This window comes from Pezoporus occidentalis, unplaced genomic scaffold (assembly GCF_034315485.1).
Source record: "Pezoporus occidentalis ecotype Australia unplaced genomic scaffold, CSIRO_AGI_Poc_V1 ctg21, whole genome shotgun sequence".
NCBI lineage: Eukaryota > Metazoa > Chordata > Aves > Psittaciformes > Psittacidae > Pezoporus > Pezoporus occidentalis.
In genome coordinates this window covers 1,624,063-1,694,895 of record NW_026913964.1, presented here as the reverse complement: position 1 = coordinate 1,694,895, position 70,833 = coordinate 1,624,063, and the positions used below count along the sequence as shown (strand labels likewise).

At 41.0% G+C, this 70,833-nt stretch overlaps 1 protein-coding gene across 7 annotated transcripts; it reads left to right on the top strand.

The window, feature by feature from the left end:
- Positions 1 to 19,818: 19,818 nt before the first annotated feature.
- On the top strand, positions 19,819 to 49,270 carry KMT5B (lysine methyltransferase 5B). 7 transcript variants are annotated; one of them, XM_062619159.1, is made up of 11 exons: positions 19,819 to 20,467; positions 24,184 to 24,324; positions 26,565 to 26,807; positions 27,791 to 27,938; positions 37,732 to 37,897; positions 39,177 to 39,286; positions 41,202 to 41,368; positions 42,000 to 42,019; positions 42,180 to 42,316; positions 44,887 to 45,083; positions 46,385 to 49,270. In XM_062619159.1, exons 3-11 carry the CDS (start codon positions 26,648 to 26,650, stop codon positions 47,851 to 47,853), a joined length of 2,574 nt encoding a protein of 857 aa, XP_062475143.1. In that variant the 5' UTR covers positions 19,819 to 20,467; positions 24,184 to 24,324; positions 26,565 to 26,647; the 3' UTR covers positions 47,854 to 49,270. The 7 variants fall into 7 exon arrangements, with proteins under 7 accessions (XP_062475143.1, XP_062475141.1, XP_062475142.1 ...); XM_062619157.1 differs by lacking the exon at positions 24,184 to 24,324; XM_062619158.1 differs by lacking the exon at positions 24,184 to 24,324 and having other exon boundaries at positions 26,562 to 26,807.
- Positions 49,271 to 70,833: the final 21,563 nt, after the last annotated feature.

The following is a 70,833-nucleotide window of genomic DNA, read 5'->3' as shown; positions in this document are numbered from 1 at the left end:
CATGTTCAAGTCAGCAAAGCACTGGGTGAAGGATCAGACTTGCCCAGCTCTGCAGCTCTCTGGAATCAATCCCTTCATTCCCAGTTTCACTCCAAGTTTACGCTCAGACAGAGGGACTCCTAGCCATGCAGAACAGGAGCTTGGTGCTTGTGTAGCCCACAGCAAACAGATTTCCAGGCTTAGCTAAGGACATGCTCTCAAATGAATAGCAGCAGCACAGAAAGTAAGTGGAGAATGCCAAAGGTCTGCTACACTGTATATTTAATAGGGTTCCACGGACAGATGCTTCAACTTTCTAGCAGACCATTTTTCTGCTCATTCGAAATGGCAACAGGGAACATTCAAAAGGTACAAATAGATACAATACTATAGCAAGGATTTTTGGAGGGGATTAAAAGATCTCAGACTGTCAAGATGTACAATTATGTCATTTTGGAAACTGGAATAGAAAAAACCTATACACAACATCTCTGACCTCCATGTGGCTTGCCCTCCCAATACTTAAGGTCAGTATCTATGACCAAACACATTTCATTTCCTCTCAACTGTTAAAAGAAATCACTGGACTGTTGAGCATAAGAGATTGGATCACAGCAAGTACAAATCTTCCCTCATAACACACCAGGAATCATCTTTTATACCATGCCAGATTCCTAAGGACTACCAAATCAGTGTTGCATTTCATCTCCTCAACTCAGTAGATACCAATTTTCCAGGGCTTTCAGAAGCTCTGGGCACAATGTTTTACACCAGCTACTTTAGGGAGATAAGTGTGGGTCAGAAAAACCCTTTTGCTTCAGTGTGGTTTAGAAAAAATCTATCTCTCCTGATTTTAGACACTGTCATCCTTTTCCAGATGTTCCAGTAACACTTTAGGGCTTTGCCTGTTGGATGAGATCTATTTTGCACAGCTTAAAGTTTCTTGAGCCAGACTCCTATATTCACCTGGGAGATGTTGCTCATTCAAACGTCCTGCCTTATGTAGCCATTGACTTCTGCTGCAATTATGCCTTAGGTGCATCTGGTGACAGGAATTTCTTCACAATACATGCACTTTTTAATGGGCCACTAACCCACCTCATGGGTAGAATCCTTCCTAGAGCGTGCTTTATTTCTTTGTCAAGACACAACAGTTTACTGCAGAACAGTCCTTTGTGGAGTACCAAAAGGAGGTTACCTTCTCTCACAAGCACAAAACAAGTGTCTCAGAAGGAGATGTCTCTTCTCACAATTTACTCACAAAGCCTAGCACACAGCTGCTTTAAGAAAAATGAAAAATGGTCACAGTACAGATTTAGGTCCCCCAAAGTGTCCTGGGGATTATATATGCTGTCCATTTTGATAGAGTCTAGTGTGATATGATGGGAAACACCACTGGAGTTCACAGCCGCAGTAAGCCCACAGAACATCCTAGCAAGTTTCCAGGCTAAACAAGGAACCCTAGCCTCTCATCTACCTAATCTGTGTTTCTTTTTCCCTTGCATTCCTTCTTTGGCTCCCAGTGCATTAATTTATCTCATCCACAGACCCGAAGAAGCTCTAAACACTGTCTTCTCTGCCTGCTTCCTCTCAGGTAGGGTGTTGCCTTACTCCTCAAGACTTCAAAAGCATGCCCAGTCAAGTAAATAAGTGCAACTGGTACTTGCTGAGACTTGCACATCCAACCACACCCTTTCAAACCACGTGAAAGGAGTGTCTTCAGAGCAGGTTTTCCCACTGAGAGATGTGATCTTCCACATGTTGACCTCTGGCATGGAAATTAAGAAGGAACCTGTCTCAGTAGACCATGCAAGTTTTGTGAGAAATCCTGTTCCTGATACTGCTGAAAAAAAAATCCTCTCTCCTCTTTTCCTTCAACCCTTCTTTCAAAATTGAATAAACACTTCTCATTTGGCATGTCTATTACATTTACAGACACCCTGCTCCACAAGAAAGGGTGATGCAGTGAAAGATTTCTGCTGTTTCTTTCCAGAACTTCATGGTGCTAAAACCAGTAACACACATTTGCCACGGAGCACAGAACAGCTCAAACTGGCTATGCAATAGGGAAAAACCTCACTAACGGCAAAATGGAGACTAAAGAGTCATGGGCTTCCAATATCATAGTAGCATAGAGTATTAAAACAGCTAGCTCAGATCCTGAAAGCCATACAGCATAAGGAGCATAATAATTCATATACACTAACTCAGACCTTCTACTGTGCAGTTAGTAAGTTCAAGTATTGCCATGGAGTTTCACTGAAGACAAACATTAAGAGGAAGAATGCAAAAAACTCAACAGACTTCATAATGTTTACTATAAGGACATCCAACCAACATCTTTCTGTGATCATTATTCCAGAACTAGTTGAAGGAGTAGGCAAGAAGTGTTTGTTAAGGCAAATGAGGTTTGGATTTTAATCTTTCCTCTGATTTTTGCATAGCTTTGGCACTTATTAACAACTTTGTCCTAGTGCTTCTTGCTGAACAAGGAGGAAGGTGTTACATACAGTAAGCCTGTGTCAGTAATGCTAAGTACTTGTGATCCTGAGCAGATGGAGAAATGCAGCTGAGTGACATCGTATGCATTTTAGCCATTTTTCCGTTCTTCTTCTCTCCTAGTCTCCACTACTGAAATAAAGATAGCTAAATCCTCTTGAGTCCTTTCCTACTTAGGGCCAATACCCAATTGTTTCTCCAACATTTTCCAGTGCTTTATCAACTCAGTCTTACATGACTCATAACAAAGCTTTCATCCCTTTCTTTGTGAGATAATTCAACAGTCTCTTAAACAAGATGACAGCAATATATGGGTACTAAAATTGAGCTAGAGAAGCTGTATTATAATTCCTCTGAATTCCTCTGAAGACATCCCATGAACAAACCTGGCTCCACAAATTTTCTCTTTGCATTTTCAACTACCACCACCAGATAATTATCAAACTTCTGTAGTATAGCCAAGTTCTTCTTTATCTAGTCTTTTTTTCTCACTGTCTTGTTTAAATGTAAATGTGACTCCTAGTTAAAATCAGCAGCTGAGAGTTCAGAGTGCTGTCACTAGGTACTTTTAAGTGTTGTTTCACAGCCACTGAAGTGACCAGGCATTTCAATTTATTCCAAAGTATTTCAATTTATTCCAGATGCTCCCTGTTCTTTGTAGAAAGTTGCTAAGGCAGATTTGAGACATTTTTCTAACCACTCCAAGTTACTCTCATCTTTTCTTTTAGTTACCTGCCTAAATCTTTCTCATTCAATAGAGCCTTTCCTCTGGCAGTGTAAAGCATGCTGTATCGGACATTATTTTTTTTTAAGATGACTGGCACTTGTTCTCATTAGATCAGAAATCCAACAAACCCAGGTAGAGAGAAATCCTAGCTGTATAATAAATGGTCCTTGTTTAAGACAAGATTGTAGATATGAGCAAAGACTTCTACAGAGCTGAAGTTGCAATGTTGTTTAGTTTACCAGTAACCACACATATTTTGGAAGCCTTCAGTGGCATATACATGAAGGCCCAAGTCCTAAGAGTCCAAACTCTACTATAAAACAGGGCAAGTCATGAAGAATACAATCATCTTGAAGGCCTCTCAGTTAGATACCACTGGGAATTTGGCATGCCTACACAGAAACAGTAAAAAGCAGATTCATCCTTGTCAATATTTGAACCACAACTCTGTCATATATGAAGCTGAGAGCTAGTTGAGATTTATTTACGTGGTTAAGCAGTAGTGTGCAATACATGTTAACACTTTACAATATGGGGGCTCACATCAATAAAATGGGAAGAAATAGCAACTAGGAAAAAAAAATCAGCAGAGAATTTTGACAGAATAGCATCTCTCTAGTGTCTTATTACTGAAAGGTATTGTCCCAAACAGATAAATAGGGGCTTATGTAATTCCTTATCTAGAGAAATTTATATTCAGTGCTATCACATGAATCTGTAACACAAAATGCTTATTAGGTAGAATTTACTGAACTGCTTTGCTAAATACTGAAGGCAATTGCTCAGACTGTTGACTCTGAATCATTTCCATTGCCTTAAAAAAAAAAACAAAAAACAAAAATAAACCCCCCGAAAACTTAGTATCTTATTGTTTCCCCCTATTTCTGAAATACTTTTCTTCTTTAAATTGGGCCATTGCTGGGAAATGTAGAGATGTGCAAGGAAAGCACAGAGCAAGAAATGGTGTTGTGCAAGCATGCATTTTGCCCTCTCTTTTAAACATACTACTTATTAAAGAGAGAAAACACATCTATCTATTCTGTAAACTTTTTATTTAACTCCAGATCATCAGTATTTCATCCAGTTCATTCACAGATTCAGGAATTAGCTCATCTACAAGAGGGAAGAATAAAATGCTGCAGATGAAGGGGAAAAAAAGAAAAAGGGAGGGGAATGTTAGATATGAAACAGAGTATCCCTCAGGCTATTATGTTACCTGCTTATGTTTTCATTAACATTCAATATTTCTTTTAACTTCCAACCTGTATGTCCTGTATTTTAATGCATCAAAATATACTGCCATATTGAGGATTATTTGAGCAATCCCAGTAAGTAGGTCAGCCAGTAATTTACTCTTGGTTTATTAGAGGGTACCGAAGGAAAAGAGCAACACCGTTATTTGTTAAATGAGCAGCTGAACCTAACTGTTAGGGGATAAAAAGCCATTAGTTGAGAAATTGTTTTATTAAGATTTCTAAAGTAAAGTATTGCAAAATCCTTGTTTGCCACACAAATCTGTGTAGCATGCAAACACAATTAGAGCAGCATCTTTCATCAGGAAGAACAATGCAGAGGAGAGCTCTGTATGACCCAAGGGACCAAAATGAAGGATGCATTTGGTCTTATGCAGTCTGATTAGACTAGGTTTTTCTCCAACTGTGCAAACAGTCCAGAAGCTGCCGTGGAGAGAAAGCAAAGGTTCCTAGTCAGATTTCTTTATAACCACAAGGAAGAATCATTTGACATACATAAAACCAAAAATTATGAAGCTGTCTTTATGAAACAAGAATAGCTTCCTGGCACCAGAACTCAGATATTTGTTTGTGAACTAATCTCCAATTTCTCAGTGTTCCCACTGAAAATTCTCCCCAGTATTGTAATGCATTAAAAAAAAAAATAAAATTGAAGAGAAGGTATTGATTTTGATGCTTGGCTGTAGGTAATACATAAGGCTAGCATAAAGCTTTTAAAAGACACTAACTGAATAGCGTAGAAGGGGTGGGTGAAAAGGGCAATGATTCTGTCTTGTCTTAACGCTGTCAGATCAAAGTCCTAACTAACACTTAGCCTTCCTTCTGAAAGCAATAGCAGCGGCTCCTCCATGTAAATTGTCTGTGGTGAGGGATTTTCATAAGTTTATATGAAGATGAAGGTAATGTCCTGTCTGTCCATCATCCACCTCAAAAAACTGTCACAGTCATCCAGAATGGGCAATTGTGTGTGTTCATACTCAGCACTCATAAAGGAGGTAAATGGTGATGTTATTCTGCCTCAGTTATTTTACAACAGTGCAACTGTACCTGGGCTGTAGTAGTGAACAAACTTTTGCTCATGCTGGCCTCAAGAGCTTCCTTAAATGATAGCTCTCAATTACAGTCGGTCTTTTCCTTTACTTAGAAATTCTGCTTTTTAAGAACAGGTTATACCCATGAAACTAGCTTTATCTAGCCTTCCTCAGCGTAGGAGACTGATTTCAAAATTTCAGCTTCCCTTCCCCTTCTCCCTCATACAGAATTTTTTTTTCATAACTTCTGAAGCAAAAACATCATTAAATTTCCAAATCACTGCTAAGGGGTTTTATGGAGGCTTAACCTTCCAAAGGAAAATAAAAATATCCTCATGTTTTTTTTGCATTTATAAAAATGCAGAGGGCAAGTAAGGTGGTCATGTTGCTCTGCTACAGAAAATAGAAGAAATGGGAATTCAGAAGGTCAATACTGGGATAGTCCCTGGTCTCTATTTAGTTCTCAGTTATCTAAGTTCATTCATAGCTTCTGGTGGATAACAGGATGTTCCTATTAAATATTGGTGAATATTAAGCAGTGACAGAATACATTTTCGAACATATTACAAGGACCACAGAAGGCAGTATGTCCAAGTGCCTGCTGTTCAGAGCATTAGGAAACTTTGGACAAATATATGCAGAGAGCCATCCCCATTTTTAAGGGGTCAGGAAAACAAGTATAGACTCAAAATGTTAACTTAAAGTCAATAAATTAGGGTTGTACCAACCTAATGGGGGAAACACATTGCACCAGAAATATATTTTAAGAAAAGTCCTAAATAATTCTCTCGCCTCATCTATTAGCCCAGATACCTCAAACAGTCTTTTAAGCAGCAATATCAGACTTCTTCAGGTAACCAGGAATCAACCTGTTGAGGACACCATGCATCATATTCCATCTGACAATCCAAAAGTCAGCAGAGATTGCCCAGCACAAAGAACTGTTTTCTGAGGAAAGTGCTCTGCAGTCAATGGGCAATCATATCAGTTGAAGTTCATGGCTAGCCCTAAGGCACAGCCATATGAAGAGCACAGAGTTCATGTGACATCCCTCAGGTGGCACAAGCACAGACTGCTGCTTCATCATTTTCTCCAAATTCCTAACCTAACTTCACTGCTGACAGCTGTGCTGTGGCTACCTTATCTGTTTCCAGGACCTGCTGCCAGGTCCTGGACACTGACCAAACAAATCAAAACAAGAAATACGGCTGCCTTCAGCATGTTAGAAAAGGCATGACCTGTATGGCCTTGCTATTTCAATGTAACAGTACTAAGGCTCCAGTACTGAGTAGAGCCTGACAGAAAAACTTAACATTCTCAATTCACTTTGAGGTAGTAGAGGAAGATGATGGAGTCAAAAGAGGTAAACAAAGCTTACCAGAGTCTTTTGCCAAAAAGTAAAGAATAAGGCCATTAAAGAACATGTATGTCCCTGCCATGATGTCTAAGCATGTCAGTACTTCTATGGTCAAGAGAATCAGAGAAGGATGACTCAAAATGATCAGTGTTGACAACAGGCAGCCACAAACCTAATGCAGTCACTTAGCTTTGTACAGGGTACACAACCAATCCAGGCTCCAGAGAGTCAGAGGGTGTCAGGCATCATGAAGGATGAATCACCTTTCCTCACAATTCTCTCCTAAAACAGGATTAAGAGTAGAATCATAAATAATATTGCAAACAGCAAGAGAGCAAACAAGGATCCAGTAATCCCTTGTTTGAAAACAAGCTTGACTCTGTACTGCCCCAGAAAACAAGGGCACTGTCAGTCTGTCCTGTGTACCTACCATCTTACCACAAGACGTTATAGACACATGCAGTCCATTAATAGATTTCCTCTGCAAAACTTCACTCCAGAAAAACTTTCACTTTAAAAGAAACTGAAAATAAAAATTCAATCATCTTACCCATAAGATATTCCAAAACTTTCCAGGTGAAGAAATAGGTAGATGAACAGCTAGGCAAAGGCAGCAGGATTTTGCAAAATGCATGCTAGATAGTATTTGTCTGATATCATGGATCACTAAATTACTGGCTTATGACCCATGGAGTTTCCATTCCCTTAAACAGGAGAGAGGAATATGGGCTAGAACATGCTCTAATAGAACAACTCAGTAGTACAACACTTAGATGCTAGCTATGAAATGCTGCTGAAAAATACACCAAAAGTAGAACCCATCCCTGACAGTCCTGAAAATACCACTTACTTGTACTGAACCAAACACATTTTTCTGCCTTAACTAAATAAAGGTATGAGGAAAAAATGAGCAGCTAAGAGAACTTTGTTCTCTTTTTCCCCTTTTTATGACTAGTTTAAGTAACATATTGCTTCTAGATTGATGACTTCTCAGTCAGCAGGGGCCATTTGGCTTTTAAGGGCTTACAGGATCTGTAACTAGACCACTGCTGCTTGCTTGTCAAATACAGTTGTCATCTGAAGTTTCATCCCCAATGCAAAGCAACTGGAAGAAGAATGCAGGAAAAGTATCTGCATTTCTGTGGGAACGCAGAAGGTTATTACCTAAAATCCACACTCAGAGCTTAGGTTCAAACACTCAACAGCTTTATGAGTACTGCCCAACCTGAGGAGCACCAATGGGACAAAGCAGCTCTGACAAGATAATGCCTGGAAGGAGAGGGCATCAGTATGAAGTGGCCTCTCTGGGGCATGAGACTGGCCAGCCCTGTTGGACTAGCCCTTCCTGCTACACTTAGTGGATGATAAATGAAAAGGAAAAAAAGCCTAGAAGGCAAATTAGTGGTTATTAAGGGGTACAATAGATCTGGCAGACTGGGAACCATATACAAGACTGTAGCCCTAAAAAAAGAGCTGGTGTAGAACATGATCTGGTGAGGTAGAATTTTGGAGCTTAGCATTAGTCTTAATTTGCAACTCAAATATCACTTTAAGCAGTTTTTAAACCTTTTTTTCTTCCCCCTTCCACCTCTCTTCCCTTCCTGTCCCCTCCCCCCAAGCATCAATATTTTAACTGAAATCATTAATCTGCTCTGTGTATCTATATAAGATAAAAATGGATGACAAAAGCCAACAGTGTACCTATGTCAGATATTAGAAGTTACTATGAAAAAAAATAAAGCAAATTTATATTATTTGACCATAATGGAAAGAAGGCCCAGACCTATCAAGGAACTATAATAAAGGCACAAGTTTGGGTTTCAGTTGTTCAGTACTTTAAAGGGGTTGCACTTACATGCCAGCTCTTCTGCTTTCTTGTGGAGATGAACACACTACCAAAAGTAAAGCTGGACTAGGAAAGGGATGATTATTCTGCGTTTCCTAGCTGCAGCACAAAAACTGTTTCAAAGTGAAGAATAAGTGTATTTTTTGAGGCAGCTGAGGAAAACCTTCATGGTTGCTGTCAAGGTACACTAATCCCTCTGCATTCAGCACAGCACTGCACATGCAGCAACATCTTTGGCAGCTGGGGTTTACACACAGTGCCCTTTATGTACAGAAATACAAGGCAGTCCTTAATGGCCAATCTCGAGCCTGGAATTCTGTTGTGGGTACATAAGGCAGAGTCTATCAGCCTAATTAGACATTTAATGAGGCATTGTTCTTACCCCCAAGGTCCTCAGTGAAACTAGAGCCTTGCAACTGCCTTCAACTTTCCCTAAAAAATCACAAGCTGTATGTACCCTGCAAGCATATACATGGCTCTTCCCTGCCAAATCCCCTGCCGTTTCACCTACAGATTTGAACCTTTTCCTGGGACTAAGCATTTATTAGCTGTCTGGCAGCCAGCAAATAGTTATTTTTTTTCCAAGGGTAATTGGGATGTGAAGAAGACTGCATTGATAAACTGGGTTCTGACTCCCTGAAAGAGATCAGTCACTCTGCTTGTGGCAGGTCAGGCCAATATGACCTTCCTTTTATGTTGGCAGACATCTGTTAGAGAAGCAGCTTTCTGACAGAATGGTACAATGCACTTCTGAAAGCAGAAGAACTACAGAGTTCCTGTTCACGTGAAAAAACACTATCTAGAAAAGCCAGGATCCCCTTAAAAGAAAAAAGGGCTTCCTATCAATATTCAGAAATTCCAAGGGAAGTTTCCCTTATGAGATGCTCTCTTGCATTCAGGAAATAGGAATGAGGAAGGACAGCAAAGCATAAAAAAGAGAAGCAAAATTCGTTTGCTTTCTGTATGTAGACATGTGCGCAAGCTTCTACTCTGATCACTTTACGTTCTCACTAACTCTGAACATGGAAATTCCTTGTTTATCTTGGTGCATCACTGAAGAAGTTTCTCTGTTCTTCTCCACCTCCCCTCAGAGGCATCTTGGAATTCTTCAAAGAAGTAAATGGGTTTGGCATTGAAGTGACTGGCCTAATGAATCATGTAAGCCAGACCTGCCCCCAGTCTTGGAGCACAGGTTGCTTCTTTGTCTACACTTCATTAATGTAGTACCTGCACAATGGGGCCTCCTTTCTCCTGCTGGTAAAACTATACCCTCCTACAAACCTGATCCAGATCTTCAAAACCTGCAGAGATTACAATGAAGATGAAATTTCCAAATTGGCCTTCATCCTGTAAGACCTGTCATCAGCTGTGCTACCACCACAGTTACTCCTGTCAGAAGACTGAGAAAGAATGTCAGAAAGTCACAGCAAATCAAACAACGTATGTGGGTACAATCTGCATTTGCAATTAAGGATGACTAGTCTCCAGACTACAGACACTAACAGTGCTAAAGAACTTCTTACCCAGCTCAGCTGGATACAAGTTCATTCTTCCTCTAAGTAAAGAGGGAGAAGGAGAATGTGAAAGGCTGAATTTCAAGAGGACCTTTTACTTCATTGCAATACATTTTTAAACAGTCTTAAGTCACATAGCAAACCTTTGGGGTAGCTTTCATTAATTTACTGATAGATATAAAAAAGGGTATTGGAAAGAAAATCAACTAGAAAAAGTCAGCAGATTAGTGAAATGTTTCACATGCAAAACTAGAACTGAATTGAGGAATCTGTCATCCCAGTTCTTTCCTAATGGAACCATTTTCAGCAAAAGGATTTTATATTTTCATGATGCTTCCCCTGTAAACTGCTAGCAAAGTGCTACAGCTAAGTGGAAAAACAGTCTGACAGCTTTTGAGATTGACCAAAAGGAAGGTGTCTTCTGCAGAAAAACCAAGTCAGAAGAATAGGCAGGCACACCTAGAATACACTATATGCCAATTTTTTTAGCTTGTCTGATCCTATCCCTCTGTCATTAAAAGTATTAGCCACACTCACCAAGTTCAAAGCTTGCAACCTCGTCTCTTACATCTGCCATTTTTCAGTTTCACACAAAGACCAAAGTAATCAAGATGGAGCCCATAAAGGAACAAAAGACCCCTTTCAAGCCAAAAAAAAACCCTTGTTGCCAAGGCGAAGTCCAGTACAGATGTGTTGGTAATTTCTCACTTGACTGTATGAAAAAATTACTACAGCCAAAATTTCCATCTCTTGCCTTCCATGCAGCTTTAATGAATAACACAGTCCTTCCAAAGCTTAGAATAGAGACATCAAGCCACCTCCGTACACATCCATGACAGTAGCCAGGTGGGGTTTTTTTCCATAGTTCAGTCCTAGACAAGCTGAAAGGAGAGTGAAAAGGCCATTTCCAGTGATATCTTTCAATGTATTTTACAGTTACAAGGAAGCAGGTCAATTATGACAGCTCCTGAAGTAATAATAACTGAGGCAGATTTATTGCATTGCTCTTTGGAGTCCAGCGAGACTTTCTATCATACTTAAGAAAGGGATGTTAATCAAAGCTGTAATTGTGCTGAGATATACATTCTTATCACAGGCACACTAAAAGCCTCAAAATTAAGCATAGCTAAATGATCTATTTTTCTTTCCACTCTGAGTAACTCAAGTAACTCATTCTCTGTCTCAGACACTGTAGCAGAAACCACCATTGCACAGACAAAATTGCCAAGTTGGGCATTATCACCAAAATTTTCAAAAGCAGCTAAACACAGAGTGCCCGCTTAGTGATATTTTACAGCAATCTCTAACTACAGAAAGAGCAGAGCAACGACCTCTCTCAATCAGCCTAAGCTTGGCACCTTAAATGGCTAGTGATTGGGAAAACCAAAGGTAAAGTTACAGAAAATTCAATCTCTACAGAGTAAATTTGCCTTGCACCTTCATGATCCTCTCTTGAGGCTGAGAAAATACTTATAGTGCCAATGTCCTGTAAAACAGTGTGACACTCCCATCTCCAGAACTGTAAAGGAACAAAGCAGAGACTTTGTACCCATAGAGTTTAATTGCCAGAGAAACAGCAAGATTGGTGTACGTCTTTCGGCTTCCAAAAGCAAAGTGGTTTTGCCCACATAACTGACAGACGGTACTGTATTCAAATGCCTAACAAAAATTATCTGGCTTTAAAAAAGATTTTTTTTCTGGCTTCCTTCCAAACTGGTCTCAAAGCTCCTCCATAAGATGCTAGCTTCCATCATAACAGAGATGCAAGATAAAAAGATACTTGATAGTTGCACATATTACATCTTGAGCCATTTTTCTTTGTTGCATGTGTTGATATATGATCTAGTTCAAACTTACTTCAGCTCATACTTTTGATTCTTCCCCAAAACTGATGAATAAAGCAGAGACAGAATTAGTTTAATTCCTCATCCTTCTCTCCTCTAAATTAACCTCTTGCATGTTTCTGAAATATGTAATCACATGGTGATCTTCCCTTTTCCCTTTCTGAGCAAGTCATGAACGTAATAAGCTTCATTTTGCTTGATGGGAATGCTGCAGAGGTCATAAAATAGAATGACAGAATCAGCTAGGCTGGAAAAGACCTCTAAGATCATCAAGTTCAACTGTTAACCCAGGACTGCCAAGTCCACCACTAAACCATGCACTCAACTTTTTTCTCACTTGACAGAAATGCTCGATCTTTCTAATTTTTTGTTGCTGTTGGGCTTTTAGTGTTTTGGTTTTGTTTGTTTTTTTTTTTAGGAGGAAAAACTCTTATGCCAGCCCTGGAACACAAAGTTAAAATTACAAGCACACAAATTATTCTTCTCACTGCACCATTACTTGGTAAAGCAGCCTCTCTGGAAACAATAGCTGGAGCTTGAGGTATCCACAGGGAAAAGAGAATGTCGTGCTTGATTTAATGCCCTTCTCATGGGATTTACTCTTGGCAAAGTGCCTGTGTGGTTTATGTCAGAAGGGATATATGATTCATATGTGGATCCAATGCTCACTGTGAGGTAACTTCAGTACTGTTGGGGCATAAAAGGAGTAAACCATGAATTACAAAAAAATAATAAATGCACCTAAGAACCACCCTCCATGAGGAGGAAACTGAAGGCCTGCCAGACTCTGGTAGGGGACAGAGGATGATGAATATCCACATATCTCTCCAATATAACCAAAAGCAGTGATGAGAAGAAATTATTATTAGGTTTCATAATTGGGTAACAGGCAGAACAGCATCAGTGTGTGAAAATCTGTAAATAAAAATATGAAACAAGCACATTTTGGGGTCATTTTTTGCCCCTTTTATGCTCTTTGGATCATTTTAGAAACAGACACCATTTTTTCCAGGTGTGAGATAATACAGGTGATACATATATGAAGAATCAGATTAGTACCCACCAGAAGTTCCCCATAATTGTATACTTTTAAAAACAAAACAAAACAGAACAAAAAAAAAAGTTTCACAGTAACAAAGTTTGCAAGGTGAAAAAATGTGCTTGTTTTACCACTTGAAACAAAGAATGAAAGAATCTTATTGTTGTTCACATGGCTGCAGACTCCATTCAGTAACAGAACTGCAAATAGCATCATTTTGGATTTAGAATTAACACGTGTAGTGTAGGCAACTGAAAGAGACTGCATAGCAGAACCTGGTCAACTGCTATTTACCATGCATATATAGAGAACAAATAGTACTTTGTGGTTTTTGTAGCTGCTCGGGTTAAGATCAGCTGCAACAACTACCTCTATTTTGCCACTTAGAGGAATTGGGGGACTAAGAGCATTACACAGCTCACTGTTGTTTATGAAGCAAAGTGTCTCAGACTTCCAGAAATAATGCAGGAACAGGTAGAAGTACTGTACATCATAACTCTTTGGGACCCCACAGTGTTGCATTGATTTGCTAGTCTGTACGGGTAGGAAAAGCCTGGCTATAAAAGGGAGATAAGTGAGAGGTGCTGGAGCATGGCACTGATATAGAACTAGTAGTCTTCCTTGTTGGCATGAAAAATCCCTGCCAAGGTAGTGAATGTCTGGACAACAATGGAGGTTTGGGAAGACAGTAATAGCTCCTCCCTCCAATGCATGAAAACAACAGAGATCAACACAACTTCAGGATGACACTTGCCAAACTCTCAATTCTTTTGCACAGCATCCTTCAAATAAATGGAATCCAAAGTAAGCAAGCAGACACATAGAAACAGGGAAAAACCTCAATCAACCTAACTTCTGTTTGAAAAGGAAAGAGAGAGACTCCAGTAAAATTTGAGAGGAAATGAAGGAGTCTGTTTCAGAACTGACCTGGAAATTGCAAATCATGGACAGATTGTGGTCCAGCTGGTCATCTGCTCTATCTATAGCCCCTATGCAGTTAAAGGTAAGCAAGGAAAGTGAAGCTTTTGGATATATTAATCCATAAGAAATTTTAAAAGCATCCAAAGCACAGCATTTTATTTGAGCAAGCAGAAAGAAAAAAAGGAGGAAAAAAATGGCTATTTTTTTTCCTGTTTCTTGATACACCTTTATGTGCATTTGTGAAATATTTAACATAGTGGGATCCTGATGTGACTGGGCTTTGTCCATGACACTGTAAGTGCAATAACAGGCTTACTGAAATTAGTAAACTCATAATGACTTCAAAGGGCTTTGCCTCAAGGCAGTAAACAATTTCTGAAGCCTGTTCTTCTTTAAATTCTAACCTTTTATTTCTGTACAAATATCACTTTCATACCTCTTATGTAGAGACAGGTCATTCAGACATTGGTGAAGGAAAGCAGGAGTAAAGCAGTATTTGTTTGGTACCAAAGCAGTGTATTCCTTGCTAAGGAAAATAACTGCAGCGCTTTCCCAAGGACTGGTACAATCTAACTATCAACAAACAAAACTAATCTTGGAGAACAGAGAAGGCTGGAAGGGTTTCACTGGCATCTAGCTGGCGTCAAATTCTGTCAAGAAATTCTGCATCTTTAGCAAAAACAATCTGCGGAGTTATTTGCAAATGATTTCTGACTGCTCCTTCCTGCCACACAACTCTTCATCATTTATTCTCATCTCCCTTTTCCTCTCCTTCTATAACTTGTATTACTTTTTGGAAATGTGTCCTTTGTTTGAGAAACAGGATTTAATATCATCCTAATTGCCTGTTCTTTTGGGGGGGGAGAGGGGAAGAGGAATGGAAATTAATGTTATTTCATTTGTTTGTATATGCTCACGTCAGAAGGGCGTGATAAATCTGGGATCCATACTGAGAAAATTTTCCCTTTCACCACGCAGGAATTTTACGAAGGAAGGGTTTTCTCCCTGAGCAGGGATAGTGTTATGAGACCTGACAGTCCCTTCCCTGTACACAAAGAATTCTTGGTTTCCAGATGCCTTTTCTAGCCTTCTGAATCAGCTGCCTTCTTTTTAAACAGAAAAATCCAGTTATTATTAGAGACAGTACTTAGTCCTGTTTACCATCCAAACCTCTTCTATCTTTTTGGTTTGGACATAGCGTCACATGCACAGAGGCAGTGACTACAACATGAAGTGACAGAGGTTCCTGCATCAGAAGATACTGACATTATTTGTATTTGATGGTGGAAAAAAACCCAAACAAAGAAACACCGTCACAACAGGACTTACATAAACCTTTGCAGACATTGATTAGCTTATTTTTAAAATAAAGTGTTGCTATTGATATGCATTAGTGGAGAAAATCTGCCCTTACTGCAGGAAGGGAGCAGAGCTTTTGTACTTACCATTCCTATACCATGCCCCTGTATTAGAGTCACAGGAAAGATCCCAGTAATAACAAAGAAATACAAACCTCCATAGTGTATAAATAACAATCTGCAGACCCTAAGTGAGTACAAGGATGTAATTCACTCTAGGATTTCTGCAGTTGTTAATAAATCACTCAGGCTGCACTCTGGCAGCTTACGACACCAGCAGATCCCCTCAAGTGAATTACAGCCATTAATTTATGCAGAGGAGGCCATCTATCATCTCTTATTGACCATCTGTGAATAAGAATAGGTATGTTTTGGATAAATTAATAAGATTTTGATATAAAACATCTTTAACTTTATTCCTATGTACATTCATTTGTAATGTTCAACTTTGGGTTTGCAATTGTTAGTGCAAACTGACTTGTGACCTCAGCCAGAGGTGACTACACATTGGCTGCAATGGTACATCTCACAGCAAGTTTAGTGAAGCGCTGTGGCTAATGGCTTAAGGCCACGCTCCTGCACAGATGGAAGGAATTGATCCTCTCAAAGATGTCACAGGAAGATATTTACTTGCTCAGTGGACAAACGAAGCAAATTCTCTGTGTGCCCATGCCAAGAGAAAAGTGTTGCTTGCAATGTGGAACCCGTTACCCCTTTGCACAACATCATTTCTTCCCAACGCTAAAAATAACAGCTATAGAGCATCTGCTTGCTGCAAACAGAAGATAAAACATTGCCATAAATGAAAGATCCAGCTCTTTACACCTGGTGATTTATTTTAGCTCCCTCCTTGTGTTTCTTTCCTTTTTCTAATGCTTCTACTTCACTGCATGATATTGCTAGGCTCTTAAAATCAGCAGAACTGATCTTAGGGATTTGGGCACAGTATTTCCAGTTTAAAATTCCAACATAAGTTGTAGCACAAGACATGGCATGCTTTAAATTTTTCACAGCACAAAGGTGCCTTCTGACTGCTAAAGAGCCACAACAAAACATCTTTGATATAAACACTCCCAGATGTGCATTTCAGAAATGCTTATGCTGGGTCTATATAAAGATACTGCAGAACAAAAGTAAGCAAAATAACCCACCCCAAAATGCCTGCGTCACAGAGTAAAACTGTCAAGCTGGTGATGGACTTTTCACTTGTGGTTATACGTTTGTAGTCCTCCAAATTACCCATCGCCACAGTATTTAAGTCAGATTTGCAAATAAAGTAAGAATGGGCATACAGGGAAAAAACACCATTTGCTCAGCAAGACCTGTATCTTTTTCAGCTTAAGCTGGATTTGGCTCCCTATCAATGGCAATGTTTCGTTGCAGAGATGGATTTGAATAGGAAGGCTCAGGGCTGAGGGTTGGATTGTGACCCTGCAGCTGTGGGCAGAAGTCTGGCCTGAAGCCTGGACAAAGCTCCAGAGATTGCAATGCAGCAGCAGCTTCTACATGTAACTCAAGACTAAAGTTCAAGTTTTGCTTCTTCAAAGATACAGCTTTTACAAAACCACTCACCACACAGGTATTTTAATAACTACATTTTTTCAGTGAAAACTGGATGACCAAAAATGTTTGCAGTATTAGGACTGTACTATTATAGCATATACAGGATGTTGAAAATGTATAAGTTAATATTCTCAAAGTGGGAACATCTACAAAATCAGCAAAAAACGTATTTTTATAACTGTAACAATTTAGAGATACTACTTTGGGAGACTACTGTTTCTTGACAATGCTCACTGAAAGAAACTCATCCATTGCCTGGCATATGCTCAAGATCTTTTGGTCTTATAGTATCAGAAAAACCCTCTCCAGTAGAAGTCAAAAAATCACCATAGTGTAAACATGTGCCTGAATTAAATTTTTATGCCTTTAAAAAATAATTAAATTATTTTCATTCTTGCTAGCTAATTAGAAAAAAAAAAAAAGAGACCTTGCATATTCTGGTGAAAGTTAAGACCAATATGTTAGTATTAATTTAGGAAGCGAAACCAATGTTGAAACTATAACTGGGTCTTTCACAAGAGAAAATATAATAAATTTCTGAAATTATATTTAGTTGGAGATAATCACCACGTATCTGCTGGTTTCCAGACAAGCATTCAAATTTGTCTAACATAGTAATTTATTCCTGGAGCATCCCATCATGATATGTCCATGGTTTGACCACCCAACTTTCATATTTTCAAAGAAAGTGTTTTATTATATATATTATACTACTATATATATCATATATATTATATGTATATATAATGCTATGATGTAGAAGAAATAACACAACCAACTATAATCAAACTGGAAATAGTGCTTATTCTTTAACTTTTATAACTGTTGCCAGAATAACAGAGGAAATAAGTTTTAGATGAATGTATTCTGAAGAAAAAATTATCATCCTTTCAGATATAGCCAGGGCTTTGTCACCAGATCACCTGCTAGAGTCAATGGTGAGGCTGTAGCTAGGCTTTTTTGTGCCCACTGCTTCAACCACATTAAGAACTCACCACCCATTGCTAGAGCTATGGAAAACTCTCGTTGTCATCAGGACTGAAGCCAGCATGTTCCAGTCTAGCAACATCTAAATTTCTGAGACAACTGTAGCCATTCTCATACATATACAGAGCAACCTGGTGCATCTATAAAACAACATATAAATGCTGTTACTAATATTATCACAGTGTCACTGCTTGCAATGCTATTAATTCTGGTTTGATGTAAATCTTTCAGAGGCTTATAATTTAACCGTTAAAGTCTGTGTTAATCTGCTTTAGCAATAGGGCATGCAAAATCTCAGCTTCAGAGGCAATTTCTTGTTATCAGATTATAGGGAAATCAATTTAGCTAGCAATTTGGTTTCTTGGGGCAGATGCCATTTCCAGATATTGGTTCACCCATGTAATTAAAGCAAAATTAAACCCAATGCAAAATAACAGTTTATTAAAAAACCTTTAGCATCCTACTATGAATAAAACAAAGGATTTGGTATTCCTAGTGAGTAGCTGTTGAGAGGAAAGATGTTATGTGGCAAATTCACAGAACCCTAGAATGGTTTGGGTTGGAAGGGACTTTAAAAGTCATCCAGTTCCAACCCCCCTGCCATGGGCAGGGACACATCACACTAAACCAGTTTGCTCCAAATCATGTCCAGCCTGGCCTTGAACACTGCCAGGGACGTGGCAGCCACAGCTTCTCTGAGCAACCTGTGCCAGTGCATCACCACCCTCATACTGAAGAGCTTCCTAATATCTAACCTGAATCTCCCCTGCCAGTTTAAATCCTAAAAGCTTCTAGTAAAGAAATTGAAACTTCTACTTGAGAACATATTTCCAACCCACACTGTGACCAGCATATCTTGCTGACACGAAGCATAAAGATCAACACGAAATACTAAGTATATAATTAAAACCGAACTTTGGGCTGAAAAACATTTGAGATTCCCAACATCTGCGAACATAAAAAAGTTCAGCAGTTATTAAAATCATAGAACAGTTTGGGTTGGAAGGTACCTTCGAAGGCTGCCTTAGCTGTTTTCTTCCATTTAACCCATTTACTTTCTACCCATTTAACCCAGCTCGTTCCTGCCCATGGGCGGTACCACATTGGCCACGCCCCGCCTCGCCTCTCACCCTCACCGTCAGCTCCGCCACCGGCAGAAGCATCTTTTGTTTGACGGGGGTTCTGCTGAGGCGGGTGGCTGAACAGCGTTCTTCCTCCTCCTGCATCGGGGTGCTCGCACCTCACCCGGCCGCGAACACGTGTTGTGAGGAGACGTGGCCAGGGGCCTGGAGAACCGCCGGGCCAACGGTCCGACTGGTCCTCACCAGCCGAGGGGGCCATTTTTAAATGCCTCTGCCAGGCGACAGCGGGGGGAGCAGGTGCCGGGACTTCCCTGAGACGGTGAAAGTGCGACCCCGCTCTCTTAGGCTGGGCGCGACGAGCTACCGCCTCACAGCTCTCAGGCACAAGGGACACCTTCAGCCACGGCCATTAAAGAAATAAAACCACCCCTGCCATGCTGCGGAGTCCCTCGGATTTAAAGGGCAGCTCTGCGCGGAGGGATCCCTCCACCGCGTGAGGCAACCGGAACTACTTCTTCGTCGCGCATACGCGCACGCACAGATATACAGGGCTAGTCGGCTCGAGCCGCGGGGTAGCTCGGACCTTGTTTTCTCTGAGCCAAATCCCTCCGCCGCGGCGCAGCGTCGCGTTGAGTGGTCATGAGGAATGCGGTTCAGCGCCACCCCTCCTCGGCGGGCGAGGCGCAGGAGCTTGGGGGTTGGCGGCCTGCCGCTGCTGTGCGACCGGTGTGAAGCGGCTGCTGGGGGAGGAAGCAGGGAGCGGCGCAGGTTGGGGGGGAGAGGGGAGGAGGCCGCCGCGGCTGCGGTCGCCGCCGTCAGTATTTGCTTTGGAGAAGTGTATCCGTCCGCGACGGGAGTGAAGCTGCGCGTCTTGGCAGTGTTCCTCCGCCACCGGCAGCGCAGGGGCAGGCGGCGTCTCTTCGGCCGGGGCGAAGAGGTCGCGGGCTTCGCAGGGAGAAGAAGAAACTTCAGAGTGCGGTGACCGGCGCAGCGGCCCGCCTGGCTCTGCAGACCGGTGGAAAGAGGACTCCTTGCAGACAAGAAGGAAAAGGAGAAGGAAGCGGCGACTACGGTGTTTGGCCTTCGCCGCCGCCCCGCGGGGTCTCTGCGAGGGAGCTCGGGGGACTCTTTCTTGCGGGGCTCGGCGGAGGGATCTCGAGGCGGCCTTCGCTGTCGCCTCCCCCGTGCACTGCTCGCCCCTTGACGCCGCCATCTTGGATTTTAATCCGCCATTTTTTTTCCTCCCCCCACTCGGAATTATTTTTTTATCACTACCGGTGCTTTTTCCCCCCTTCTTTCGTTTTCTCCCCCACCTCCGCCCCTCCCTCGCTCAAGTCGTCGCTTCCCCCCCTACCTTTCTCCCCCTTTTTCCCCTCTCGCTCCCTTCGCTTTGGTGATTCATTTTCCCCCGGTGTTGGCTGTGGCAGTGCCTGCGGCGAGGGACCCAGTGCGGAGGGCAGCCGGAAAGTGAGTATGTGTCTTTGAAGGGGGGGGACATGGGATGTCTCAGCTCTCGCGGGTGGAGGCTGGGGGCAGCCCGTCTGCGGGCGGTGAGGCCGGGGTGCCGGGGGCTGTGCCCCTCAGGTGGCCTCCGGAAGGGGTGTATGTGAGGAGCCGTGCCCGCTGTCCTGCCCCGCCGCCTCGGGGCGCACTGACAGATGGATGCCCCGCTCCGGGGCGGTAGTGAAAGAGGAGGCTTGGGGAGAGAGGCGCCTGCGACTGGTGCCGCCTCGCCCAGGGCCCGGGGCAGGCGGGGGGCCGCAGTGGGCCGGGGTGTGATGGCAGTGCGGCAGGAGGCGAGCCCTAGGGGGCAGCACGTCGCTGGAGGCGGTGGCGCCTGGCCCGGCCTCTCTCCCCTTCCGCTTCCGCTTCCCCCGTGCGGTCGTCGCTGCGTGGTGTGCGAGTAGTTTAAGCCCGGGGAGGCGTGTAGGAGACCTGGGGAGGGAGTTGTTAGTTACTTAGAAGCTCGTGGTACTTGTGGTGTTAAAGGGTTAATAGCTTTGCTATGGGCCTTGATAGGGGGTTTAACCCGTGTTTGTACTGCTTGGGTTTTTTGAGGTCTGTTTTGAGTGACCATGCCGGGCTGATGGCATGGTCACTTGCGGCAATTAAATCGAAACGCGTGACGTCTTGGTTTGTCGTTTGTTTTGGGTTTGTTTTTTTCTTTTTTTTTTTGTGATGTCCTGTTGGAGAATATATGCTTTTACGGAAGGAGTAAAGTAGATCTTCATCAAGAGAAAGTCTGTGTTTTGTTGAGTTGAGCCACAGGCAGTATGACAGTTAAGTATGTAACTTGGTGTCGTTTTTTGATGGGTTGGATTCTGCACAGGGTGACGCATATGAAATGGCAGTCTGATCAGAGTGCTTAGTAATGTAACTGTAAATACATAGTAGGAGGTTTTAATCAATGAGGTTAAGATAAAATAAGATATAAAGTAAATGGCATGTCCTGTTTCCATCATCTAGTCATTGTAGGTATGGATGCATCCTCTTCTGTTTTCATTGAAAATGTACTTTTGTCTTGAACTTTTTAAGCTTTCTTCACTGCAAGTAACGCTGTGTGAAGAAATAAAAACTGACTTGATTGAAAAAGGGGATTTTACTTGTTTGCTTATCATGATATCTTGTTATTAGAGCTAAATGGATGCATACAAACATCTGCTTTATACCCATTTGCGTTCACAAACTGGAAAATAAGATTATTATTTAGTGCGTTGCATATTAAATTAGTACTTGGGGTGATGTATCTTTGAATGCTCAGTAGCATGACTGAACAGGGCTCCTGAATACTTGGTTTGCTCTGTTAGTGTCATCCTATTGCAGGGCTACAATTCCCAGAATTCTTTTCACTTCAAACAACATTGTGCTTCAATGCAACGGACAGTTGCTCAAATTAACATAGTAAGTGTAAGGTATGATCAGTGCTAAACAGTGGATCCAGAGCTGTGGTTTGAGAATGCACAGCATTTGGGACAGTCCCAGCTTGTGGCCACTTGTGACCACTTCCCTGACCTTGTGGCCGTCCCCCCCACCTCATAACACTCTTACACCGCAGTTCAGGGCAGCAAGACTTGAGATTTTCCTGGTAGCTCCCGATTTGGTCACTCCTTGGCTCTGCAGTTACTTTGCTGGAACAAAGGGAGGATGACTTTGAAGTGAGCATGAGCGGGCAAGGGGGCAGCAGGGTTGCTTTTGGTGTTCTTGTTTAAAGTCTTAAATGAAATGTAGTGCTGTTTGTGCCAGCCGTGGTGGGGCTGCCATGAAATGGTTGTTAAAACAGCTAAGACTTTTTCTTCCCCTTTCAGTGGTCCTGCTGCTGCTTGTCAAGTGCTGCATCCGTTCTTGCTCTAGTGCCCAGTGGAGGCTTTGCTAAAGCTGCTTAGCACATGTCACCAGCAGAAGGTTACCTGCCCTCTCCCCTGTCCATGAGGTTAAAATGAGTTACAGAGACATCCACTGAGCTTCAGAATTGGTGGAAATGTTTGTGTGAATTGGCAAGGATGAGGAAGGAGGTGCTCCCTGTCCTGGAAGCAGTGAGGTTTTGGATTATCTTTGTGAAAGTCTGCTGAACACTCGCTGCAGTGAGTTGGGGGAGTCATACAGCTTCAGGGTGCTTTGCTCAGACAGTTAATTCAGCTTCATCCTGAGAGGGCTCCTGGTGGAGGAAGGAAGGGTAAGGAGAGAGGAGAGTAAGTAGCTACTGAAGGACTTCTGTGTGTGCATTTCTTCTCTGCCACTCATTTGTACTGGTATGCCATTGCTTCCGTGCCTGTGTTGTACTGGGATTGGTATCCAAATGGACACACAAAACTCACGTCTGCAAAAGAGCTGTCACAAGAAAGAGTGGGAGTGTACAGACTGAGCTGTTGGTGGGGGATTGAAGCCTGGGTTTGAGTCAGTTTTGGATCCACATGTGTTCTCACAAATCTGCATGCTAGGGATGCAGTTCTGTGACAGTATGGACTGACCCAAGTCAGTTTCGACAGTCTTACAGCTTCCCAGGTACTGCGTTAATCCATGTCCAGTTCTTTACTGAACTTATTCTGAGAACTGACTGGAAAAAAAAACCCAAACAAAACCACCCACCAAAAAATTGATTTTTTTTTTTTTTTTTTTTTTTTTTTTCCTTCTCCTGGTGGTATAATTTACTGAAACAGTTCATCTCCCCAGAGGCAAAGAAAGTAAAAAGTGCCTGTGAAATCAGGTGGCTAAAATACGTGTTTGTAGGGATGGGACTGAAATGGCCCTTGCTGGCTAAGATTTATCCTGCTGAGGAATTACAGCCTCAGCTCCAGTATCTCTAAAGTCCTGTGGGACCACCTGACCTCTCTTTAAGATACAATTTTGACTACAGAGATTATGGGAAAGTAAACTCCCCAATACCTGTTTTGTCACCTTGTGTGGTTGCAAAGAGCTCTCTCTGTTCTGTGCCTGGTTTTGCTGTGGTTTAGTATCATCAATAGTAATCTGTAGTGTCACATATAGTATTAGGCTCCTGCTTAAAGTGATGCTGACCATTGGCTTCACACAGTTTGTGAGCCAGAAGCATTCTGCACCTCCCTTTCCATTGTGGCTTAATGGTAGCATGTCTGAGCTGTCAGAAACAGTAACTAAAATAAGATTTGAGGCTGTTTCAAATAACTTCTTAAAGCTGTGCAAGCTTTTAGCTTTGAATTTGCAGTCTTCGGTATTCTCAGAAACTTCAACACTTTTTAGGAGTGCATATGGGGTTTTTTGTTACCCAGATGGGGTGTTGTAGTGAGATCGTCTATAGGCAAATCAGTTGCATAGTTCTCTGCTTCTCAGAGATCATCTGCTTTCTTATATATAGTAATGAAATACATACCTTTTCTCTTGATATTGTTGATTTGTCCAGCTGTAATTGTGCAAGTAAACTTAATAGTATAAAGCTGAAGTTATAAATGATCCATGTATGGTGTTACATTATTTGACGGCAGTGCCCCTAGCAGGAATTTCCAAGTATGGGGAGGTATAAGAATATTCCTCTTCTTCTCCCCACCTTATGAATAGGAAGATGGTGTCTATCTCTTCCTTTTCTCCCTTCATTCCTAAAGAACTTGTGTGCACAAGTCTGATGTAGAAAGTATGGAGAACAAATCACATCTAAAGATGCATTAAAGCTCACATGGTGGTGATGAGTGGAGCATCTCTTGCTCTCCTAGGTTATCTGTTGGCATTAGGAGCTGTGATGCTGGGAAAGGAATCCTGTTGTGTGGTTCTGGCTTTTGATGTGATCTCTTGAAAGCAGTGTTTTGTATTGGGAGAAGAAATAGAGGCTGGAGAAGCACACTTGCAGTTTTCAAGTTTGTCATTTGGCTTGTACTAGAAAATAAAAGGCAGCAGTAGATGGAGACAAAGGTTTTCTTGCTCATTAGGCCGCCAGGGTCAAATAAATAATGATTTTCCCCAAAAGTGTTTGCTAGTGTTCACTAAATGCCTTTTGATTTTGTTTAAGAAGGACTTCTGCTATTGTCTCTATCATTGTATTTTACAGCAAAAGTAAGGATGTTTACAGGAAACACGTCCGTGTGTTTAGTATGGTTGAGTATTCTTCTGTGGCCACGCTGCCATTGTACTATCGTTGTCATTAGTATATTTGTTAGGCAGAAGTTTGTTAGTAAAGGTAGTGCTCACCCTCCCCAAACTGGACTTATGAAAGATCACTTCCTTTGTGCAGAGTACACCTTTTTCTAGGTGAAAGTGTACCTGTTAGTTGTCAGAAACACCACTGTATTGATTTTATTTTTTTTTCTTCCTTCCGAATTATTGCATACATGTGCAGTTGGTCTTCATGGTGAACTTCATTTACCTGTACTGCTCTTGAGCAGTAGCACACCACGGAATATAGCTCAGTTCTGGTTTGCAAAGAGACCAAGACTGAATTTAGTGGGGGTCTTTAATATAGTTTCTGCTCTTTTACAGCTGTTACAAAATGGGAAATAGGGTTTAATTAGGGTGTATAGAGCTGTGAAATGTATTGATTGAGAAGGAAAAAGAGGGAAGCTTAAGAGTGAGTTTGTCATTAAGTGTTTATGTGACAGTGGTGGATCTTCACAGCATAGCTGTCTTCTGAAAGAAGTTCAGGTGGAATGCTTAATAAGAAAATTTTGGTGCTTTGGCTAGTTGTTTTGGTGTGTCTTTGGGTGGGGGGGTGTGTTTGGGGTTGATTTTGATTTTACATTTTGGATGGATGTTAAGCTTTATGAACTAAAAAGAGCCTAGTGTTGTATAGTACATGTTTAGGTGTGAGACTTTCATGGGGTTTTTTTTTGAGGTACTATGTGAAAATAATCTGGTTCTGTGTACAGCTAAGTGCAATGAATAGGCTTTCCCTAGCAATTTTTAAGTCTCTGGTTTGTTTTCTGAAGGCTCTATCTGGTAACCTCCTAAAGAATTTTGTCAGTATGCAGAGCAGCTGCATTGTGGTAGTCAATCTGTTTGATTCCAGCTCTGTTAAAGAGCCATGTTAAAGCTTGTTGGTCCAGTAAAGTAGACATTTAAACCTTGTGTGTGTTTGGCAATCTTTTTAACTGTGTTTGTCTTTAGTTCTTGAAAGATGTTTGTATAGTGTCATTCTTTGCTGCAGAGTTTCAAACAGGTTACGCATTTATGAGGAAATACAATTGGGTGTGTATTTGAAAATACTAAATTTTTTTGTGTCGCATAGCTGAGTGTGTATTTATCCATGTGTATGTATGCCTGTATAATACATGTGCATGTTGTTACACATGACATGTGCAAGGTCCTACACCTGGGTCGGAGCAATCTCAGGCACAGCTACAGGTTGGGCAAACAAGAGGTTTAGAGCAGCCCTGCGGAGAAGAACTTGGGGGTGCTGGCTGATGAGAAAATGAATGTGAGCAGGCAGTGTGCGCTTGCAGCCCAGAAAGCCAACCGTATCCTGGGCTGCATCAAAAGCAGTGTGACCAGCAGGTCGAAGGAGGTGATTCTGCCCCTTTACTCTACTCTTGTGAGACCTCACCTCGAGTATTGTGTGCAGTTCTGATGTCCTCAGCATAAAAAGGACATGGAACTGTTGGAACAAGTCCAGAGGAGGGCCACGAGGATGATCAGGGGACTGGAGCACCTCCTGTATGAAGATAGGCTGAGAAAGCTGGGGCTGTTCAGCCTGGAGAAGAGAAGGCTGCATGGAGACCTCATAGCAGCCTTCCAGTATCTGATGATCTTAAGGTCCTTTCCAGCCCTAACTATTCTATGATTCTATGTGTGTGTAGTCCAGCTCATACAATTCAGTTGTCATTAGCCATTTATCAGCTTTAGAATTTCGTCTTTGCTTCCAGATGTGGTTGTAAGTTGTAGGACAATACTTCGCCTGTGGATATCTGCATTTGCAACAGTTAACTGTACTAGTGCTATTGAACTGCTTTTCTTTCTTCCTAATGCCAATGCAGATCACCATCTCTCTTCCCCCTTCCTAGTCCCGCATTTCTTTTTACATACATATATATATGTATATATTTAATCTGTGTCCTGGAAACAATTTCCCAGTAAGTTCTAATCATGTTTGTTTTGCTTCCAGTAGGAATTGGAACTGAAATTATTCATCCACTTCTCCGAGCCTTTTGAAAAGTGACTAAATGCAACTGAGTCAGATTGTCTGTGGGAATGAAGTGGCTGGGAGAATCCAAGAACATGGTGGTGAATGGCAGGAGAAGTGGAAACAGGTCGTCTAATGACCATGCGCAGAATCAGACCAAATTGCAGCATGCAGGAAAGGAGAATCCGAAGATGGGCAAAAATGGAGTTGAGAGAAGATCAGGCAGATGTATGTGCATATTTCTGCAGCTTTGTGCTATCTGTGATTCATCTATCAATTTGCAAGTCAGGCTTCTGTCTTGTCTTAATTCATGAAGGTCTGCATTCAGCATGTAGCTGTCATCAGAAGTATTAATTATGTTTGTATCTGTTAGGTGTGTTAACTTGCTTCAGAAATACAGATCACTTCAGTTTAAAAGTTGAGAATAAGTAGATGTATGTCAGTTTTGAACTGGTGTAAGTAGAAAATACACGATTGGCACTAAGTGAGAACAAGTGTGATTGGAAGTTGTGCAGAGAAGCTGTGGCTGCCACATCTGTGGCAGTGTTAAAGGCCAGGTTGGATGGGGCTTGGAGCAGCATGGTCTAGTGGAAGGTGGCCCTGCCCATGGCAAGGGGGTTAGAATGATGATCTTTAAGGTCTCTTCCAAACCAAAACATTCTGGGGTTCTGTGATAACATAAATTGAATTACTAGCCTATCTCTTAATGAATGCACATGTAGAAGTAAACCCTGTTTTGAATAAAGTCACGTATCAGTCATTATGAAATGGTTTTAATGAACATAGATTTTTATTTTTTGCTATTTGTCTGTGATGAAGGACTGATTACAAATTCAGAGTAAGTCCTTTGTTCAGACCTTGGGGAAATAATTTTTTGAAATTTTCATGACTTCATCACATCCATATACCAGAAATTTTGGAGGCAAGCATGACTGAACTATGGAAAGATGCTTGTAGCTGGGGAGGGGAAGAGAACAAAAGCAATTAAAGACACCTACAAAATATATTCTTAAGTACTTTCTCCATTGGCTGCTACATAAATGAACAAAAGTAAGAATGAAAAATTAACTGCTTCTGTCTGCAGATATTTTATTGTCTTCCTTAATTGTTCTATATTTTTTGTCTCAAACCTGTGGCTGTCTGTCCCTGAGCGTAGTTTGGCTTTATAACATTCTTTAAATGGTACCTAATTTATGTTCTTATATTTTCAGGTAGCGGTGCTTCGGGATTTGAGGGTCAGAGTCGTTATGTGCCTTCCTCTGGAATGTCTGCCAAGGAACTGTGTGAAAACGATGACCTAGCAACTAGCTTGGTTCTTGATCCCTATTTAGGTTTTCAGACACACAAAATGAATACTAGGTAACTTGTCTTTATTTTTCTAGAAAAGAATTTATCATCTTTATAATCAGAGCAAAACTGTGGAATTTCTTGTTTGTTTCTGACTCTCTGAAAAAATGACAATTTGTGAGTAGCTTCTGCCTTTAAAATTGTGCTGTGTGTGAGACTGGATCTTGGAGCTGTGTGGCAGTGTTCATTTGTAACACTATCGTAGGTCTTTGTTAGCCCTTGTGTATCTGTGCTGTAGAATAGGTTGTTAACAGACACTGTTCCCTACCTTAAACAGTTAACTAATCATAAGTTTTAAACTATTAGTTATTTTAATTATTTCACAGACAGAATTTAGTGTTTGGGGAGTTTTCTGTTTATTTTATCTGCTTGGGTGCATTTTCCCCTCCCCCCTTATTCTTACGATACCACAGGAAAGATACAGTTCCTGCACATCAGGTGCTCAGTTTTTGCTGAAATTCTTGCTACTTGGAAATGTCTGTATAAGGTGAATTAATTTGCACACTGGGATCTTGCTTACCAGAATTGCACACAGTTTTTGTACTGTTACGCACCTGTCTTAGTACTTCTGGTCTAAAGTCTGTGCAGTCTTGGGGGTTAGATGCTGCATTTCTGTTCTACAGGCATACCACAGATTATAAATATATTCTAGAGATCTCTGTTAAGTTTTTGTTTTCATACAGGATCTGCATTGCTAGCTTAATGGGGAAGCTATATAGAAATAATTAGTTTCTAAGGTCAGGAATCATGTGCTTATTATTGTACAGTAAAAAGAGCTAAGAGTTTTCAGGCAGCACATAATGGAAAATAGGCTGCTCAGTCCTTCAGACTGTTGCGATGGCTATTTTTAAAGAACAGCAGCTCACCTGTGCAGTGTGGTCAGATAACCAGAGTATCAGTTAAGTAGATTTTTGTATGTATGTAATGAGCTGATTGACTCAGAAATGACTACTAGATTAATACATTGTCAGATAACATAAGTGGTTGCTGGAATTATGTGATAGCATGAGTTGCACATGAAATTCCGGCAGTGATGTCCTAATAACTGTGAAGACTTGCTACAAAGAAATTTGTCTTTTTCGCTGGAGAGCACCGCATCCATCTGTGAGAGGAATGCTCGAGTTCTTTCTGTTCACTCTGTGGTGTTGGTTACAATAGCACATTGTGCCTGACAGGGTCTGGGTAGGTAGTCTTACGGTTTGGTTCAGAGTGTTTTTGTATTTACAGTAGTTAATTGAACTAAATATATACACTCAGAAAACTCTTTTGTTGCATGAGTGGTAGTCTACAGGTTATGTACAGGTAGTGAATTCTTAACTCTGTTTGCTAAGAAAATGGTGTATTCATTGTTTAGTAGTTGGAGAAGCTTTTTTCAGAAATGTTTTCTGCTGGTATGTTTTCAACACCTAAAATACTTTTTTAATTATAATTTGAATCAAAAAAAATAGACAAAGGCTGTCATCATATATTTCTTCCTTTCTCAGACTTGGAGAACAGTTACAGGCAGTCTTGAAGGGCAATAGTTAATAATCTTGGAGCGCTATGGGAAATGCTTAGGTGAGGCTTACGGCTTCTACCAGAAACACATCTTCTTGCCTCTTTCATAATGTCCTATTGAAAGAGTTCCTGTTGTTGCTATGAATTAAAGTAAAGGCATCAGCATAGTTCTTGATCATCTTTTTGGTACAGTGATGACGTGTGCTTGTTACTGTAGCTGTGATGCTTAAATCATCTTCCATCTAGTAAGCTGTAGTCTTTCTAGAGCTCTTGAGATGTATTGTTCTTGCATGGCTTTGAGGGAAGGTGAGGGGAAAAGCAAGTATGAAAAGACTAGACTGTTTTCAGAATGTCAGACCTAGTATCAAATGCATGATTGTAGTAGAAATTATTGTTCAGGCATCTTCTCGTACAGTGTGATGAAGTCATGTTAGTTACATAGTTTGTGTATTGAGGTGCGCTTAAAATAAAACGGCCATTTATGATGGCAAGCAAGTATTTCCTGTTCCCTTGTTGTGATTTGTTTGAAGATGTACTGTGGACTATCTGACTGCCACTATTCTGCTTTGCTGTTTGTATTTTTGCAGCTAGCAGCTCAGGGTAAGCTGATGATCACTTACTGACATTGCACCTTCAGCTTACCGCTGGATGCCAAGTTACTTAATAATACAAAAATATGAGCTCCTATATAAGGACTTTCTGTACTTCATTCATTCCTTTAGTTGAAGAGCTTGTAAAGACTTCTTGTTTTGGCCAGAGTATATGGGGGGGGGGGGGAATCTAAATTTTGAGTAAAATACATAGATTATTGTTGGAGTGTCTTTCTTTTCCATTGTTTTCATACTGAATAAGTGATCTTACAGTAGAGTGGTGACAAGAATATTATTATTTATTTCCATGGGCCACAATTCTTGAATGCCCTTCATCTTGGGAGTTGGGCTATTAGCTCTGTAAACTGTCAAATCAGTAATACCTGAACCACCTGAAAACTAGTTCTCAAAAGGTTACAATGAGATCCCCTAATAAGTTTGTCCATTGTTCTCTGAAATACTTCCTTGTCACCCAGGGATTTGATAGACAGCATAACATGTAGCTCTGGAAATGTGTTCAGTGGCTTTACCTAAAATTAACTTACTATCCTCTTGGATTTCCAAGAGAAAGAAAACTTCTGGCCCTCTTTATAGAGTCTCTGTGATAATTCTTTCATCAAATTGGTAGCACTTATCTCGACAAAATAGCAGATTAGCAGTTAATACAAAACTTAATATATTAGTAAGTATAATCTTGTCAAGTACAGCTGTTCTAAAAGGTTTTGTGCTGCCTTGTACAAATCCTGTTATATCATGCTTCTTCAGGTTTCTTATTTGTTTGCTTGTTTGGGTTTTGCGTGTTTGTAGGGCTTGCTTTGTTTGTGGTATTTTTGCGTGTGTGACAGACTGTACTGGCTCTAAGATTTACTTAGTCTTGCACACCTTCTTTTTTGTAAAACAAAACTGATTTTGCAAGCTATTACTTTCTGAATTGGAGATTGTCTGACACAAAAGATTAAAACTGACACTTGTAAAAGCAAAGTTCATTCTTGCTTACCATACTGTCTTTTATTCTCAGATGTTTTTCCCGAGGCCGAGTGCTGAATCTTGAAGTTGCATGCCTTAATGGCTAATCCATTCTTTACTATCTTGCATACAAGTGTGCTAGTATTTAAAACTTAATCCATAGTCATGATCATAGAGGTGCAATTACCAGTCACTATCTTTTCCTGGTTCCCTAAAGCACCAGCATCATGCTAGGAACTACTGAGAGCAGTTCCGGTGTCTTTCAGAGTGATGTAGGATGTCAGATGCTTTGTAATCTGCTTTAGGATTTAAGTTTGGTGTGTTGATGCAGGTGGTTTTGTCTGATAACATGAGACTGAAGGACCAAATACGAGGTGTTTGGGAATGATGTCCGGGAAGCTGCTTACTCTCAAACACTGCACCAAGAGCAATTGCTGCTGGCTTTGATGCAAACAGTCAGTTGTTCTGAACTTAACACGTACATTACTCTTTGTCCCTTAGAGTCAAGTCAAGTCCCTTACTTGAGCAGTAAGGATAAAAAAGGCAAAGCAGTTCCATATCACTTGCATTTGCGGGTCTGTGCTGATTTTCTGCGCCTCTTAGCTCATTTTAATACAGTAATAAAAGGGCTCAGTATTTATCTTGAACAGGGATTGGAGGTAGTACGAGTTATGTGGCCTCTGCTAAATAAGGTTACATGACTGTATGGTTCAACTTCAGTGGCATCATGCTGTGGAGATACTGGATTAGAGGTACACAGCTCTTACGTAGCGACACCCTGTTTCAAAATGAAGATCTTACTGAGGTCTGAAGAATGTATGTGTACTCTACAAAATCACTTTGACTTCTGTCTAAAATTTGTTGTTTTTTTTTTCCTGGTTTTTATTTTTGCTGATAATTCAGTAACATCCTTCTGCTTGCTTCCGGTTGTCTTCCTTCACTGTGTATAATCACACACAGTGATTATATGGTAACTGTTTCACTGCTGCTGAATGTTTTGGATTTAAAAATAAACAAAAATATGACAACCACCACCACCCCCTCCAAACCAACACCCACCACCTTACTCTTGCACATTTTTTTCTAGTTGCACCTTTAACTTGCATAAAAAGTGGTGTATCTCCGAAAGATGGAGTCTCTTGCATCCAGTAGTCATGGTAACTGCTAAATTAAATTTACCATGTGGAGTGTCAAAATAGGAGTGGAGTGTGGGGTTTTTTTTTTTGTGTCCCCCATATTTATTTAAAGATGGGATTTATTTGCTAACCATATTAAGGAGAGTGAAATTATGTGGTTGGTAGAATTCTCTTCTTGGCAGTGTAAGAGTTTTGACCATGCATGTGTGTAGTTTCAGTTCAAGAAATTTCAGTAACTTGTCATTAAAATGCTGGTTTGAACTCTGGCTTTTAAAGAACATGGAGTTTTTACAGATCCCAACACTGGATACGGATCACAGAACAAGTTGATTTTTATATAACTAACTTTAAATTAAGATACTCATACTACTACTGCAGAGTTGGGCGGGGGGGAAGGGGGAAGCCAAAATGTATGTTAACTAAATAAATGGTTCCCACTTACTATAAGTGGATGGGTTTTAACTGTTGTTTTGCTGTCTTGGATGCTGAACAGCCTTGCAGTTTTAGCTTTTGTGCTGAATCTCTGGTATTAGATGAACAGTAACTTGCTGTCTTTCCATAGCCCCTTACATAAAAGTATCATCCAGACAAAGTGCCTGCTAAGAGATTAATGGGATGCTATGCTTTGATAAATTCATTCTTCTTGATGTTCCCTAATCAGGAGTTGAAAACTAGGTTTAGAAGTATAACTCTTTTATCACCCACCAATACAGTATGTGGAGTTCCGTAGTAGAACTCTTGCAGGATCAATTTGTCCTTTTTGTTCAAACTCACTGCTCTCAGTGGCTGAGATTGAGCAAGGTACTGTGCTTCTGAACTTACCAGAAACTCTCCTTTAACTTCCTTTATAGGCAAGCATCTCACTGACCTTTGGCTTTATACCTTGGAGTTTCAAGAGTCTTTAAGTATTCCTGAGGTAAGAGAAACTTGACAGAGGGAGAGAGTGAGCTTTGCTTCCCCAAGCCGTTTTCCTACATCTTCCTTATTCAGAACACCTCAGTTTGCCCATAACTGGGATAAGATCATCATCTAGCTGATTTTGAAATTGAAATAGCAGTTGCTTTTCTGGATCTTGTTGACTAGGGAAAAATAAGTATTAACTAGGGAAGTGTGAAAAGTTTATGCTGTGCAGCTTGTCAGGGAGAAGGTGTATTATTATTTTTTTAAAGATACTGTGATAGCAAAGATTTTCATTCTTAGCTGACTTTTAAAAACAGACTGTTGTGCGGCAGATTCCATGTTCTGTGAGACCTGATCCCTGAAGCTGTTTGTAGGATGGCTCAGTGAGTCTGTGCCTGTGAGTAGACTCAAACACCAGAGTGTCTGATTCGCCTTCCATGAGGGAGTCTAATAAAGAACTTGTTCATAGGAGCACCAGAAGTCTGGATAAACAGTTCTGATTTTGACTCTCTGTTTAGAGACTGGGTTGGCCAGTTTGTTTTGTTGGTTTTCTTGTGTTCTTTCTCTCTCTTTCTCTTTTTAGAACTAGTCTTGTATTTTAATGATACTTAAAAGCCAGCTTCTTCACCTAGTTTATATGTATAAATCTAGCTGTGGGATGTTCTCAGGCTCTCTTCAGGGTGGTGCCCAAAACCAGTTCTGTAGACTCTTCCAGCAGATACATAGATTTATTTTTTATTTTTATTTTTTTTAATGTTGTGTGTAAATGAGGAAGTCCTGTAGCACCAAAATAATAGTATTTCTCAAAACCAGTTGGCTTTTTGGTAGATAGTGCTGGGAAGGACTAATGAATAAACTGATATTTCATGATACTCCTGGGAGAAGTGAAGTATCTTATCAGTAGACACATTCTCAAGGAACACTACTTCTAGGCTTTCTCAGCATATTGGCTTCTTCAATATCTCAAATCAGGAGGTACCTCTTAAAGTATATGTGGGGATACACCTGTGAAAGTACTGAAGCTTTCATGAGGAGTCTGGGTTAGCTCATAAGCTTTGTATGCTCTCAGTGCAGTTTATATGTGCTGTTGAGCTGTGAACAGCTCACTGTGAGCCATAACTGTGAGCAACAGCTGTGAACTCGGGCTCGCTGTGCAAAGTATCATTCTGTTTCCCAGATTTGGGAATCTTTGAAATGTAATGCTTCACGAAGTTGGTTCCTGGCATCTTTCCATTTACTTGTGGACACTTCTTGCTTTTTTAGATTTCTGTTTATCTTTTCTCATTAGTTCTGTCTTGTCACCATGTAAAAAATGTCAACAGAGTGTTTTGGTAGAGGTGCTGCAGGAGGTCCTTGGTACTAATTCTTGAGCCCTTGGGTGCCAGGCATCATGTTCTTTGGAGGAAAAGGGAAAGAAAAAAAAAGAATAATCACACCCCAGAACCCCCCCCCGAAACCAGTTTTTGTTTCAAGTTTTAAATGTGACATTCATCTGACTTCTTGATGTTTTGGGGTTTTTACCGTCTTCACCCCGTTCCTGTTTCCACCCTTCTTTTTGGCCTTTTCAAGACCCAAGCATAGACTAGCTATTCTGCTTCTCAGGAATGATGTTATATGAGTTTCTGCTAGGCATTTAAAGGAATTCCACCGCCAGTGTGGAATGCCTGAGACAAGAGGCCATAGAAACACCAGCTGAATGTGATCCATGGACATATGACTTCTAAAGGGTTGAGGCCAGGTTCTGAGCCACCAAAGGTAGCTATTCAGGTAGTTACCTAGTCAGCCTCTGAGAATGGTATGTTGTGAAAGACCTGAAACTTCAGGGCTATAAGATGGGCCTCTAAGTGCTAGAAAATACAGAGTGTTGATTCTTTTTCTGTAGGTCTCGTTTAAACTTAGCACCTGCTGTGCTTTTTATTTTTTGCTTGCTTTTTCTGCTGGTGGTTGAGTTGGGATATTGCTTTCTTTAGCTAGCCTAGACCAAGCTTCTTGATGATAAGCAGGAATGATTATGTCTAACACATACATTGCTTGTCTCAGGTGCTAATGCCATTTTGGATGTGATGGGTTTTTTACCTATCTTTTTTCCTGGAGGTCACTTAGCTAAAGTGAGTAATGCATTTGAACATCCAATATAAAATGTAAGGGAAAGGGCAACCATTCATTTAACCAAGCAAGAACAGACATAGCTGAAGACAAATTTTAGCTGTAAATCCTGTGGGGGTTTGTACTTTAATGTTTGCAGATAAAGGTGCAAGCAAAATGTTGACCTGTCTTGTTTGGGCATATTCGTGTACTTTGTACTTCTCATGATGTAAGTACAGTTGGGTCCTTGTTGGGAAAACTGTTTCTCATTGAAACACAAAATGAGATCAAATCTTACGCTGAAACTAGTCAGGTTCAATTCAGGCTATATCATTTTAAATTCTCTTAATGTCTGAGTAAGCTCTTTGAATATGGCTGTCAAATCTGGGAGAAGTCTTTCTGGTTTGGGGAGAATTGGGAGGTCACAATTTTGTATCCGACTAGGAAGTTAAGGGAGACTTTGCTGTGCTACAGAACAAAAACAGTGATGATCATGTCGTCTGTAATGTGAAGGGAGTTTTCTTCCATGATGAGGTCTCAGCAACTTGTTGAGACAGCTGCCTGTTGGGAATTGTGTTAAGTATACTCTACTAAAGAACTTGATTTGAAACTTGGTTGCACAATAGGTGCTATGTGGACATCTTATTTCTTGACTGGCTCTTGCTATATTGTTAGATGTTATCCCACCCTGAATTACTGCTGTATCTTATTTGAAAGTTCACAGGTTTATGTTGATAATTTTTACTATATTCAAAAAGATTGCTTAGTCGTTCCATTACAAGAAGTTTTTCAGGTGGAGAATGCAGATATATAAAGGCAGTAGGATGGAACACTGATAAAGTACACTGCCTCTGGAAGTGATACTGCTATTAGCAGTATATATAGCAGGTCTTTATTGTATCAGGAACATAAGTACCACATTTTACTTCTAATGAAGGAAATTGCATCATCATTATTAGTTATTTCTGATTACCGTTTTACAAGGTGAAATAGAATTAGGATGTGCAGCACTTAAGCTATGTTGTTTCCTTCATACAAGTGTCATAGAAGCAGCAAATTCTTACTTGGTCATCTGAAAATAAGTTACTTGCAGCAGTCAGCATTCTGAGATGAGGCTAAGCCAAGTGAATGTTAATTTGAAATATGGGGTGTTGGTGAGGGAGTTGATGAGGCTTCCTTCCACTAACTTAAAGAATTTATTTCCCCTTGTGTACTTTGGTCATCAAATACAGACTTCATTTGGTAAGTAAGAGGAAATAAAATCAGTATTGTGACACAATGCAAAAAGTAATGGGACTCAGTCTTACAGATTTAATCAAAAGCTTGTAGCTTATGTAACACTTTTGTCATATGCTGTGTATGCAAAAGATGTGACTTGTAAAAGGAGCAGCAGAAAACTTTTTTCTCATGACCCTAGAAAATTTTTATCTTTTTGAAGAGTCCCCTGGGTTGTGTCATACACTGAGAAGTACACGCAGCCCCAGAGCGGAGTATGTATGGGTATGTACTCAGCAAAGGCAATTTATAGAGCTTTGACATAATTTCCAATTAAGTTCTGCTTTCTCTTGATGGTTTTTCAGCTCAGAAATAGAGATCCTGCGTCTTGCAGCCATATAGGTTTTTTCTCTGGCCGTTTTTTTCCTGTTGAAGATGTAAGAAGAAATATCCTTCACATCTCAAGCTTTAGCAAGAAGGCAGAATTCTTTGCTAATGCACAGGAGTTTTTCGTTTTTACCCGTGCTTTTCAGCTACCTGTTCCCTGTAGCAAATACTTACGGGAAAAAATCTTATGATAGCACAGACTTGCGGAATTTCAGCCTTCTACAGATGTAGTATTTATACTGCATGTTACTGTTTATTAATATTTGTGTAGTCATTAAGAGGTGTTCTGTATGAATGCAAATGTTACATTTGCATTCCACATAAAGCCATAGAGTGGATTTGTCAATATAATAAGGCTTTGGGTTGGGCAAAAGTTGATATGAAATCACTCTTCAAGATAATTCCTTTTTTTTTTTTGTTCTGAGTTGTTTTTTTTTTTAATCTTTCAGTTGAACTAATTGTCGCTTATTTAAAGAAAAAATATATTGTAGCATTTGAGGTTGTAGAGGGCTTAAATTTAATATCACGTACATCCAACCCAGCTGCAAAAGCCAGAACCGTGCATTGATCGTTTGATACGACTGTTAACTAGGAAACTTAAAATACACGGTTTATTTGCTGATTATTTTTGCATATGCATTTTTAATGATAGTAGATTTAGTAGGAAGGATAGTAACACTTCCATTGTACGAGTTCTTTAGGTGCTTTGTTCCATATAATAGGCTTGAAAGCAGTGAAATATTATTCTGTGCAGGTTAATCTTACCAGATATTTGTTTTATAAATAAGTTGTGCTTCTCAGCAGAACGGAGGGTTTTAACATCTGAAGTTGTATGCTTAACTTTACCTTACTTCTCCCATTGCTTCAGGAAACGAGGGCCTGTGATTTCAGTATGTAATGGTCAATTTCTTTATGCTTAGGAGTTAAATATTTTTATGACTGGCAAAAGAGCTCTGTGTTGCAAGTAACTGTGAGGAGGAATTGAAAATGAATGTCAGTGGACTGGAATAGCTTTATTCTTTATTTCAGATTTCGACCTATAAAAGGAAGGCAAGAAGAACTAAAAGAGGTGATTGAGCGTTTTAAGAAAGATGAGCACTTAGAAAAAGCCTTCAAGTCCTTGACGTCAGGTGACTGGGCCCGGCACTATTTTCTTAACAAGAACAAAATGCAGGAAAGGTTGTTCAAGGAACATGTAGGTGTATTTGTAATTAATGTGCTTTTTAAGATGATTGAAAGGCTAATAAAATGTAAAAATTTCTAGGAATGTAGCAGTAGTGAAGTAATGCCCTGCTGTATGTTATTTCTTTGATTGCTTTTTAATAGAAACTTTCTTTGGTTTTTAAAACCCAGCAAGCTCCCTGCCCCCCTCAATTTTATTTTTTTTTTTAGTTACCTTGCCATGTGTTTATAATAATCATGTAAAAAGGAAAACATATTTAAAACACATTTGCCTCTTTTGCTGTTGACACAAGTCATATGTGGAAGAGAGAAGGTCTGCTTCTGGGAGACAAATGCTTCTAGGGCCTTTCATTCTTTGGAAGTTGTATTTTTACCCCTTTTTCTGTTTGTTTTGTGGCTTGTTGGCTTGGTTGGTTGTTTTTTCTTACTTATAACTGTCATAAATCAAATTTAGGACAAAGAAAGGTAAAGGAAAAGGGAAAAGCATTTTTACTTCAAAATGCCTCAGTTGTTTTGGCTATAGGGGCTTTATGGGGGAGTGTTGTTCTTCCTTCACTTCCATGCCCCAAACCCATTTTGTATATAGTATATATTGGTTGTTGATTCTCAAAGTTGTGAGGAATTCATGGTATTTTATTTTGTTTTACTTTAAAAAAAAACAACTTCTTCAGGAACGAGTGCATTGTTTTCAGATACAGCCAAAAGAATTTGGCTTACTTGGAAGATTTTAGTAATGTAGAAAAAATTAGGCAGCAAATTACTCAAAAATAAATTTGGGAAAGCATAATGTAACTAAAGAATTATGCAGCAATCCCTGTATTCAGTATTTAGATTTGTCATGGGAAATAATATTTTTTTTCAGAACTGAAAGAAGAAAATTGGATCCTGTAGATTGTTAGGTCTCAGTTGTTCTTAAAGATCTTCTAAAGAGAAGAATTCTTGAATGCAACTACTCAGTAACCTTAGGAAGAAATTACCCATTTTCATTGGTTGGGATGATTTTGTGTCATTTGAGGCATCTTTAATTATTTTGTTTGGTTGTTTTGTTTTTTTTTTACTCTGGATAGTCATGTTATCCATGTTAGAACCCCTGCAAGTCAGTCTGAAGAACTAAGAGTAACATAAAATGTTAATACAGCTAAAATTTATAATCAGAAATGCATTTCAGCAAACAACATCCCATTGCAATATCTGTTTTTATGGGTTTTTTAAATGCAGTTCACTGACTTTCATTTTTTTATGTTTCTTTGTTTTGCTTGTAACAGAAAAATACATGTTTTCTTCCATTGCAGGTATTTATTTATTTACGAATGTTTGCTACCGATAGTGGGTTTGAGATACTGCCTTGTAATCGGTATTCTTCTGAACAAAATGGAGCCAAAATTGTTGCAACAAAAGAATGGTAAGAAATATAGTTTACTGTTGCATTCTATTTCTGTGAATTTATTTTTGAAAGATTCTAGAGAAGAAATCTGAAAGTATGATAAGAATTAAAACAGCAACCAGTGAAATACAAATGTTTGTATTTTTACTTAGAAATTAAATTTGGTGTGTGTTTTTGCAAAGTACTTAACACACAATACATGCTTCTGTAAGACATTCATGTGTGTATTTGGACATAGGCATACAGTTTTCAGTATACAGGGGGTTTTAATCTTGTTTTCAGACAGATAATTGAGTTGTTTGCCTCCTGTGAGAAACACAACCATGTCAAGACTTGCATTATATCGTATTTGTTATACAACAAATAATTGTAGGGGAAATTAGTTTTTCACCTCTGTGAAACTGAGGGGTGTTATTTGCATGTTTTGATTGTGCAAGATAAATCTCTCCTGGAAACACAAAGTCGGAACCTGAGTGTATGTCCCCATCTCATTTTGACACATCTGAGTTTCATTATAAGCATGTCTGTGGCAGCACCAGCAGATCCTGGGTTAATGCAGATTATTTTAAAATAAACTTGCCACTTCCTTCCACCTCTCCTCCCTTCCATAATTTGTGTTTGTTTTGCTTTGTGGCAGTACATACTCATAACAGGACACTTGAGATTATATGCTATTATATGCAGGCTAGGACTGGCTAGACGTTATGCTGGCAGCATACCAAGTAAGCATGCTGTTACTGTGGGGCCACAGCCTGTACATGTGGGAGAGTAAGCTTTAAGAAGGTTGAGGCCAGTTTCTAGCTCTTCATAACTCTTCGTAGCTGGAAGTTCCACAACCACGACATAATGAGTATGTTGGGGGTTGGGTGGGTTTTTCTCAGTGTGAATTCTCCCCATGGCTGATTCTTTGGGGTGGAAGCTCTGTATTTAGGTCTGCTAAAAAATAATTAACTTTACATGCTCTAAATCTTGGGTAACCTGAGAAGCGCACAAGACAGGAGAGCTGCTTCTTAACTCTGCCAGTATCTGGAAAACTTCTGAGGCTCAAAACTGATGCAAGTTCTCAGCTCTCTCGTATGGGAGAATATTGCACTTAAAAGGCTTGGCTTCTAGTTTGTGTCCTTCATGTGTATTTAGTATTTCCATATTCATCTCTGTCAGAGTAATCTGGCTAAAATTTGGAATGGCAACTTTAAAAAGCAGTGGAAACAAAGCCCTTGCAAGGTAATGGAGAATGCTTCTTCCTAGGTGGAGTATTCAGTGCCTCTGGTATGCTGTATTTGTGATGGCAGATCGGCTGTCCGCACGTGAAGGCATCATGCTTTTGTTGGTGTGTCCCACCCTTCAGCCCCCAGTGGTTTATTTCAAGGACCAGCTTGATGCTGAAGAGCCACTCATGAAAGAGGGAGATACCTTGCGTGAATTCTGGCCTTTTTTTTGAGTCACTACTGGGCCTCTTTTAAGAAAACGTGGAATTCTAAGCATCTTCACTATATAGTGTTTTCCTGGGCAGTGGAAGAAGTGTAGGAAATGCAGACAAGAGCAGCTGGAGGAAGTGTCTTAAGTGCTGATGGGGAGGGAGTGTGCACAAATGAAAAATCTTACTTTTTGTTTAAACAACTGTAGAAGCTGAAGTAATCAACTCTTGCAGTTTCTTGCTTACAGTCTCAGGAAATTGTGGAAACAGTGGTGGTAATGTCTGTCAGAATTGATGTAATTGATTCTATATAGCAGCATAAAAACTTACATTTAATTTCTGATAAGTCTGTTTAGTCTAATATCCTGCCTCTAACTGAAGTAAAGCATGAGGTTTGTAGGGGTTGAGAAATGGTTTATGAAACACTTCCTGTTATTGACAACTTTTCTTCTTGTGAAATTACTTTGCAATTTTGGCATATGCATTCTTATTTCTGCTACTCTTTGTACACTAAAGGAAACGAAATGATAAGATAGAATTACTTGTGGGCTGTATTGCTGAACTATCAGAAATGGAAGAAAACATGCTGTTGAGACATGGGGAAAATGACTTCAGTGTCATGTATTCAACACGAAAAAACTGTGCACAGCTGTGGCTTGGTCCTGCTGCATTTATCAATCATGGTGAGTAATAAGTATAGGAAGCATGTTAAAGGACATAAGCATTTTTGCTTGTAAGTGTTGTTACAGGTGAGCTGAACAACACAAGACCTTAGAGAAAAGGTCTGAATCTGGCATACTGGGTTACTGTAGGACAAAATTCTTTTGGGATTTTCCCAAACCAAAGCTGTGGGAAACTCACAGAAGGCTTTAGGAAGTAATGCCTTCTTCCTTCACAGAGACTTGGGAACTGTCAGCTGAATTGATAGAGCATATTGTGGGTTACCTTGAATTCTTTGTGAACTCAGTCAGCAGTAGCGTATTTCTTAGGTAAACTTATGCCTTTAACCTTTTGCACAGAAGCTTAATTGATTCTGTTGCATTTGTATGCTGAAGGAAAAGCAGGTAGGATTTAAGATAAATCCTATTACCTTAAAGAGGAAGGAAACTGAGCATTTGTGATTGCACAGAAAAGAGCTCAGAAACCAGATCTTTGTATGCACAGTGCTGTGCCATACTAATTTAACTCCCAGTATGTAGCTGAGATTCTATAGTTACTGAAGTCAGAGTGAATCCTTACTTTAGATATCTACAACTATTCATGTTTCAGGTCTTATCAACAGTTAATTGACTTTATCTTTTGGACCTTTTTCAGATTGCAGACCTAACTGTAAGGTAAGCAAGAAATTAAATCACCCCGCATTTTTTCTGTCACTGCACCTTCCCCCTTCGCCCCCCCCCCCCTTCAATGTTTTTTGTTTCTTATCCAGATACTATTCAACCAGAATGATAAACTCCACCCCCCTCCCCCACCCCCTGTTATCTCCTTCCCCAGTTTGTCTCAACGGGCAGGGATACAGCGTGTGTGAAAGCTCTAAGAGATATTGAACCTGGAGAAGAAATCTCTTGTTACTACGGAGATGGGTTTTTTGGAGAAAATAACGAATACTGCGAATGCTACACCTGTGAAAGGTATGCATTGATGTAAATAAGTTTCAAGTGGAATTGAGTTTATTCATTACATAGTTTATGAAATTCCTTGATTATGAGTACTGAGATCTTTTGACACATTATAAGTGTTCTTTGCTACTTCTTTTAATGACTTCTTTCCTTAATGTTGTTACTGAGTGGTTACATATCTTACAACTCCTTCATTCTGTTTTTCTTTTGATCCTTTGTTCTGGAGATAGCCCAAAATGAGATTAAAAAAAGAAGTGTAGATTCTTAAAAATACTTGTAGTGAATAAAACAGAGTTGAAAAGAAAACAGTTGTAGCCTCTATGAGACGGTTAGCCACTGACCCTTAAGTTTTGCTCCTTTTTTTTTCTTTCCACTAGAAAAAGCAAATTTCATTAAAATTTTCTCTGTTGACCTGAAGTTCTTTTCTGCTGGGAATGCGCAAAGTAGTTTTCATCTTGTGCTATTAGAACCTTGAGGGTTGTCTGTTCATAAAGATCTGCGGTTTGGTCAGTACTTGCCTATATCTGCCCTTTGCGCAATAGCAGCAAAGTGTTGTTACATTTGTTTTCAACCTGTGCTGTCTCAGCCTAGTTCCTTAACAAAATTGGTTCAAAGAATTTTTGGTTGGTTTTTGCTGTGTTGAAACTTCTGCTTACTGTGAGCATGGAGGCTCAGCATCATTTGTGAGAGCTTCACTTAGTTCCAAGAAGAACTACGCAGAACCTGTAATAGTTCTGTTACTGTTTGACCTAACTGTAGAGGAAAAAAAAAATCTAAAGGAAAAACAGTGATCATCTTGAGAAATAGCTTAGTGCACATAGGTATAAATGTGTATATACACATATGTATAAATAGTCTAACAATCCTACTTTAATTTTTACTGCATTACTGCACTTCAGGAAAAGAGAAGACTTTCCGGTGTGGACCTCCAAGCTCATACAGTGTTAGTAGATCATTCCAAGTGAAGGGTACAGTCTCAGACTTTACCTAGAAAGCTGCTAGTAAAATTGTACTTCAGTCCTGGGAGTTGTTGGGCACCATGATTGTTCTTTTCTTGTTACTTAGAGTGATATGTTTGGTTTTGCTCAAATTCTGTTGATTTTAATGTAATATGGACATACTTTCAGGGGAAAAAAAAATAATTCTATGTCTGAACAGTTTCACTAACTTCTCATCTTTGCATTTTAAGTACATGAAAATGTTGTATTCTAAAGCCAGCATTTGGGTAATTCTAACTTTAGGAATCTGCTTTTCCATCACAAGGCTGTGGTACAGCAATCAGAAATGAAAAATTTGAATTTAGGGGAGTTGAGCAAGGAAACATGAGTCCTTACCAGCGCTGATGAGGCAACTGTCACTTTGTACACCACCAAAAAAAATATCTTTAAGTGACTCAATTTTGACTATTCTGTAAAGGGTGTTAATTTGTAATGTTAAAATGCTAGACTTCTAAGAATCTGTAGGGTACATTTGGGAGCTATAGGAAGGTTGGCACTCTATTTTTTTTGTTTCTAGTTTTTATTTTTCCCTCTATTTTCAAGCCTCCCTAAGTCATCACCAAGAAAATTTGCATATCTTTGCATTTGTCATGTGCTCTTTATAGGTGAGCCTGCTGTTGATGCTGGTTGAGACAGCTGGGCACCAAAGGCAGCATGTCAGAAGACAGTTGTGGTTGTTTATAGCACCGTTATTTTCTGAAGTGCCTGTTGGTTATGCTAAATTCAGTTTAGTATCTTAAGCTGCCTGTAGTTTGCAGAACCCAAAATAATACTGAATGTTCCATAGCAAACAAATACTAGTTAATGTGAGAACAAGTGTTGTCAGCATAATAATTAACCTTGTGGAGCTTGAGATCCTCTCTGAAGTTTTTGATGCACTTTTGGTTGATAGATTTTCTTCCAGTACAACACACTGGAATCCAAACTGAAGTTGTCTTCAGTAATTCTGCGAAGTACAAGCGTACTGGATTATTAAAGAGTACCAAAGGATTCCTAGTAGCAGTGGTTGAAGTGCAAGTACAGGAATTCTTGATCCTGTTATGTGATTACTTAAAAGGAAAAAAAGTTCTAGGTTTGCTCAGCCATTTCACTTTCATTGTAAGTACATGCTGGAGTCTTTCAGTTAGGAAGGAGCATGGAAGTCTGTGATAATGTTATTCTATTTTCTGTACTTTCCAGCTCTTTTGATGATGCAGTGACAAGCATTGTAACTTAAACTGACATTTTTTTACGTAATTAGGAAAAATGTAAGTTGTTAGCTAATTTAAGTAGCATTTTGAACTACCATATTTCATTTTCACCTGTGTAATGTGGCTGTGAAACAATACTTAGACATAAAGCTAGGGAGACCTACTTCTGCAGTTTTTCTTCTTGCAAGAATAAAAATGAAATTAAAGGTCTTTCTACACATATTACTAAAATAAGTGTATTAGTATCTTACTAAAACAGCCTACAGAATGCTAATAAATTCAGTGGTTATTGGTATTATTTATGCAAATATACTTGGGATTTGAAGTATGGTATATGAAAGTTCTAAGCTTATATTAAGGTTATTAATACATTGTGTCCTCTTTTTGTTTGTAGACGTGGAACTGGTGCTTTTAAATCAAGAGTAGGATTGCCAGCACCTACTCCTGTGATTAATAGCAAATATGGACTGAGAGAAACAGATAAACGATTGAACAGACTTAAAAAGTTGGGTGACAGCAGCAAAAATTCAGACAGCCAGTCTGTCAGCTCTAACACTGACGCAGACACCACTCAGGAAAAAGCTAATGCAAGTAAGTAAGAGGAAAACCTTGGAATGCAAGTGTAAAGGTGTCATAAAAACACTTAAAACTTTCACCGTGATGGAATTCCTCTCCGATTTGAGAATCGTCTCAGATACTGGTCTTTAAAACAGTGATTTGTTCAGGAATCTGAAAGCAATTTAAATAACGAATGTGTGCTTCTCCTTACGTGTTGCAAGAACAATAGGTGGTATGTTGTTAGGTTTTTATTTAAATCAAAAGCAAATATTGTCATATTTCTGTCAGTTAAAGTTCTACCAGTAATGTTTGTATTTTGAAATGTGGTAAACTATCACATGTAGTAGTATGGTTTAGGAAAAAAAACTTACATAGTTTGAGTTATCTACATTCTGTACAAAAAGTTTTTAAATAAGTCGTCTTAGTAGAGCTTACTAAACTTACAGTTTCCTCTAGAAATCCTTTAAATTGGGTAGCTATTTCCTCTACAAATCCAGGACTGATAGTTCAGGTACCTATTCTGAAGTGAAAGTACTCAGAGGAAATTGGAAGGGTTTTTGTTTGTGATATTGCTGACAGACTTCTCTTCATGGAGTAGTGAGTATTGTTTATTTACTTTCCTTCCCCATTCCCACTACCCTTGGTATACATAAAATAAAAATGACTTAACTAGCAAAGAAGTGTGGAGCCACATGAAATATGATTCCATGTAGCCCCTGTTTGCTTCCGAAACAAAAACCAAAACAAAACCCAACAATCAACACACTGCCCCCCCCTTCCCTCAAACCCTCTTATGATCTCTGATGACAAAGCTTTAGAGTTGCAGCTTTGCTTGGGCAGACAGAACTGCCTTGCTTACCACAGTAGGTGACAGATAACTGGATATTTAAATGGAAACTATTACAGTAGTTAAGATTTTGGGGTTTTTATCCCTCCCCCTGTAGGAAAAAAAATCTGGGGTTAGCACTGGAGCATGCTGATCCTCAGATTTTGCTGGAATAATACTTGATAAAAGTGCAGATAATGTGGGATGGATTGTTGTTTTTTTTAAAAATGGTAGAAGTTGTTTGGTATGTTTGGGTGATTTGGTAAATTTGGTATATTGGGGGCAGTGAGGGAAGTGTACTTAGAACATTGATCTTGTCTTGGAACTTCTGACTTGTTTGCCAATTCCTTTAATGTCCAAGTTGCAAGTTCAGCAGTCTCACTCGTGAGTGCATACTGTCTAGCCTGTTTTTGTAGATTTTGATGAAGTGTTTAAAACGATTACAGTATTTGGGAGTGGGAAGCTCAGGATAAAGCAGTGCCATAACAAAACTTTTTTTCTTTTGCAGCTAACAGAAAATCTTCAATTAGTGTAAAAAAGAACAGCAAAAATAGAACATTAACAAGACAGTCTATATCAAGAATTCCAGCATCATCAAATTCTACCTCATCTAAACTAACTCATGTAAATAATTCCAGGGTACCAAAGAGACTGAAAAAGCCTGCAAAGCCTTTACTTTCAAAGATAAAGTTGAGAAATCAGTGCAAAAGGCCAGAGCAAAAGAATGCTTCCAGAAAGCTCGAAATGGGAAATTTAGTTCTCAAAGAGCCTAAAGTAGTTTTGTACAAAAACTTGCCCATTAAAAAGGATAAAGAATTGGAGGGACCAGTCAAAGTTGCAGTCTCTAGTGGCTGCTTAACAAGGCATGCAGCAAGAGAACATAAACTGAATTCTGTGAAAGGTGCTCATGAGCATGGTGATATACCACCCTGCACATACATAACAAGGAGGTCGGTGAGAACGAGGATGAATTTGAAGGAGACCTCTGACATAAAGCTTGAACCAAATACGTTGGATAGCTATAAGAATAACTTGACTGGAATGCAGTCGGATGTTTTAGAGCAGCAGTCTTGTGTGCTAAATGAAAATGATGTGGCTCATGGACCGTCACATAAAGGGGAGATCAGGTGCCAGAAAAATGATGCAGGCATGACAAAAAAGAAATCTCGACAAGGAAAACTTGTGAAAACATCTGCAAAAATAGAAGAAACTGATACTATGCACAATACACCTGTGAAAGATGAAGTACCGGATTTGATTAGTTCTCATTCAGAACTCAGAGAGAGAAATAATGTGGTGGACACACCTGTAGGCTATAAAGACTGTGTCCCTGGGTCTGGTGGCTGCTCTGTTGTAACATCTGACAATTTTAAAGCAAAAGACAGCTTTAGAACTGCAAAAAGTAAAAAGAAAAGACGTATCACGAGGTATGATGCACAACTTATCCTTGAAAATAGCTCTGGGATCCCTAAACTGACTCTTCGTAGACGCCACGATAGCAGCAGCAAGGCAAATGATCAAGAAAGTGATGGAATGAATTCTTCAAAAATAAGCATCAAATTAAGTAAAGACCATGAAAAAGATAACAATTTATATGTAGCAAAGCTAAATAATGGGTTTAACTCAGGATCAGGCAATAGTTCAACAAAATTAAAAATACAGCTAAAACGAGAGGAAGAAAACATAGGGACATACCCTGAGGACCTTCATGAAAATGGTGTGTGTTGTAGTGAAACTCTCTCCCTTTTGGAGTCAAGAATGGAAGTAGATGATTATGGTCACTATGAAGAGGAAACAGCAGATGAATCTTCATCAGAAGAGGATGATGAAGAGGAAGATGACTATGATGATGAATTTGATGACTTTATTCCTCTTCCTCCAGCGAAGAGATTAAGGCTTATTGTTGGCAAGGATTCAATAGATATTGATATTTCTTCCAGGAGGAGAGAGGATCAGTCTTTAAGGCTCAATGCATAAGCTTATAGGTCTTAAACTGACCTGGATGTCCTTTTTATAAAAAAAAATAAAAACTAAAAAAAGGCAAACCAAAATCCCAAAAGTAAAAACAAGAATGGAAAAAAAAAAACCCAAACAAAAAAAACCACAACAAAAATTCCATTTGATTATTCCTCAGCTGAAGAACTTTCTGAAAAATATAGTGGCAGCACTTCTCTATTGTTTATTCACCTATGAACGTAATATTGTAGAAAGTGTACAGCATACTGACTCTTAAGTCTGATTTGTGCAGATTTTTATTGTACTTTTTAATAGCCTTCTTATGTGCAATTCTGAGTTAGAGGTAATGCTCTGTTGTAAAATAAAGGCTCAAGCAAAGTGAAGAAATTGCATTGAAACTTTCCATGCAGGACAATGAGAATACAGTGTGGCTACGTAATTATTTTTGATCAGTAAGAGCATTAGTTTGCTCTTACAATATTTGACTAAACAATTTAAAAAATCATAGTAGCAGCATATTAAGGTTTTCTAGTATATGTTTATATCACCAGCAGTTACCTACAGCTTTTCGTTTGATTTGCTAGATGTTTCTTTTCCCCACTTGGAGTTTGTCAGTTTTAACACTGTATGCTGTCCCAGACGTACTGTTTGTGGCCTTTGTTATAGTAGCAAACCGTTGGTTGGAAGTCAAATTGATTTCTTTAAAAAAAAAAGAAAAAAAGAAAAAAAGAAAAAAGAAACAAAAAGATGTTGACAATTTGCTGACTTTTTAGTACATTATATGTACGAGGGTAGCAGTATGCAGAATAAAAGTTTGGATATGGCGTATTTATTGCTTGTTATGTAAATTAAACACCTTGTATTTAACACTTTTCAATACTTTTAGATAAAATTGTTCTTTGCAAGAATGATTGGTGCTTATTTTTTCAAGAATTTGCTGTGAAATAATGTGATTACAATGGGCAACATTTATCCAATGAACTGCAGCTATCCTAAATTGGTTCTTCATATTTTTCTGTTGCACTTGTAAAATGCTACAAGGAATTTAAAGAAAATCTATTCACTTTAACTTATGATAGTTTTATGAAATTAAAAACAACTAAGTCACAGCTTTTGTTCTGTGGTAACCTATAAATTGTTTGTCTTTTAAGAACCAGTTGTAAAAGACTGAAAAAATATGTATATGTTGTAAATATTTGTGTGTTGTGAGAAATTTTGTCATAAGAAATTGAAATAACTTGCCAGAAGGGTTTTTAAGTTTAGAAATACATCCATGTCAATAAAATAGGAAACTGTAAACCTAGTTTTAAACTCTGCATGAGTTGGAGTTCTTTGCTCATATGTAGTTCACTTAATACTTCAGAGTCTGCTTTATAATAATGAAGAGCATCAGGGCAATCTTTGGCTCTTTTGTTTTTAATAAAAGAATGTTAGGAAACTTCTGGGCACAATGGACTTGTTTGTATGTATCAGTCAGTGCATTTCTAAGACATTTCTTTGAAAGAGGTCTGTAATGTCATAGTTCACGTAACTGTATAGAACTTCAGCCTGTGGTATTTGTGTTTGTTACTCAACCATGGGTTAAGGTTTGGAGTTTTTGTATCTAGAGGCATAGAAACAGAAATTGCATCATAAATCATGTGCTGTTGAATTAGTTGAATCCACTGTTAGCTGCATAGTATTTTCATGTCAAGTCCAACCCTCCCTGCCCAGAAGAGCAAGAGCTGAAGTTACATGAACTCTGTATTTTACCCAGTTGCAAAAGCATTATTGGAAATGGGTGGGTGAATTTTCATGTGAGCTGATCGTGATGGTTTGGCCCATCTGACCCTTGCAGAAATGAGCAAGTTCCTTCCGGATGCATTTCAGTGATTTGTTAGACTGCAGATCAGATGGTGGAATCTGACTTCATTTCACTTCGCTTCTGTTTTCTTAGCAGAGAATTAAGTCTAGAAGTAAACGTAATTTTTGGAACTTTGTTTTTACAATGTCCAAACTGTTAAAGGCTGCACCTCACACACAGAGTGGGTAGGGTAGGCTTATATGTAATAGCGCCCATCAGACCTGGGCTTTGTACTTGTTTCTCAGAAGACAGAGCACAGAAGCTTTGGTAAGTACCCTGACATGTTTTGAGTACTGAGTCAGCTGTGGTGGATAGTCTTGTGGGGTTTTTAATTGTACTGTATTATAAAAATGGTGATTAGAAGTTGGGTCACAGGGAAGATAGCTGTTATTAAGGACTTGTGTTGTAGTAGGAGGTTTACCAGCAAACACTTGATGGCAAATAACAGTAGTAGGGCTCTCCACTCACATTTTCACTAGGTGATGTACCTGGCAAATATGTGTCTGTGTCAGCAAAAGATGTGCGGAGCTGAACAGAACATCTGTGTGCTTTCTGTTTGCCACCTAATGGATCATTACCGTGGCATGCTCTGGGATACCAGTTCCCCTGCTTTTCTCCGTAGTCAGGTTTATTTTGCAGCTCTTCTGTATTCTTGCTGCTCCTGTGTGCACACTGATGCTGCATGGTCTTCTGCCAGTCTTGGTGGTTTTAGTGGGGTTTGCAGAAACATAATTCAAGCTGTGCATCAGAGGAAAAGGGGGGTGATGGAGCAAGTAAACATTGCCAGCCAGTGTTGGCATTTACTGACCATTATGCTGAAGAGCAAGTTTAGGGTTTGCTAAACTAGCATCAAGCAGTGAAAGCAGATCATGGTGAAGCATTTGCGAAAGAATCCTGCCCTTAGAAGAAGCACCTGTTTTCCTGGAGTAGATGTTCCTACTAAGTCATAGTTCAGCCAACCCCTTAAGAGCTGCCTGCCTTTTTTTCTGATGTGGAAATAAGTACAGGTAGCTCTTTGGGCATTGGTAACTCTGGATTACTCTTTCTTTGTTGAACAGCCTTCTTGCCTTGGAGAATTTGTAACAAAAGCTTTTAAGTAGTTTCCAGAATAGACATGTCCGTATATATGTACTGCTACACAGATTTTTGGTGTTACACATGCCTTGAGAATAATCTTATGTGCTCCCCCATGCTATCAGGTAGGGGTTGCACAACCCCAGTCTCTTCTGTCCTTCCTTGCCACAGAGAATGGGATTTTTTTCATCATTTATATGTGAATTGGCAGATCATGATGTTTCCCTAACAGTAGTAGTGGTGGAAGATCCATGTGTTCATCATGTGTACAAGAACCTGACAGTCTGGGGATGTTTCTTGCTGTCCAGATCACAAAGCACTGTGAAGTTAACAGTGATGTGACTGTCTGGGACCCCATCTAGCCTTTGTGCCTCTCATTTCCCAAGACACTGGTGAGAAAAGAGGCTACAACTGGGTAGGCTTGGGGTGAGTGTAGCAGGTCTTTGAGTGGTTGAAGAATTTGAGGAAGCATACCACAGATGGGCTTTGTCAGCTAGTTTTATATTGGTGTGACAGGTTGTGAGCCTAAAAAGAAACATTACAACCACCATGGAAATGGCAGGTTGGCTGTGGGATTGTGAGCATCCTGGCTCTGGCAGTGCATATCAAGCTGCCATATAGCTAAGGATGGGTTTAGTATCGGCTTTTGAATATTTGGGTAGCAGATGTAACTGTTGGTTGACTTGCACCTTTGACTGTGGTGAGTTAATGTAGGGGCAAAGATGTTGATTCTTCATAAAAGAAAACCAAATGTTGTTTCTTCCCAAAACTTACTTATTGTGAGCGTTCTTTTAAAAACTTACAGTGAGCATACAGGAGAGTGAGCACTCCTAAGCACTCTGCTCAAGTAAAAGCTTGCATAGATTTACTGCATAGTAAAATCACTGCAAAATTAATTATGGGCAGTTCAGTCCTGTTGGATACTATTTATGTCAATCCCAGGGAGACAGAAAAAAATGATTGCTCAATGTGTTTGTCTGCCTTGCATAGGGCAGTGTAACCTTTCCCATCAAGGGATCTTATGTGGTAGTCATGCATTAGTTCACATACTTAACACTAACCCCATGAAACGTTTTCATTATTGCAAGGTACACATGGTTGGCTTCAGTGTTACTTCTCTTCCCCACAGGCAAGGGAAAATCTGACTTCTTCCCAGGAATTCGATTCAACTGTAATTTTACTCAGTTTTATCCTTGTATTAAATTTGGTCAGAACAGTGCCTGCCACAGAAACCGTAGCTTAGGTGGTGGTGTTAGAGGACTCCTTGTAGGTACAGGTATGGGACCAGTTAAAAGTGTTGCTCAGTAATTGTTTCAGCTGAACAAGCAAAGATTCATTATTTTGGTAGTGAGTTTCAGTCAAGTGTGGAGCTGTCAGTGGGTTCAGCAAACCATAGATTTTTCCACTGTTGCTTTATGATGTTCATCCGAAGTCAATTCTATTTTGTAATTAGATTTATAGTCTTTTCTGCTCCAGTTACTAAGTTTGGCTGCAACATTTTACAATAGAATTGGTTGCAAACTGGTAGATCTAAGGTAGAGAATTACAGTCACAGAAGTGTGTTGGATAGGACATGATTTTATTCCTATTTGCATAAATGATGCATATGCAGCATCAGGGCAGGACTGATGGGTAGTTCATGGTCAGGGTTGCTGAAGTTTCTTGGATAATCCTGAATGCTGAGACAGAAGGATGGTCTTTCAGATCCAGAGATTGTCACCTCATGTAGGTCAAGTGCAAGGCCCGCCCCAAATGTCTTACAGCCGAAGACTAGCCATGGCCCATCCAGTGACAGTAGGCAACAGTCCAGGGGGATGACTCCCCTGTATGCCAAACTGCTGATGCTTCAGCAAATAATGCTCTCCAGCTTCAGAAGTAACAGTAAGATTTGAGATCCAGCTTCAGGTGTGACCTCAGGAAGTACATGTCCTGAGAAAGGAAAAGCCCTATGCTGATGCCTTCAGTATTAACAGTAAGACAGGGTTTACGGTTAACTCTTAAGAACCTCGTTCAGTCTCTTAAGTGACTTAAGTGCTTCTGAAAGCTTTATTGGCTTTTCTGTCTACATGACAGAGAAGTCATGTAGAGTCCAGCTGTTTTACACCTGCAGTGAAATCCAGAAACCAAACAACTTATCCCATTTAAATATGGGACTGAATATAGGTTCTGAGGTCATGTCAATCACTCCTGAAAATTCAGTGTATTCTCTTTGTTTTACATAGTTTCGTATCTGTTGATAGCTGAATAACACATGAGGTTTTTCAAATCTTGGGTTGTTAAAAGATCTGTAGATGTTTCATGCATTTTCTGCTTGCTGGCTTTCATTTAACACCATTTTGAGTTGAAAGAAATAGTTTTCTATGCTTCTCTCGGAAGGGGGGGGGGGGGGGGGAAATGTGTGTTGAAGCAAAATATTTGTTTTCCTGTCCTCTATCAGTTGCCTTGTTAAATTGTATATTGAAATTGAGTGTTGTGAAATCAAGTGGAAAAATAGTTTCACCCCTACCAAAAATCCATGCTGTGTTGCATAAGGTTTAAGCCTGGAGTAAGTCCTCTTCTGCAGAGAGTAACTGAATTCTGAGGCTGGCATTGAGTAGCAGAGATGATTCAGCTGTCTGAAGTAAGTGACTAATGGGGAAGGATTTCAGCTTGGAATATACTGTGTAATAAACATATTTTCAGGTTTATTAGATTTTGAGTGAAAAGCCCAAAGCTGTTGGCATATCTACTTTTAATTTACAGCACAGGATGACAAATGTAATTCCTGATGAACTCACATGTGTTTCAGTTATTTTGGTAGATAAAAATAGCATCAAGTGTGAACTCAAGATAGAAGAAAAAGAGCAGGCAATAAATGGGAGAAAGATTAAGGAAAGGTTAAAGAATCAAGACATTAAAGATGCCCTGAATATTTTTTTCTAAAGCTTCAAGAAAGACCGAAATGTAGCATCTCTACTTTCTGTTAAAAAAAAAGTAACAAAACCCAAAACCTAAAGTCTTACTCTTTGTAGAAAAAACCAAAACATTAGTACCTCCTAGGTCTGTAATACACAAATTGTAAAATTGTAATTATATCAGTGAAATACTGATGATAGTATTTGTGTAAGCATAGTACTTAACAGGGAGTAAGTTTACAGCACTGAACTTCAGTTAGTTGTGGGGAACAGTGACAGTATTACTCTTTAAAAGGGTGTGCCAGTCTTAGGACATCGGTCCCTGTTGGAGACTGCATGATGGGATAGATAGACCTGTTTTGGTCTGAGCCATTATGACTTTGCTCTTACAAGGTGTGTCAGGAGGGACGGGGCGTTCAAAACTTTCAGAGGCTTGAAGAGGGGGAAACCCAAGAGGGTAGAGCTATGAGGAGTGCTTGGCAGGGAGGAAGGGAGAGTGAGTGCTGTCAGCAAGTGAAATCACAGAGGTTAGGTAAGGAGTGAGCTGACTGCTGTCTCACACCTGCTTGTGTGTGATGCTTCTCTGTTAGGCTGGGCACCAGTTACACTGTCAGTAGAAGTGTTGTAATCAAATAATACCAATAGTGTTATTAGACTAATCAGTAATTAGTTCATATCTCGCTTCTCGCAGCTCTGTCAGGCAGAGCACATGAACACCATGTCAATGGCGTCAAGCATCCCATTAAATGGAATACTTCCCTGGTGGGAAATATTTGGGTCATACAGTCCTGCTCCCTGATTACTTCTTGCATCTGGGAGTTTAATGTTTTACTCAATATTCAGTTCTCTTACTATGACACTTCCACCCTGTGCAGCTGCTGCCCTAAAAGTCGCGTATCTATGAGAGAGGTGTCAGAAGATAGGGGAAGGATACCCAACAGCTTGTGCTATGGCTGCAGAGCTAGCAGTCAGCAAGAACACTGAACCATCCTCCCAGCAGGTGCTGGTGTTTGTCCTCACACTGCTGTGGATGGTTGGTGCTAAGCATCACCTTAAGGACTGCTGCCTTGATCAAAGGGAGACCTTTGCCCCTGTGCAGTTGCAGTGCAGCATCACCTCTCTGGTGAGGTGGTACTGGCAGCACCAAAGCGGTCAGCATTGACCCTGCTGCTGGGAACCAACATTGGCACCTCCTTGCCACCTTAGCTGCTGAACTGGGTGATATCACTAATGACGTTCTTCTGTCCCATTACATCAGAGGCAGCAGGAGTCAGGGAGAGGGAAGTGAAAGACAGAACTCAGCTCTGGTGGAGATGTCTCAGTACTCCCAAGTTTCAGCTGATGGTGCTCCCTCCTCCCCTTCAGGATGTGGTGGTGCTGTGTTCTGTCAGAGTCAAGATGTACTTTCCCTGCCCACACACAGTTGTGGTGGTTAATCGCTAATGGGAAAAACCATCCACCCAGCTCTCTAGGTTGATTCAGCCTTGTGCAGAGAGGGTGACCTTTATGTGCATCTCTGGTCTTGCTGGAGACAGAGGGACTGCTTAGCTTTGGAATTACACTTCATGTAAGACCCTTTCGGGTAAGAACTCTGTGCTGTAAGTGCATTTCTATGGCACGGTCAGGTTTCTTTTGAACCCAACTTGAATTTTGAATTTCCTAGGTTTATCACTTGCTCTGAGAGAAAACAGTATTGTCCTTGTGGCATTTTAACCCTTAGAGTACCTAGCTGTAGTCTTAACCTCAGAATTCAGGTTACTGGGTTCTTGATTGTGAGCCATTTTCATGAACACAGTACTCGTACCCTGTTCCCTTCCAAGGTGTTTGCAAAGGAAACCTTGGCACAGAAATATTTTCCAGAAGCTGTTGTTTTTTTTTTCTTCTGAAGTTGGTGAAGAACCCCTGAAGCAAATAAAACTCAAAGCGATGCTGTCCCCAAGTCTACAGCCAGCGTGTGAAAATATTCCAGACTATAAGGAGGTTAAACCTAAGTTGAACAACAGCAGTGCAAAATCCTTTAGGCTTACTTTGAAATGTGTTTTCACACGGTAACTACCTCCCAGCTTTGAACAAACAAACAAAACATTTCCCTGAGAGTGTGGTAAGCTCCCCTGAAAATCAGTGCGGAGGTACACATTGGATAAGACCTTGTGCTGCTGTTTGGGGTCAGAGCATATCTGCAAGTTGCTGCTCATTGTAGCCTACCTGTCTCTTCAAAAAGCGGGATCTACCCTACAGCAGGGTATTGAGAGTAGTGCTGGTTGGTAGCAGGAGGAAGGATCTCCGACTACCAAAAGGCCTACTGCAGCTGCTCGGCCTCCTTCGTTTGCTTTTCTGGACGTTGTTTTTTATCCATCGACTGTAACTGTTCCCAGCACAAGGTGGCGCTCACATTCCAAGAGAGGGATTTCTCGTCCCTGCAGCCCAGCTCCCTTCTGGAAACCAGTATGTATTAGTTACAAGCTGATCGGCCATTTACTGCTTTTTACTGTGTGATACGCGTCTGAATGATACTTGGGGGAAGAAAACCAGCAGTCAGCAGGGATCTGGAGGGAGGGAATGATCCGAGTTTCAAAGCGATGCTCAACAAGGGGAATCAAGGAATAACTTGATGCTGAAAGCAGCTGCGCTCTTGCTAGTTTTAATCCTTCAGCGTTCCGCCAGGAGGAGGTTCCCGTCAGCACTTTCCAGCCTTATCCATGCCTGTCTCTTTAGTTTCTGCTGTTTCCATTAGTCAGAGTAACTCCTGCCAAGGGCAGGCAGGCGGTGTGTGCTGCTGTGACTCACATCCTGGTTGCCTGATCATCAGACAAGGGGAAGTGCAAGTACGAGATGAATGGAGCTGCTGGGGAAAAGAGTGGAAAGGGGCAAGCAGTGTAACACCCTCTTCTCATCCGCTGAGCCTATAGGAATCCTCTCTTGGTCAAGATCCAGCATTAACACTTGCCTCAAGAATGCTGTATGTGTTCTTGGGGGGGAGGGATTGCTGGCTGGTCTCACAGCTTCCAAAATCGAGTGAGAGCAAGTTGGCTGCTGCCTGTTCTGTTGCCATGCAGTCCTTTTAAACTAGTATTTGCTCAGGGGTTGCACCTCTGTGCTATGTGCTATCAGCAGTAGGAAGATCCTGGCTATCTAGTCAGTATCTTCACTTTTGGAATACTGAGCTCTCGTGTTTGGCTTACCTGATGTTCTCCCCCATACTGCAAGGTATTTATCGTCTAAACTGACCTAGGAGGTTAATTCCTATGAAGTTTTAATGAAAATTATAGCAAAAGATGTAGCTGAACAGTACTTGGCGCTCCTTCAACCCAGACTATGTGGCTCTTCTTTGTTTGGCAGCCCCAGTTTGCTGCTCTCACAGAAACCACAGGGTTAAGACTCAGGATTATTAGCTTTGCCCATGCCTTTTTTGGATCAAGAATTACCAAGAACAATGCACCAATAATCTACCACGTATTGCGATGATCTGCCAAACAGATCAGTTACAGTGGCAGGGATTCAAGCACTGGGGCACAGAAATGTGAACTGGCTTCCATAAGGGAACCAGGCAGAGAAGTGGCAGCCTCTGAAATAGCACTGATCTCCTAAACACTGCTTAAAGTGCAGAGAACAGACTTGATGTGTCACCTTATGTGCAGCTTTAATCACTCTGTGACACTGACTGGCTAGCCCAGTGAGATGGCAATGGTCCGAGATGCCGGAAGTCTCAGTTGGCTGCTAAAAGCTGTTTGTGTGCCCTTGAACTGGGCCCCAGAATCAGAGTTTTACTTCTTGGGGGGAAAAAAAAGAGCCAAACAGTGCACAGATGCTGTTCTGCTCTGAAAGTCTTGCTTACGTTAAGTGTTTCAGACTGTCAAATTGGCTCACAGAAAGGAAGGTGAGGACATAGGAGGCTCTACCAACTATAAAGCCTGTGTAGATGCTTTTAATCTGTGAAGAAATAGTGACAGATACCACTGCAGTAAGGGCCCCGAGAGCTCAGCTTTTCCAGAGCTTACTGAAAGAAATGCCTCCGCCACAAGCAGCAGGCCAAGGGAGGCAGAAAGGAACCTGAGCCTTACCTCAGCCACCCAGTTTGCATATGTGATCTCTGGTAGAGGTGGGTTGTGGCGAAGCACAGGGCTGTGCACTGCTCAGTGTAAGGCACTGGCTGCCATCCCACACCACAACCCCAGCAGCAGAGAGGGCAGCCTCTGGGGGAAAGAAGCTTGCTTGAGTGCTTGGGAATCAGACTGCTTGATTGTTTGAGTCAGGGAAGGCTGCAGTGGATATTTGTTTTTATAGTCTTGACGTTTTCTACATTGTTATTTCTGTTCCTGTGTGTGCTCCACACTTACTTTATGAGACTTGTGTTACATATATCACCAAAGGATTTGCAGTCTGACTCCTGATCTGTATTCTGTCTGTAAAACAGGGAAGGTACTACCTGTCACCTCATAAAGCCTGTAAGTCTAATAAAGCAATAAGCTTCTCAGGACAAGGACTTTTCCTAGTTATGCAAACTTCTGTGTATGTATTGTAAGTCTTGAATTAGGTAGCCATAACTCCCATAGTTAGAACAGTAAAATAATTAGATCTCTTTCTTCTTTTAGTTTGTAGAAGACACATGGCAACAGTAACTATCCTCCATTCCTTTCTGTCTTTTGGAAAAGCATCCCCTCCTGACTTATCATATCTGTAGAAGTGAGGCTTGCACCCCTTTTATGTTCCCAAGCAGTTGCAGTCAGTAAGAACCTGTTCAGCCTAATTAGATTTTGCAAATCCATTATGTTTTTTTTATTGGTGCCCATAGACAAAAAGCCAGTGTTCCTCTTGCAGGTCCTGACTGTTATGGTGGAACTCCGCAGTGCTTGGCAGGCATGAGCGCTGCTGCATTTGACTCCAAAATGGTGTAAGAAGGAGAAATGTTGGCTCTGGAGAGCAGCTGTAAAGCCAAGAGGAATGGGTGTGTATCTTGTGACCTTTGCTGATTGCCCAATGCAGTATCATGTGATGACTCTCAAGGACTATTAAGAATCAAGCAAAGCTTTTTTTGTCCTTGCATCACGAGGATGGGAGCTTCCACAAAGCTGGCATAGCACGTGCAGCTAGACAAGGTGGATGACTTTGGTCAGACTCCAGGGATTTGGGAAGTGTTAGGTTTTCTCCACAGCCCTGCCATGCTTCCTGCTTACAGGCAAACCTGCCCCCTTTTTGCCTCTGTAAAACGGAAATAATTCTTCTCCCAGTTTTAATTGTGCTTATTTAAATAATAACTTTTCTACAGCAGAGATCATCAACTGGGCGAGGATTTAGAAGGTGGAGGCTAAAAGGGCATTATTCATACACCAGTATCAGCCACTATGCTGTATGCTTATGAGCTGTTAAGCTCAGCAGAGCCTTTCATCTCTCCAGGGCCGTTTCATGTGGATATTTACTGGCTGCTGTAACGTGCCATTTCTCACCAGCTGTTTCTAATCTTATTGCAAGATCTGAGCTAGTTTCATCGCAAAGATTTTCACTGGACTTTGGAATCCTAAGTTAAAAAATGATAGGTAGGTGGTGAATGGTTCTCACCACGAGAGCATGTTTCAAGATTGTCCTTCCTTTTCCTCACTCACACACTGTGAAATTCATTTCTGTGGCTAAAATTGTCAGCCCTTACCAGCACTCATGACTGGAACTGATGATGTCTGTCCAGTTCCCAGAAAAGCAGCATTCCCACCCAAGCATTCGCTCTGAAAGGTGCTTGTAAGCATGGTTTCCTGGATCCTGGCCTGCTGTGCCACTGGGTAACTCCCCTAGTTTGAGAGTGGAGGATAGTCTGGCTGGTGCTTGGCAGCAGTACCATAGCAGGGAGAAGACAGTGTTGCTGTTGTCTGTGCAGTGCTTAGCTCTGCTCTTGAGTCTGGAGGTTCCAGCTTGCCTGACCACCCTGAGTTCCTCTAGCAATACACTGGGCAGGGCAGCGTGGGGGTCTTGCACCCTGCCCTCTCCAACCTGAACCTGCAGCCATGGGGGCTGTCTGCCCAGTGAGCTCTGTGGACGCTTTGTTTGCTGGCAGAAATGGATTAGCTTGTCGTTGGTTTGGGTTCTCTCAATTTTTATTTTTTGCAAGTTCTCCCCAGGAGAGGGAGCAGTCCACGCGAATGATGTCTAGGGGAATGAATCAGCTTGTTCCAGCTCCAGATACACTGCATTTGCTGCATTGCTCTGACCGCCCTCTTCCTTCACCCTCCTCATCTTCAACTCCTCTTCCTCCACCTTCTGACTCCTCTCATAGCACTGCAGAACTTTTCTTTTGTGCTAACCCTTTGAGGTGTTCAGTGAAGACACTTGCACCTCTTCCCTTTATAAACTGCCTTTCCCACCACAGCGTGCCCCGAGGCTGCTCCCACCGCCCAGAGCCCCCATCTTCATCACTGGTCCCTGAGTTCAAGTCATTTCCTTCCATGCTGTGTCCTGTGCTCCGACCTGAGCTGCAGAGCACTGGCTCGGCCCCTGCAGTCACTGTGGTGACAGTGGTCAGGCCAACAGGACGTTGGTTAACTCGGGAATCTGGAGCCGCTTTGATGGAAATCTCCTTTTGATTGATTCTAGCAGTGGTAACTTGCAGAGCCACGCTCCTGCTTAGATAGCTGTCTGGAGGGTGACTGTTTCCCTAGCACTCGATTATATTTCCAGTGACACATGCATACAAAACCAGAGGAAAATGAGGTGTTGTAGAGTTCAAAACCACTGCTGCCAAAGTTCCTGTCTTCATGGCGTCTTTTGTTATAGCAGGAAAAGTTCCAAAAAGCAGTAGCTTGGTTACCACTTAAGGAAGGGCTTGTGGTTTCTTCCTGATGACTTCTTTCTGTATTCCTGCCTTTTTTTTTTCTGTCTTTCTGTCTTTAAGTATTTCTGTCTGTCTTTGTCTTTCTGTCTTTTTAATAACCAAGAGGGGATAGAACAGAGGTAACCTTGTGATAATCAAGCCTCTGCTGCATTGTGTTTCAGTACATCTGATACAAAAAACATCTACTGACATGTGCTGTGATTCTCAGTGCTGCTGTAAGCTGAACTGCTCTGGGAAAATTTCCAAGGAATAATGAGCAAAATTCTCAAGGACAAGACGAGGAGAGCCGGTGCAAGGTATCTGTGCAACAGCAGTCCTGGGAAACCAGAATCGCAGGGAGGCTGTCGGAGCAGTGACTGGCATTAATAATAGTGATACTCTTTATCTTGGTGTGCCAGTGGGAAGATTTAAGAGATTTTGTGCATGGGTTACCCTAAAATTCAGAACGAAACTTGAGCAGTGGATTTTGCAGCAAAGACTGGAAGTTATACAGCTGTTACGGGAATAAACTGTTTTTCACTGGAGTGAGATCTGCAGCTGTCTGGTTGGAGATGGTTATTCCTGGTGAAGACGTACGCAAGACAGAAGCGGTCTTTTAAGAGTCTAGCTGTGCAAATTACATCTCTGCTGTGTGCTCTCTCTGAATGTTCAATACAAAGAAGGCTACAGACACATGCTGTGATTTTTAATGCTACTGTCAGCTGAACCACTCTAGGAAATTTGCCAGGGAGCATCAGCCAGAGTTCTGAAGGACAGGTTGAGAACAGTGCAAGGTACCAGTGCTAACAGCAATCTACTGTGCTAGAGACGTAGTCTGAAAGGGGTAAACTTTCAAGTGTGCAGTTTCTTTTAAGTTAGTTCAAGCAGGCATGATCAAGTGCTTGCAAACAGTGTTAGAAGCAGCCCCCAGTACCCCAACTCAGCAGTATGTAGGCCCATACTTAAGTCCCCTTTTCTGCACATGAGTGAAGCGGGATTTAAGCTATAAAGCTGTGTCCTTTCTTTGGGTAGAGGGGTATATTACACCTGAATGGTGTTGCAGTTCACAAGGCAACAGTTGGGGTATAACAGCTTACTTCTCTAGAGCTGCTCTGTTTGTTTTTAGTGAATGTTATCTAAGTCCATCAGATCATGCAGGTCATGTTGGTTTTGGAGCCTAGTGGGTGATGCTACCCAGTGGTCAGAGTAAACAGTTCACACTGCAGCCAAAGTTCACTCTGGCAGGTCTGAGTTGTCATCTCTGCTTCCAGTTTGCATTGACAAAATAGTATCAAAGGAGGGGGTTATGGAAGTGGGTGGGGCAGTTTAACTGACACTGTTGATGTGTCCATTCAAAGGGCAACACCAGAATCAGGTGAGCATGAGTAAATTCCCATTTATGAGGGCCTGACCTTAGACTCTGGACCTCCACATTGAAGAATCACTAACGAGCTGTAGAATTACATGTCCACAGAAACAAGCATGACTTGAACTTCAACATAAATGCCATGTCTACCTTGGCTTTGTAATGTGCTCGATATAACAGCATGTGTTACTTCAGAGGAATCTGTTCTGCTATCTCACCACAGATCTGTTGGATGGTACCATCAAGGGCTAATGTTCTTCCTGAGCTCATCGTGTCCAGAGCTTCCTGTTCAGAAGACATCTTTAAGTCAAGGAATTCCTGCTTCCTGTTAAGGCTGGGCGTGCAGCAGGTTTTGTCTGTTGACACTGGCAAGTCTCTTCAGGTTTCATTTTAGTGCCTTCCTAGCTCTTTGCTTGGATGTTTCATTACTTCAGTTGTGTGTTTTAAGTTTTAAAATTCTTTTCAGACAGTCTTTCTACCCACTGGCACTGCACTGCCTGGATATGACTGTACCTGAAAGCACAACAACAATGCTTAAATCGTGATAGTCATGCAGAGTAGGTCTGAGATGCGTATCTATGTAGAGAAAAAGTTTCTACTTGAAAGGCTGTGATTCTGTCCCTTTGTGGAGGAGTCTGGCTAAAGAGTAGGTCTCAAAGTGCTGTTGGGAAGAAAACAGCATTGCTCTTCACTACTGCCTGTGCTCTCCACAGGACTGGGGGTAAAAGAAGTTTTCAATTCTACTGTGGGATAGAGAAGGCAGCCCAAGTCCACAGGGCCCAAGGGTGGCATTTTTCAATAGTACTAACTGCTGCATTGAGCCAGTGGCAGATTTGTCCCTGACCTCCACAGCAGCAGCACTAGGCCAATGTTATATGCTCCAGAAAATAATTCCCTCAGGCTCTGTAAATCCTGTGCTGCTGTCCTGCTTCAGAGGCAGTGAGAGGACACCCTGTGCCACTCGTGCTCTGAGAGCAAACCATGCAGGAAGGGTGGTGATAGTGCTTTAAGCTGCTAAACTTGGTGTGCAGGGATGGAGCTGAATAATTGAGAAACATCAATGTCCAGGCCACTGGCAGTGAGCGTCACTTGTCTGTTCTGGTGTATGCAGAAGTGCATGCTCTCACTCTGGCTGCAGAGCACAGGGCTGGGGACAATGAGTGTTTCTTGGCCTGCTAATCAGAGACAGAAATACAGTAGCTGACACAATGCCACTACACTTATTCTTGATCAGAAATACAATGTGCAGCAGTTCAAGCTGAACACAGCCTCCCAACCCTTTCTGCTCTTTCTCATCTGCTATTGTATTCAGCATGCACAAGCCTTTCTGTTATGAACTCAAACACTGTGTAAGAACCCAGAGCAGGAGGGCACAGGTCTCTTTGCAATGACTCCCACTTATAAAGCACAGCAAAAACATTGGTCCCGTAGCTAGGTTTGAAGGCTGAGTTTTACCAGTTTCTACTAATTTCCTCTTTTCCAGATGCTCTGAAAATGAATCAAGACAATGTCAAGAGACAACAGAGAGGCTGAATGGCACTTGCATAAAAGATGGCAACAGGAGAAGGGGGGAGGTAGAAAGAATGCAAAATAACAGAGGCAAGAGTGACCTTGACAGGAGAGAATAACAGGCAGTGATGGTCCAGAAGATGGAAGTGTGGTAGGCAGTGAAAAGTGAAGACCTTGGAAAGATTAATGAGACAAAACTGTACTGAGGAGGAGGGACATTGCACTGAGATTTCCAGGCAGCTGTGCAACCATTTTCTCAGGCAGTGAGGGAGATATATACGTGCACCACGTGGTAGAAAGCAGAAATCCAAGAGTAAGGGATTCTTCCATTTCCTCCCTCAGCTGTGTGAAACAGCTTCCTCTTTCTCTAGAGTTGCTGACTTTTCTTCTAGAAGCCTGTTTCTTCAGGAGGCATGGTCAGTTCCACAGGTCTCCAGAGTGTGGATTTTAATTACATGTGTCAGTATAATACTTTCATTTGGGAAGTGTTGTGCAAAGTAAATACCTGAGTTTTTACAGCTGGTAGAGCAGTAACGATTTAAAGGAAATTCCTCTCTCTGTACAAGTCAAGGCATATTAAAGTCACCCCTCCCCTGAAGTCTGTGTCACCATCCATGCAAGCAAGGCAACTGGTCTGAGCAGGTGACATTTCTTACCTGCTCTGAATTTCCAGTCAGTGGTGGATCAGGCCCACTGACGGACTGAATGAAATCTGTCCTGCCAGCCCTACCACTCACTCAGCAGATGCACAGAACACTGGAAGGTGGATGTCACTGTACTGTTGACTCAGTAAAGGCTTGAAACTGCCCTGATTTTGCTGATTTCACTATGTCTTGGGCCTTAGAAGTGGCATGCAAAAGCCTCAGGTGGCTGTTTCTTACCTTTTTCCTTGAGTTCATTCCTGTGCACATGGAGGACTGGCCCTACTTTCTCTTTGGCAATCTGTGAAGGTTCTCATTACTCAGCTTTGCTTCAGGAGCACAACAGGAACATGAAGGTCCCAGACTAGACGCTGCCCACCCTCCATATCCAATACCATCTTCTTCGGAATTTCCAGTCAGTCCCTACCCTGAAAGGGTCTGGGGGTAAGTTGATGCAGCCAGAAAAAGCTGGGGTTCATTCAAACTGCTACTGACAGGCAGTGCTTTCCTGCAGGATATGTCTCACGTGGGTAATGGCAGCAGCTCTCAGCTTTCTCTGGTCTGTAGGACAAAAGGCACAAGCTCAATCCAAGATCTGCACTCTTGAAGATCCTTGATACAATTACTTTATCAGAGCCCCTTTCCTTCTGAGCCCCAAGCAATAACAGCTTATCTTAGGATGGATTTTATCATACTGAAGTGAAGGCATCCTCTACAAATAGCCTTTCTGTGCTGTACACACTTAGGATGGATTGAGCTGCCCTCTGCCAGTGCTGTAGACTAAGATGAATAGGTCGAACATTGCAGGAATCTTCTCCTTTGCACACTGAGATGAGTAGCTTTTAGTAGATTCCCAACACAGAGAAGGTTTCTGTTATTTCTTCTTTCCTCTCATATTTATGTGTTGAATTAATATTTTCTATTCAGCAAGTCAATTAGCTGTGCCTGCCACTGTGTGAGAAACATTGGAGTTTAATTCTTCTTCAGAAAGTTCTGCTTTTCCTGCCTGTATGCAAGATATCTACCTACAGCTTACTTATGAGACCTCTATTTGCACGCAGTGACTATAAAGTATGTTGAAATAGCTGGTTCATTTGTCCCTGGCAGTGTGTCACTAACACAAACCTCACGAATGGGGCAGATAGTGCGTACAAAAACTCTTTCAGAACTTGCAAGTGTTTGGTTTGGTTGATGGCATCTTAACTGAATTTGGAGACAAGAAAGGAGATGTTACTGACTGATGTGTTTCTAGAGGCTGAGTTGGCCACTGGCCCTACTTGTATTTCCCCCCAGATTGATGCATCTACACCTCATGTCCATTTTAGTGTCAGCTGCAGTAATCTGCAGTATTCCCTTCTGAAAAAAATTTTCTTAATTGATTATAAATGAGCAAAAGATGTTTCTTGCCAGTCCTTTTATCTGCCCAGAAGTGACAAGAGTTCATCCTATGGACAGAGGTATTTCACACTTACAACAGTTTGGGAATCTTGCAAGGAAGTGTTTTCTGAAGAAAATTTATGTCTTTCGGATATGATATTAAAAAGGGCTCTATACTGTATCTCCTTCTTTTCCAGAATACCCCTAGACACTGGAGTGCAAGTCCTTGCTATTCCTGGTGGTACTGGTGATGAGTGCAGGGCTGGTTATTAGTGTGGTAGGGACAACCTTCTTTTACCAAGCATTGCTTTGGGAAGCTCAAAATACATGGAAAATCAGAAAAGTGCTTGTCAGAAGATTTTACTCATAATGTCTCCCAGGTGGTTTTCAGTGTTGGGGGGTGGAGGAAGGTGAAACAGCATAGGGAAGATTATTACAAAAGCACAGATGGTCATCTTTAAAGCTGTGGTAGCTCCACTCATCCCAAACAGGCACATCAGCAACTTCTTTTTCCAGCTCTTGGAAGATGTTGAATGGATGGGCTGCAGACATTTGGGCTCACTTCCATGGAGGAGACCTTCCTCTAAAAGCAGCCTGCCTTCCAAAGCCAGACCCACAGTACATTTGGAAAGGCACCCGGATGTTGCTGATTTGTGGAATTTCAATTTCCTATGATGATTCTGCCTCAGAAAGGGGAACTGGGGTTAAGACTGAAGCTGGAGAGATACTGATTTGTGTGGCACTTGGAGGGGAGAAGAGGGAGGCCACTGTTACTGCCTCAGAGGGGCAGTGGGCAGGGAGACTGTTTGTATGAGAGGTGCAGACATCTCCTAGAGCGGGATCTCTGAAGTACCTGCTGGCTGAAACATTCCAGGCATTCCTGCACTGTGCTGCCAGGCTCACACAGCAGCAGCAGCTAACACTGTGCAGGCTGCAGCAGCCTGGCCTTAGCAAGTGGCTCTCGCTCAGTCATGGGCTCCCAGGTACACGGCTCTAATGAGCGAGTTTGCTGTGTGGAGTAGCACTGCAAGCTGTGAACTCGCAGCCGCAACTGCAAGAGAAGGTGGATGTGATTTTAGTGTGTTGCTGTTGTGAACAGACCTGCCGGAAGCAGGTGGAAGGACTTGCATTGGGCTGTCCATTACCATGTTCTTTCCCGAGGTTACCGAGGTGCCTTGTGCATGGTACAGAAACTGTAGCTCTCTATAGCCTTTATCCCTGCTGTAGTTGTGTTTACACCTACTGTAAGAGGCAGAGATTCACACCATCTCAGTGTCAACAAGCTTGTAAATCATCTACTTAATAGTCACAGGTAAGATAACATTAAATATAAAGGCACTAAAAAATCCATCCCACCTCACTCACCCTCCCCACCAAGTACTGAATCTTGTCCAAAGCTGCACAAACAGGATTCTAAGATAAAGACCTTGGCTAAGAATTACTAAAACAAACAGAGCGTGGAGGGGTTTGTTAAGGGACTGGCCTTCTCAAGGCCAAAGGGTGGGTGTGGAAGAACACACCTTACTGAAAGAAAAGCTAAGAAAGAACATTAGCAAAATACATCTCTGAACAAACAGAGCCCTGCCAGAAGTCTGTAATATTCTAATTAAATTAATGTAGCATGGAAGGCGAATCATACAAGTACCACACACTCTATGCAAAGTATTTTGCCTGGGATTTCAGTAGCTAGTAGCAAAAAAACTTTCTATAAGCAAAGGAATCTTATTCTGCTTAGCGTGATGCAGTGCAGCAGAGTTATTCAGAGTTAATGCAGACCCAGTAAGGGGAAGTACGTTTTTGTCTTTCTTTAGAAGTGCCTTAAGAGAATTTACCAATCATTTGCAAACTGCTTGACTGTGAAAGTAGAAAAAAGAGCAGAAATTTCCCAGTTTGCCTCTTTCCTTCTCTGCCATATGGACCAAACCCTTCTGCAGCAGTACAGTTCCTGGGGGCACATTGGTTCAGTTACCAGGTGGTGCCTGTCCGTTGATGACTAGCTTGATGCCAGGGTTTTCTTGATTATTTTCGTTGTGATGCAGATGAAATCCACTGTTGGAGCGTTATCTGCTCTTGATGGGGGCTACATTCTGATTTAAAGGCAAAAACCTCCAAATTTATGACTTTGCTAGCCTGTGATCAGGACCTGGGGGGAACAGGATGGACTAAAGTACTGTAGTTTTAGGTCAGTAACACCTCAAAACCTGTTCCTTTGCAGGGTTTTTTACCCCTAGAAAAACATGTGGTCTTTAGCCTTAGTGTGTAGGGGTAATGGCTACATCCCCTTGACTTAAGGTTTGTTTAACTTTCCTATGCTGCTGCAGAGGTATTGTTAGTCTGCAGATAAGGCAAGTGTTATCATTTTAGCACAGACTAAAAGAAAAGGATAGGAGGCACCTATTAGATTCTCTACCATGTTATTCTCTGCCTAGTGGCAGGGTTGTCCTTCACACCGGTCTCTCAAATGTGGTAATTTCTTGCCAGTCCTTTTATCTGTCCAGAAGTGACAAGAATTAATCTGATGGACAGAGGTATTTCACACTTAGAACAGTTTGGGAATCATGTAACAGTTCGGTAATAACAGTAAAACTTTATTTTTACTGGTTATCAGCCAAAACCAACAGCTAGGCTAAGCCAGAAAATACCATCCTGTCTGCCTTTGCAGTATGTGTGCTGAATCTTTGTGCTGATGCTCTGATACTCTCCTAGATCTTTCCTGAGGAGACAAGGGGACACAGAGATCTTTATCCTACCCCAGACAATCTGGTCAACCTGATTTTGGCCACAGTCTAAGGACATGCCTCCTGCCCTCTTCATGCTCTCATGCCCTCCTAGAACAAATGAGCAATGTGTCCCTTCTATCTCCCTTTTGCTGTTAAGACATGGCAGGTTTTTTACAGCTGCTTGTATCTGCCTCTAGCAGTTCCTACTTCTTCTGCATGTGCACGAGTCTCCTGTCTTTTCAAGGTGGCCCTACCACAAACAAGTTGCGAAGTATGAAACCAAGGAACAGAAACAAAAAGACCAGAAAGCACCCGTAAGTGCCCGATCTGGGGAAATGCATGGACTGATTTTCATGTGGGCACTTCACATCTTTCTGGACATTGATAGAAAGCCTCTAGGGCTTGCCAGTAAGTGCAAATAATGGAAATGAGATTTTTCTAGGAAAGCAGGTGGTGATTGAATAGCACTTCTATTTTTGGTTTTTTGAGGTCACTCTGTTTGTTTTGAAGTCATTCAAAAGGGCTGGAAGGGAGCAGGAGCTGATTTTTTTGGCTACAAATTTGGTTTGAACTTTAACTGAGCGGCAGCTTTCTGTGACAGTTGGCCATGCAGCCATGAGGAAGGATTCTGAAGGGCAGTAAGAGGCACCGTTGGCAGCATCCCTTGGGCTGCACTGCCTTGCTGACGGACTGGTCATGCACAAGTGCTAGAATGGTCTGACCCAGGCAGGGGTCATCATTGCTGAGCCTCTGCATCCCACCTCCTTGAGATAACAAAACCACTGGGGCTGTGCCAGGGAACACCAGCTGCGAGGCAGGTACAAAGACACTGGTGTCCTCTATGGGCAAATACAGAGTCCCAGGCCAAACAGGCTAGTAACAGGGAAGAGATGGCCTGGCTCTGCTCTTCTGTTAACATGCTGTATGGCTGTGTTTTTGTCAGTCAGGCCCTCAGCAGAGGACCTCTAGGAGGACAGTGGTCAGTCACAAGACAAAAGGATAGCTGCACACTTCAAAACGTCTGTATGGAGAGAATTTTACCAAGATTCTGCACACTTTGTCAGTGTGCTAAGCAAATTATCCATCCTTGAATCAAAACCTTTTCTAGCAATAGCTTTGGCAGCCATAGCCTTGGCAGGCACAAGTGGAAGAAGGAAACCTCTTACAAAGGCCTTTTTATCCATTCCCCAAGGAAAAGATTTCTTGCTCACTAGCTTCTTGCTTGGTTTCAGAAAGCCTGGCAAAACAATGTCTGGCAAAATCTATGATACAGGAGTAAGAAAACAAATTAACTACTTCTGCTTGGAACAGCTTATTCTTGTTTGAATGCTCTGTAAGACAATCTCCTCAAGACCTAAGCATGACTAACCTTACAGATACTGTGCTTGGAGTCAGAATTGAGTTGTTTTTTTTTCTGTTAATGTACAGGTCTGTAATCACAATAATGTTTTTTTTTTACATGATTGCTGAACTAGATTTATTTCTCATAGCAGAGCCAGTTGCTGAGATAGAGAAATATTTTCATACATTTCCATCTCAAGCATCCCAGACAGCACACATCTTCACTCTTTTATCATTTAGAAGCTCGAAAAAAAACACTTTAAATACAGTAATGGCTGTGACACTCTTACAGAATTGCCCCCTTTCCCTGAACCCAGCAGCAGAGAAGAGCTGAGAGGGAATTACACCATAATTGATTTCACCTTGCTTAAGATACTTTCTGTGCTCCAGTGCTGCACAGAGAACTGCAAAGGGGCTGAGATCTTTTTTCTGAGCAGGAAATGTGCTCATTGGGTCTAGAGCAGCACTTCTTGAAGTTAGTTCCTAAATTAGTGAGTTCAGTATGTATTTGAAGTAGCTGTTGTTCTGCTGGGTACAACACAGCCCTGGTTCCCTAAGCTGGTATTTGTTGCTGCTGATGAATTTGCTGCTGGCACAAGCTTTCCCAGGCAGCTGGGGTGCAGATCCCACAGTAAGACATAGAGGAATGAGTGCTGTGGCTGCTCTCATCTTCCTGCCCAGATGCAGCAATGCATCACTGTGTGCATTATCTGATGACTGGCTGTAAGGCATGCCATGCTTCCACAGGTGCATAGCTGGGATCACTGACATCCCACTGGAAGTCACATCAGAGGTCCCATATGTTGCTGAAGCTCCTATACTCTTTCAGGGTGGGTAGATTTGCCAGGCCCACGTCAGAGCCTGCAGAGAAGTTGAGGCAGATCTCTATCTGCCCAAATCCCATCCCAAAAAGGAGGCTTGTTTTGAAGAAGACTGGCAAACTGAATCCCTGTGCCAGATAGGGAAAAAAAAAGTATGACTAGAGACCAGTTGGGAACCAACAGAAGTTTGTTTCAGCCACAGCAGCTAGACTGCAATGGCATAAAGGTCCTTAATACTAACTAGTTTGTCAACCAGTGGACAAAAGAATTTCTTGCACAATTCAGAGCAATATGCTAGCTAACTACATATGTAAGGAAAGGGTTTAAAATTGCACAATGTGCTGTGGAATGATACAAGTGGGGATTTTGTCTCACAGCTATTTGCTATTAGAAGGAACAGAGAGATAACTGAATTCACTGTGTCCTTCATTCCACAAAGCATAGGGAGGCTCAACCACAGAAGATACTGTAGGCCGGAAGTATTTCAGTTGTGCATGCATGGGATGTGTCCACGGCAAGGAGAGTCTGTGCAGAGAGCAGCTCAAAGAACAGTGATTTTCTGCATGTGCTATGGTGTTGCGGCAAACATATATCGTAGTAAAGATGTCTCTTGGAGAAT

Bases quoted from the DNA above. Each gene is read 5' to 3' on its own strand.
- KMT5B (XM_062619157.1), top strand. From the start codon at position 26,648: ATGAAGTGGCTGGGAGAATCCAAGAACATGGTGGTGAATGGCAGGAGA. The intron at 42,317-44,886 runs GTATGCATTGAT...TTTTGTTTGTAG, and splicing joins GAATGCTACACCTGTGAAAG to ACGTGGAACTGGTGCTTTTA. The intron at 45,084-46,384 runs GTAAGTAAGAGG...TTTCTTTTGCAG, and splicing joins TCAGGAAAAAGCTAATGCAA to CTAACAGAAAATCTTCAATT.